The sequence below is a fragment of the Marmota marmota genome, unplaced genomic scaffold (genome assembly GCF_001458135.2).
Source record: "Marmota marmota marmota unplaced genomic scaffold, marMar, whole genome shotgun sequence".
Lineage (NCBI taxonomy): Eukaryota > Metazoa > Chordata > Mammalia > Rodentia > Sciuridae > Marmota > Marmota marmota.
The window spans coordinates 34,427,558-34,497,570 of record NW_025999949.1 but is presented as its reverse complement, the minus strand read 5'-3'; the positions used below and the strand labels follow the sequence as shown (position 1 = coordinate 34,497,570).

Genomic DNA, 70,013 nt, shown 5'->3' with positions numbered 1-70,013 from the left:
TCCCAGAGGGAAACTCCAGCCCCTGCAGCAAACACCAGAGCCTCTTGGGACTTCTGGGGCTGCAGGTGCACCCTCAGCAGGTGGGTATCCTGGTCCCAAGCAGACCAGGTCCCCTAGAACCTGAGGGCTTGGCAGTGAGTGCTCACTGTCTGTGCCCAGCTCCCTCCGTTCACCACTGCCCATCGATGGCACCAACACTTGTGCCTCTTATGTGCTGAAGGTTGGGTGGTGCCGGATGTGCCAGGAGTTCCTGGCATTTGGCTGGCTTGACTCAGAACCTCCTGGGTGTGGGCACCCGGGGTCTGTCGGGCATTCCTTCTCCAGCCAGTCCCTGGGCCCAGTTCTCCCAGCACGCCTCCTTCGCTCGGCCCTGCCCTTCCTTGGTCAGATGCGGGAGCCCAGGCTCTGGGTCCTGGAGAGGCTTCCCTGGCCCCTGACACAGTGTCTGCGCCTGAAGCTTCCCCGCATCACCAGGGCTCGTGGCCCTGGCCACGTGGGCTCTGAGCTGGGAGGCCACGGCTTGCCGCGTGCGTGCAGTGGCTGTTCTGCCCTTCAAGGCAGCGGCTTGGCTCGGCCTGTCCACAGCCCCAGCACCCAGGGCTCTGCCTGGAGGCCTGCCGGGTGGAGGAGCCCTCCCCACCCCAGTGGGCTCCCGGAAGCCCCAGCCCTCCTTGGGCTTGGGACAGGAACCTCCCACTGGAGGCCCGCAAGCTTCACAGGTCTCTTCTCCAGCTCCAATTTGCTTTAATTTTAATTTAATTCCCTTTAATCTTTAATGAAAAGTTGCAAAAGTAAATTATTTACCCGAGAGAGGCGGCAGCTCCTCAGGAGGGTCTCGGCTAGAGGGTGATTACACATGCGGTCCCGGCGGCCGCGTGCGGAGCGGGAGCACTTGGTCTCCGGAGCAGCTGGTTGCCTCAGCGGCTGTTGAGCGTGCGCCTCGGCGCCGGCTCCAGCACGCAGGCCCTGGTGTGCTGCGGGGAGGCCCCGTGTTCTGTCCACAGTCGGGTCAGTGTGTGTCCTGTAGGAGGAGCAGCGTGCTGGGTCTGGGGGGGACGTCCCCTCTACACGTCTGAGCTGCCTTGGGCTCCAGCGCACCCAGCAGAGGCCCCCTTCCTAATGCCGGGTCAGAGGTGGGTGCACAGGCTGGGCTGCGGTCTGACTCTACCTTCCCATGCGCTCAGTGCCTCTGCGTTGGACCCTTGCTCCTTGCTCGTATCCCCTCACTCACTTCCTGGGTATTGTCAGTGCTTCCGACTCCTTTTCCAAACTCTTTTCTCAGCACAGTCAAGTGAAACGTCTGGGTCGAGGAAAACCATAGTTGGCGTAGTTGGTTGGCTTGGAGGAGTGACGTGCAGGAGGGTCTGTGTGTGCAGCTCACAGGATCGGTCACAGGGACGAAAATATAGCTACTGGGCACCAACATGGTGCTTTCACTTGATTCTGAGCTTCCTAGCAGCCAGTGTGAAAAGGCAAGTTGCTTGGCTTCCATTGGTAAGGAGGGAAGGCCCGTCAGGTTGGTTGGTTGCACACCTAGCAACTAGCTATGCTATCACGGGAGAAAATTTACCACAAGAAAATTCACTAGTCTTTACCAGAATTAGAAATTAGAGAACTTTATTCTAGATCTGCCAGTGCTTCCCCAGAGGACTCCTGATGGCGTGTGGAGGAAGTGAAGGAGACCAACAGCTGGGCCCAGGACCTGGCTCTCATCACACTGAGGTCCGACACTCTTCCCATGTGAACTCCTTCCTCTTCACCTAGAGAGAGAGGAAGTTCCTTGACCAATCCCATGCCTTCCAGAGCCACGCCTTCCAGAGCCACGCCTCCCTAGGCCACGCCTTCCAAGGCCACGCCTTCCAAGGCCATGCCCTCCAAGAACAAAACTTACCTCTCAAACTAAGGTCCACCCAAGACCCATGTCACCTGAAAGCCTGTGTGTGTGCATCTTTGAGATCTTAACTCTAAACGTGCATCAGCTGGTCAGGCCGGGAGCACCTGGGCACCTTGCTCCTTGTTCTGAGTCTACCTTTTTTATCCTACATCTGACATTTGCATTGAAGTCTACCAGGAATTCCTTGCTTCTGCTGGTCTCCTGGGCAGGTGAATGGAGTTACAGGGAGGAGAGGCAGGACAGCCTCACTCGGATTTGGAGCTCTGGAGCAAAAATTATCCTTCACGTCCTGGCCTCTGGAGCCATGTCCTCAAGGGGCAGAGCAGGTGGGGGCTGAGCCGGGAGGGCAAGGCTTCACAGGTGCCGCACCTGCCACAGTGGTGACTTGCACTCGCCCTGGGCCCGCGCCTGTCTTAGAGGGTTCCTTGAACCATGTGTGGGAGCAGGAGCCGGGCGCAGCGCAGCCTGGGAGGGGCCACGCTGCGGTCCTCCAGGCCTCCTCTCCCTGCTCCTCCCCACAGCCCGCTCCGAGGAAGACACATGGTGCCTGTGGACACCACATCGGAAACGCATGCCCAGCGCCACCCTGGCTGAGGGGAGCTAGGCTGTCTTCTGAAGTCCACTGTGGTCTAGAACCACTGCTGGACAGGCCTGTTCTCCCTAAGAACCCAGCAAATATCTCCGAGGTGCCAGCAGAGACCAGCTGCTCCTGGCCCAGGATTGGCCCTCCAGCACCAGTCAGCAGAGACCAGACTGGAGGGACAGCTGAGATGCTGCAGTGCCCAGTCCCGACCAGTTGGCCCGCAGGTCCTGGGATTGGGCCCTCCTTGCCCTGTCCCATGGCTCTAATTCCTGTGTCCACCCTGCTGTGGCCTAGGGCTTTGCTCTTGTCATGTGGCTTGCCCAGAGCTGGAGTCCTGCCCCCCTCTGGTGGCCCCTAACTGGCCTGTCTCTCAGCTCTGGAAGCTGCTCCTGGGAAGAGCCTCGGCCTCGGTTCCAGCCCTGCTGGGGCCCAGGCTCCCAGGGAGGGAGCACCTCAAGAGTGGAGGCCTGGGCTAGTGATTCCAGGTCCTCCTGCAGGGAGCAAGTCATGCAGACTGCACACAGGGCTGTCCCCAGGTGGTGGGGGACAGTGGGCACTAGGCCGCATGGCCGGGCACCAGAAATACAAATTGAAACCAGAGGACAGGGTCCCTCAGCCCACTCAAGACGTCAGGACCCAAAAGGCAGACAGGAGCCAGTGTCGCAGAGGTGCAGACATGAGTGCGCCACCGGGGGGACTGGAGCCCACAGGGCTGAGGGGGAAGCACTCTGGCAGCGCCGTCCTCCTCCGTGGCAAGTCCTCTCAGGCGTCCACGCAGAGAAGCTAAAACTTGAGTGAAGTTCACAGCAGCATTTCCTACAGTGAGGTGGACAACCCAGGTGCCACCAACAGAGTGCACTTCTGCATGTCTGTGTGACGAATCGTCGTCACTCTCCTGAAAAGGGGTGGCTGGCTGACTCCTCCTAGGCCACTGGTGCCTCCCCACCAGCTCAGGGCTGGCTTCTGTGTGGCAACCCACGGCACCCCTCTGCACCCCCGAGTTCTACACAAGAACCACCAGAGCCGCACCTGCTCTCTGTGCTCCTGGAAGACAAGGTGGCCCGGGCCTGGCGGGTGGGGATCCTGTAAGCTGCAGTACGAGCCTTGAGCCAGCCCAGCCTCCCCTGCCACGGGCCACATGCCCATTCTCTCAGGCCCATGTTGGCCACCCTGGGCCCAAGCCCAGGCCATGTCCCTTCCTGTCTGCCAGCGCAGCCCCGGGAGCCCTGGCCTCGCGTCTCCTATTTTTAGCCTGCGGTTCTGCAGAGCCTGCCCGTGTACGGCACAGAGCAGCCTCCTCGGGAGGAATTCTGGGCCAGACAGGATGAAGTCCGTGACTCTGGCCAGTTCAAAATGCGGAGGAGAGACTGGGGCCAGAGGCTCAGAGGAAAAGATGGTCCTTGACCTGATTTAATACTTTGAGAAAAGAAGCTAATCTGCTCCTGGGAGAAGCCTGGCGACATGCGGTCCCCTGCAGGAGCCGCCTCCCCAGGAGTGCCCCCTCACGTGGGCCTGGCGTTGGTCCCCAGGTCCTCTGTTCGGAGTGCACTTTAGATGGTGGCTCCAGTCCCCTCCTGTTAGAGAGGAGCACGGGGACGGGAACACAGCCAGAGTGAGTGGAGGGGCAGGGTGTGGACAGGGCTCCCAGCCCCAAGCCCTGTGGTGCCAGCGAGGACCACCCTTTCATTCCTTCAACAGATAAGGAAGAAGACCAGTGTCTGCCACGTGCCTTTCTGTGTTGGGTACTGGGCACCACGGTGAGCAGGAAAGCCAGGGCCAGTTTCCTGGAGCTTCCTGGAGGAGAGGCAGAGACAGTTAATGACTAAACAAGTCAACAAGAAAGCTTCAGACAAGAGGAGGAGGCCTGTGAAAAGTGCATGCTGACGGGCAGTTGAGGCCCTTTGCTGGGTGGTCAGGGCAGCCTCTCTGGGGAGAAGGCCAAGAGACCGTCAGGAAGGAGCTGCAGGTGGGGAGCCGCGGTGCAAAGGACCTGGGGGGCAGGGACAACCAGGACAGTGGTGGAGGAGGGGCAAGCTCAGGGCCCCCGGAGACCTGTTCCTGCTCAGCGTCTGATCAAAATCCCCCTTTTCTCCTGAGTCTAAAGAGAAGCCACAGGCCAGCAAAGGGCAAACCAAGTGGAGATGTCCCCCACCAGCCTCGTCACAGCAGGGTCTGAGCCTGGCCTGAGAGCGTGTGGACACAGGGGCCCGACGGGAGCTGCAGGAGAGAGTGCTGGCCTGGGGAGGCGAGGAGAAGGCACAGCCCCACTGACCACAGGACATGCCCACTGGCTGGGGCTGGGTGTCAGGTGGAGAGGACAGACTGACCCTCCACATGAGTGGGAGCCACTGGACGGGGCCCCAGGGAACAGGCATCTGAGAAGTGGAGGCCTCCATTCTGCCTAAGTTAAGGGGGAGACACCCACTAGCTGCCCAGACAGACATCGGGGTTTCTAAGTGAGGAGACCAAGGCTCAGGGTGTCAGCTGTGTCCATTCACAGCAAGACAGGGCCACACCAGCCTGTCGGCTCTGAGCCTGGCTCTGCCTGCCCAGGCTGGCTGTCCACCGAGGGGCCTGGAGGGGCTTCCGGGCTGCCAGGGCTCCGCTCGTCCCCAGGCCCACCTGAACTGATTCTCGTTGCTCTGAAGAGGCTGCATTGCTGCCTAGTGGTCCTGGGGGGGAGTGGGGAAGGAGCGGGCAGACCAGGCCCTTCCTTCCGGAGGCCCCTGCCCTCCGGTGCTCACCTTGCCATGACTGAGCTGAGGGCCCCACGCCAGACCCCACTTCCTCCAGACCCCTGTGCCCTCCTGGGTCACCCACTGTGTCCCTGGGGCCTCTCTGGGAGCATGGTGGAGCAAGCACAGCGGGAGCAAGGGCCATCAGAGCCCACACTTCACTGTGGCCCTCCAGCCCTGCCTCGGCGGCCGTCTGCGAAGTCTCACCTCCCACGCTCCAGCGCCCTCCTGTGCCCGCAGACCCAGGTCCCGGGGGCCAGCTCCTCTGGGGCCAGCTCCTCTGGGGCTTCCACTGTTCCTGCCCGGCAGCCTTGCTCAGCAGGGCTCCGGAGAGGAGGCCACTCCCCTTCCCCAAGGTTGGCAGGCAGCTGGTTCTGGTCCCAGGTCCGAGAAGTGAGCCAGCTTCAGCCCCGGTGTTAGGACAGTGGCTTTGGGGGCTGCGAGTGCAGCCTGGGCACAGCTATGCAGCAGCAGTGTCCTCCCCAGGACAGCTCAGTCACTGGCTGCCACTGGGCTGTTATCATGAGATGTATTTTCACCGTGTTCCCTAAGCAGCACCCTGTGGGTCCCCAGGGAGCCAACCAGGGTGTTCTTTGGAACTCGGGAACTGTGGCACTCTCTGGAGAAAGCAAGCCTGCCCTGCCCGCTGGGGAGACGGGCTTCCGGGCAGCGTCACGGGGAGGCGTGGTGTGCCTGGGCCAGGATCTGACCTGCTGGTGCCGCAGGACCTGCCCCCTGAGACCGGAAGGAAGTGGCCACTGTGGAGCTCAGAAGCCCACTCACTTGGCAGCCGGTTGGTGTAGGGGTCAGGAACAAGGGTGGAGTGACCAAGTGTCCCAGTAGGCCTGCACTGCAGGACAGGCGCACTGGCAGACTAGGGACAGACAGCTAGACCTGCGCACTGACCCTTCTCCATCATTGCCCTCCCTGCAGGGGGCATCAGGGAGGCCAGTGATTATAGCCACATGTCCCAGCTCTGGTAGGAGCACCCACAGGGCCCGCCAGGTCCTCTCTCAGCCTAGCCCCTCACCCCGTCCCACCTGGGAGGTCAGGCCCACCGTGCCAGTTCTGCAGGTGAAGTGGAGGAGGCTTCAGCTGGCGGAGCAGCAGGTCAGAGGTGAGGCTGAGACCCCCCCAGGGTCCAGCCCCATGCACATGCCTGCTTCCCGGCCAGCCATCAGGCCCACGCCCCTCCTCCTCTTAGAAAAGGACAGGGGAGGAGTCCACCAGGAGCTGTGTTCATGGGAACGATTGCTGGCAGGACAGTGACTCTCCAGCTTCGTCATCCTGTCTTCCCTGGGGCTGTGCAGAGCTGGGCTAGGACGGGTGGACGGCAGGGGGCCATGGCAGAGTCTGCGGGAAGGACAGAGAGCAGAGGCGCCCTGAAGCAGCCGTGCTCCCCTGACGCGCGCGCCCTCCCTCCCTCAGCAGCACCAGCCCCGTCCCAGCTTGTTCAAGAGCGTCAGACCGCACCGGGTTGGGTTCACCACTCAGGGGACATTCATAGAGCAGAGGTGAGGGGTGCTGAGGACCGACGGGTACCTCCCTGTGCTGGGCCACCTGTCACATAGCAGCACTGTCCTCAAGTCTCAAGTCCCTCAGACACTTACCATGTGGCAAGATGGAGCTTGCTGGTGTCGCGGCTGACCTCTCCAGAGGGGCATTTCTAGAACAGGGTGTGGTTATCTCCTCATAGATGGCAGTGTTGGCCTTGGCTGCACCTGACAGGAGTCTCAGGCCCCACAGACAGAAAGGGCCATGAGCGTTGGGTTCCTCTGACACTCGCTCTGGCCTCACCAGAGCCCGGCAGCTAGTGGAAAGAACGGCCTGTCCTCTTGGCTGCCCGATGTGTGCCAGACACTGCTGGAGGTGCTTATGTGTGCTACAGATAGACCTGTGGGCAAGGGCTCAGCCCCAAGCAGATGCCAGCCTGGCCAGATTCAGCTCAGGCGGTCCTGTCAGTCAGGGCTGTAAGGTGCAGCAGAAGCAAAGTTTTGAGGGCAAATCATAGCCTTAAAAATATATAAAGGAAAAGAGAAAGGTGTCCTCTTCCTTCTGGCCCAAGTCTTGGCTGACTGGCCTGTTCTCTTTGACTGTGAACTTTCTCAACACTGGGACTTGTTCACCTCTGTCCTTATCACACTGGCTACAGGTGCTGGCAGGGTGCGAGGGACAGTCAGCGTTGGTGTGACGGAGCTCCCGAGTCATTTCCGCAGCTCCTCCTACTCCTGCGTAGCTGGTGCCATGGAGGCCTTGCCCTGTAGATGGGGAGGGACACAAGTGCAGCCACTGAGGGGGAGGTGTAGGGCGTCCCCCTGGGGACGTTCGAGGATGTGGCTGTGGGCCGATGCTGGGCCAGCTCGGGGCCCTGCCAGCCCTGAGCCTGGCCTCTGCCAGCCACTCACTCCTTGCCTCGGTGGTGCTTTCACCCGAGACGGCTGCCATTTCCCCACCAGCCCCGGCATGGCACGGCCCCTGGCTGGCCCCACACCTGCCCAGCCCACAACGGGAGCACTTGACCTGAACGGCTGGCTTGGGAACAGGGGCAGGAGCCCAAGCCACCGTAAGGAGGGGAGCGCTCTCAGAACTTGGCCTGTGCCTCCTACCAGGTCCCAGGCCCTGCCCCCAGGCCATCCTGCTGGCCCAGGTCCCGTGAGCAGGTGGGAGTGAGGGCATTGCTCCTCCCAAGGGCCAGGTGGATCTCCCTGAACCCAGCCTCCTCCGGGGCCTCTGCCAATCATTCCTGCACTGGTCTCCTACCTCCCCAGCCCTGACTTCAGGCACTGTGGTCACTGAGGGTCCAGTCAGGTGCCGGCCCTTCCCCATTCCCACCCCGTGGTTTCGGACCCTCACCTGGACCAGGGGAACCCTGGAGAGCCCCGGGAATGGTGGGTAGGGTCAGCCTTTCTACGTGGCAGGGTTAGGAGCGCCCATGGTGCCCCAGGCCGAGGACGGGGAGCGCTGTACTCTGCCCCACGGTGTCTCTGCCAGACCCTGCTTCAGAGGGCGGTCCCCCCCGCCCCCCCCCCCCCGGGCTCTGCACCCAGCCTGGCCTGGAGGGGCCGGCCGCGTGCTGGGGGAGCAGGGAGGAGGGGTGAGCGCCGCCTCTAACCTCCTGTCCCTTGCAGACGTGCTGGTGGACGGACAGCCCTGTGACTGCGAGAAGGCGGCGGCCTGCCGGGTGGGCGACCCTGTGAGCCTGGAGGTGCGGCTGACCAACCGGAGCCCGCACAGTGTGGGCCCCTTCGCGCTCACGGTGCTGCCCTTCCAGGACCACCAGAACGGTGTGCACGACCGCGAGCTGCAGCACACGCTGTCCTTCGTGGGCTCCGGCACCTTCTACCTCGATGCGGTGCGTGGCGGCTCAGCGGGGCCTCCGGCTCCTGGCCGTGCAGCCCGGGTCTCCATGGCTGACCTCCCTGCCCCGGGTGCTGGGCTGCAGGGTCAGCCCAGATCAGCAGACAGGGCTCCTCTCGACACGTTGTAACCCTGTGCCACCTGACCGGGGTCTAGGAGGCCAGGACGATGGCCGCACCTCCCTCAAGGCCGGGCCAGGGAGCACTGGAGTGCGCTTAGACCCAGTGCTCCTGTCATCGGGGTGCCCTCACTCCCAGACCAGCAGCCACTACACACCAGGTCCCCGAGCACTGAGGGCTCAGCTCAGATTCTAGCCCTCGTCCCCCACACCCGCCTTGTCAGGCCTGAGCACAGCGTCCTGCTCCACCTGCTGCACTCCAGCCACCCCCACAATGCAGCCCTTACTCCTGACTCACAGAACCCCCAAACAGCTCAGAGAGGGAAATGCAATCGTCTTCTTTCAGAGACGAAAACAGGCTCGGAGAGGTATAGCAACTTGCCCAAGGCAGCACAGCAAAGAAGTCTGGGAGAGGGCATGGGAGCCAGGCCTGGGTGGGCTGACCCGGGCTGTCCCTCCCTTCCCCGTGTCCTGCTGCCTGGGCAGGCTCAGGGCACTCCTGGTGGCTTTGGGGTTGGTGTTGGTAATATGGGCTGATGTCCCTTCCTCCTCCCACACAGGTACAGCCCTCAGGCCAGGCGTCCTGCCTCGGGGCCCTCCTCTTCCTCTACACCGGGGACTTCTTCCTGCACATCCGGTTCCACGAGGACAGCAAGAGCAAGGAGCTGCCGCCGTCCTGGTTCTGCTTGCCCAGTGTGCACGTGCGCGCCCTGGAGGCCTAGGCCTGAGTCCCCTGCTGGCCCCAGTCCCTGGGACAGGGGGAGGCCGGCCTCCACCCCACCCCACCGCAGGCCTGAGGCCTTCCTGCAGCTGCCCTCTCCTCCTCCCCCCTCACACCCTGTCCTCTCTCCCTTCTCCTGGGGAGTCCGCTGGGCTTCCCAGGAGCCCCGCTGGGCCCTTGCCCTCTGCCCACACTGTGCGGGGGCCCTCAGGAGCTGACCAGGCCCCAGGCCAGTGCTGGGAGCGCTGCACCTGTTCCGGACAAGCCCCACACCGCTCACCGCTGGAGCCCGTCCCTGCTCCCGCCCTGGCCATGGGAAGGCAAGCATGAGGGTGGGCACCCCAGAGGGCCTGGGCACCTCCCTGCCAGCCACCTTTGGCCCTAGGAATGTCCTGAGGGCCAGCTCTCTCCTTGGAGGCTCTGAGGGCAGCCCAGGCAGGGCGAGGACATCATGGCTGTGCCAGGCTAGGCCTGGGGCTCCCCACCTGGGCGGGGTTCTGTCTGGGAGCCGGCCCTGGGTCCCTGTCTGTGACGCGTTCTCCAATAAAGAGTCTCCCTCGCTGCCTCTGCACAGCGCTGGTCTGCTCGCTGGGGCCGGGCGGGCAGTGGGCAGGGCCACCCACCCAGCACAGCCCCGCCTCAGGTGAGGAGGTGGGCCAGGGCCAGCGCCTTGAGCCAACGTGGTCGGTTGCCCAGCGTCGCTGTGTCCCTACAGTAGGGCTCCCAGGTCACTTCCCCCGTGTGCTCGCTGGGCCTGCCCCAGAGCCCTCGCAGAACCGGCCAGAGCCCCACACCTCCGCCCTGAGCTCCCGGCTGGCCCTGGCTGGCCCGGCCTCTTGCTTTCCCTGCTGAGGGCCACTTGACCCGGCCCATCCACACAAGTGCTCCTGGAACACCCCTGCAGCCCAGGCACGGCGCTGCCCCAGGAGCTCAAGGTCCACCCAGGGCTGCCACCCAGCTTGCCCAGCACCTGCCTCGTGACCCAGTCCACTCTGCAAGCAGCTTTGCAGGCCAGCTGCCACCCAGAGGCCCCACCAGTCCTGCCTGCCCACTGGTCTTGGCCGGGCAGGGGCAGCTTTCCAATCACACGGAGCTGCCAGGGGAGCTGAGGGCCCTGCTCTCGGCCCACCCTGTTGGCCCTGCCCACAGACGCTGCTGCCCACAGACCCTGCTGCCCACGGAGCCGCCCTCCACTGGCCTCCAGGGAGCCCAGAGCAGGCAGCCAGCTTGGAGCCACTGGCCGTGCTTGGCTTCTCAGCAGGACCAGGCTCAGCTGCGGTGCGGTTCTTAGCTTGAGTCCCCCCACAAGCGAACCCCAAGACAGGGACTTGGGCACTGACAGCTTGTGCCGGAGGTTGAGGGACATCCCCAGGGGGTGCGAGTCACAGGGAGGGGGTTAACAATAGAGGGTGGCCCTGAGTTCCCAGGACGGGCGGCTGGCACCGACTTCCTCAGGAGGCTTGGGGAGGGGAGCCCGGCTGCTGGGCACCGTCAGGGGTGAGGGATGGCTGACTACGCGCACACACCGACTCCGAGCCACCTGAGGCCACTTCCCGCCCAGGCAGCTCCAGTCGGCCAGGTTGCCACCTGCGCGAGCAGCTGGGTCCCGGAGACGGACCTCAGGCGTCCCTGGATGCCGAAGCTCCCAGAGCACAGTGGGCGGAGGGCTCCGTGGAGCAGAGGGAGTGGGTGGCCGCAGGAGGCCTGAGGGCTGGGGGCGCTTCCCAAGTACCTGGACTTCCTGATCCCCAGACCTGAAGGATGGGATTCTCGGCTGCCCGCCTGTGGCCTTCTGATGTCATCCAGGGGTGTGGCAAGGTGGTGGGTCAGTGGCACGTGGGTCACAGTGCCCGCTAGCTGCCCGTTGGTCTCTCAGCTTGAGGCTACGGGGGACTCGGCCCAGAAGGCCTGCTTGGCCCAGGTGTCAGGACCCAGGGGAGGCCTCCGAGAGGGGTGACCTGGCTTATCGGGATGCTCCTAAACGGGCCCAAGCACTCTCTCTGCCTCAGTGTGCACAGATCCCCAGACACGCTGCTGAGTGAAGGACAGGGGGTGGGGTGGCCACAGGCCCACCTGCTGCAGGCACCGGCCCCATCGCCCTCTCTGCTTCAAGAGACTTCTATAAAAACATGTTGAAGAGTGTGACCGATGACCTTCCTGGGGTTACAAGTGACACCGCACCTGGTGTCGGAAGGAGGACGCAGGTCATGGGGACTTCAGGAAGCATGTGCGGTTGGGAGGGTGGAGACACAGGCTCATGTAGAAACCTCGCAGAGCTGATGGGGGATCCCGGCGGAGTTTGGTTCCAAGCAGGAAGCACGTTGGTGATTATTTCCAAACACAGAACACCCAGGTGACCTCAACCCCATTCCTGAAATTCTGCCATCCCCCGGGACCCTTACGTGTGACACTGCTGTGCTCTGTGCTCCTGTGTGGGTTAATTCATCCACAACATGAAGCACTTCAGAGCAGAACTTCCTAACACACGCTCACATGGCGCGGGCCTGCACAGAGAAGAGGGACTCCTCGATGGAGACGTCCCCAGAGGCCTGGCCACGGGCCAGTTTTGAAAGATTCGGGCGTCACATGGGGCCCTCAGCCTGACAGCTCAGAAAACCTGTGTCACTATGACATCTTCAGAGCCAGTCCCAGTTCCAATAATCAGGGCTTCAGAAGGTTGAGGCTCACATGGTCACCTGGCTCCCAGGGCCACTGAAAAACGTTAAGGGATTAAGACAAATAATAAATGTAGAACAAAAGAGGCTATCCACGTAAGGGACTTACAGTGGCCTTCCTGCTAAACACAACTAAAAAAGACAGGAGTCACCTCCACAAACAGGCGACAACAGCAATGAAGAGCCCCATGTCAGTGAGCAGACAGCTGGGACACTCGGCCCAGGCAGCGGGTCCCGAGACGGGCCACACACCGACTCTGATCAGGACTCCTGAGGAAAAGAAGAGGGGATGGGCGTGACATTAAAATACACGATTCACACATCATGGTGTAATTTGAGAAGACCAGATGAAATGCAGCGACCTTAAAGGGAGATAGAAAGACCATGACCTTCAAAGAAGTGGTGATTTGATTGACAGCTCCCTTCGTGATATCTGAGAGTGCACTGAGTGATGATGATGCTTTTCAATAGGTGTAATAAACTTCCCCAAAACCGTCCTCCAGCACAAAAGCTGCATTAAAGGGAATGCAAACAGGACTTAGAGGCAGAAAGAAATTGATACAGGAGCTGGGGGTGTCGCTCAGTTGGTTGAGTGCTTGCCTCACATGTACAAGGGGGCCCTGGGTTCAATCCCAGCACTACACACACACACACACACACACACACACCAGATGGAATGTCAGAGACACAAAAAAGAAAGAACAAATACAGCAAAATCACATGGAAGTTGGTGAGGGATCGTTGGAATCCAGGTATAGGGTGCTTTGATTTCAATCTCAAAGGTTCTGGAAGAGGGCGAAGATAATGATTGACAGACTTGGGACTTGGTGCTTTAGTTATGAAAGTTACCGTTTCTAGAATAACTATTAAGAAAATGAAAAAAAAACATAATAGCTTCTAAATTAACACACCCAAAACCAGGAATAAGGCAAACTAATCAATCAGTCCAAAAGAAGTCACAAGAAGGAAAACTAACTGAAGAAATAGAAATGACGGAAAAAATACAACCATGAAATAATGATATTAATAATGTTGATAGTAATGCTTAAAGTTAAATAGCTCTATGTGTTAGGTGTTATTCTGATTTTATATATATATATATATATATATATATATATATTTGTATGTATACACCATATCTAAGCATATACATATGTATACACATATATTTATGTATATGTGTATATACACACACATATATGTCCTCTTTTTTAATATATTTTTAGTTGTAGATGGACACAATACCTTTATTTTATTTACTTATTTTTATATGGTACTGAGGATTGAACCCAGTGCTTCACATATGCTAGATGAGCACTCTACCACCAAGCCACAACCCCAGCCCCTAATATTTCATTTAATAAAGGTGTGAACTCCTTCCTTATATGATAGATAAATAGATATAGATATATAGAGATAGATTACAGATATATATCTATCAACTGGACCTGGTATTGCACGCCTGTAATCCTAACAACACAGGATGCTGAGACAGGAGGATCACAAGTTTGAGGTTAGCCTGGGTAAGTTAACGAGACCTTGTCTCAAATGTAAAACAAAAAAGGAGAACACAGATGCAGCTCAGTTGTAGAGTGTTTGTCTATCATGCACAGGGCCTTGGGTTCAATCCCCAGTACTGCCAATAAAAAAGAAACCCCCTCCAAAAATACATGCATCAGTTATTTTTCTCAATTGTAAAAGAATCCATACTAAGTCTTTAAAGCAGATGATATTATTATTCCCATGTTACAGATTAGAAAAAAAATGAGATATTGTGCCAATATTTCATAAAAGCTAGAAAGATTACAAAATAAGTTGTAAAAATAAATTAAATACACTTATTTCCAATAAATGAAAATCAGCTAAATATTCCAAGTGAAAGACTAGATAAAATCAGGGTTATAATGTTTAAAAATAAATATTGAAACATAAGGATACAGAAAGTTGATATAAAATGGTAAGAAGTATCAGCAAATCCTAATAAAAAAATTTTAAGGCAATATCTAGAAATAAAGAATAACATCATGATGATAATTGACAACTCACTAAGAAGTTATAATAATTCTAAATACATATGCAACCACCAATAATATAGTCTCAAATATATAAAGCAAAACATGACAGAACTATAAGTGGACATAGACTAACCCCCTATATTGAAAAACCAAGACCACAAAGGTATGAAAAAATCTGAAGGATGTAGGAAGGACATAGAAGTTTTGAAATTTTAGTAAGTGAGTTTGACTTAGTTTGACTTATTTTACTTAACAGCTATAGGTATTTCTATCAAGGACATATGTTGTGATTTGGTTAATGGCCCAGTGTACAGTTGAAAGACTGTTATCATGCAGATCACTTTTTCTGAACCAAATATGTTTAAGAAATCAATCACAAGAAGATAATTATAAATCTCATGTTTTGGGGCATTAAAAAACACTTTTTGATAACTCACATTTGCCAGATATAGTAACCAGGGAAAATGGGAAGTGTAGAGAATAAACAACAATAAAGGTATGCATCAAAACTTGTGTGATGCAGATAGGTCAGCATCTAGTGGGAGGGTCATAAAGTTTCAATGCTTATAATCAAGAGGGACGGGTGAAGGTTAATGAGCTGAGCACCTTCCCCAGGAGTTGAAAATGCAGGTTGAAGAGATTAAAGAAAATAGAAGGATATATTAAAGATAAGATCATAAATTAATAAAATAGAAAAGAAACACATAATAGCAAAGTCAAAGGTTATTTCTTGAAAGAGCTGATAAAATAAAGAAAGCTCTGACTAAATTAATAATGAAAAGGCACAAATGACCACATCACAAATGGAGAGGGGACACCAGATACTGCAGCGGTGCTGGGAGGATATTAGAAACCTGACAAGAGGAAATCAGGAAGGACGATGTTGTGCAATACACTTGGAAACTGAAATGCAGATGTCCCTGAAAATATCATAAAAATTAAAATCTATAATAATAAATAGATGAAATCATTCTAAAATCATTAAAGAAATCAAATCAGCAGTTAAATTCTCTCCAAAGAGAAAGATGTAAGTCCACATGGGTTTTAACAGTGAGTTTTAACAAATATTCAAGGAATGAAAAATCGTAATGATCAACAACTTATTTTGAAATGTGGGAAAAGAGCAAACTCTTGGATATTTTCTATGAGGCCGGTATGAACTCACTACCCCAACCTGGCAGGGAGAGGGCGAGAAGGGGGCTCAGGCTGCGGTGTGTCCGCGTGGGCATGAAACTTCTGGTCTAAAGGCCAGCAGACATCCCTGGGTGTGACACAGGCCCAGCCTCTTGGTTCAGAGAATGCGAGAGGATTACTAATGGACCCACTCTCTAACAATTAAAACCCCACGTGGTCCTTTCTATGAATGTGAAGAAAGCCTTTGAGAGTTCGACAGCTTCCTGACTTAACACACCCACCTCCAACCCAGGACCTGTAGCAGATGGCCCAGAGAGTCCCCGCGACTGCAGAGAGCATCTGTGAACAGCTTCAGCCCACCTCACAGCCACGTGCCTCTGCACCCTCCCCAGTGTCGGGGGAAAGCGGGGAGCTTTGGCCTCCTCCACGGAACTCAGCAGCCAGCACAGGGGCAAAGAAGGCGGTAGAAGGCACCCAGTCCAGGGAGGAAGACACCAAGCTGTCCCTCGATGTGTGCCTCCTGTCATCGATCACATGAAAATCCTAAAGAATCTTCAGGCTTATTAGAATCCATAATGTTTAGCAAAGAGTCAGTTCACAAAACCCCACTGCATTTTGCCACAGCGACAGACTTCCAGAATGTAAGACCCTAGGAGTCCCTCTCTACAGAAGTACAGAAATGGACAGGGCCCACCGCGGGCAGGTAGATGGCATCAAAAGAGTCTGTTCTCAGACCCTGTGACTAATACAAGGGGAAGGAGCAGCTCGGGTACAGATAAAATGAAGACTGCTAACCCCTCGACATAGGCAGATTATCTACGGAGGCCACCGTGGTCACGAGGGTCTTCAAAAGGGGGCTAGGTAGGCAAAGGAGAAACAGAGAGAGGGCAGGTCGGAAGAGCTTAGTCCAGGGCTCTTGGCTTAAAAGATGGAGGAAGGGGCCTCCATCCCTTAAACCCCAGAAGCCAGGAAAGATAAGGGAGCAGGTCCTCCCCTGAAATTCCCACAAAGAGCACACTCCTGCCAACCCCTTCATTTTTGCTCCCTGGGACTCATTTGGACTCTGCATTTGCAGAACTGTGTTGTTTTAAGACATAGAGTTAGTGGTAATTTGTTACAGCAGCAACAGGAAACTGATACAGAATTCAAGAATAAATCTTTTCTTTAATGTGCAATACCTTTAAGGAGAAAGTTATAAAAGTTTTATTGGAATACATTAAATAAGATCTAAGTAAATGGGTTGGAAGATGTAAATTCATAAAGATGTAATTTTTACCTAAACTGATCTATAGATTCAATGCAATGCCAATAAAAATCTCACCAGTTTTTGGTGAAACTCAGCAAGTTGGCTCATATAGAGATGCAAAGGTCCAACAACAGCCAGCACACGCTTGGAGAATAAGTCAAAATGTGCTATAATGCTAGGCGTGGCGTAGATGAACCAAGACAGCCAGAATGGACACTTGAAATGTGAAATGCTGCTATCAAATACTGTGGAGGGAATTATGGACTTTTCTTTGGATAGTACTTTTCCTACTACACACCACATACATAATCTATTCCAAGTGAAGACCTAAATGTGAAAGGCAATGTATAAAATATTTAGAAGGTGTTAATATGCCTTTATGAACCTGGTACAAGAATGGTTCTCATAAATTAGGCATATAAACCAGAATTCATTAAAAATAATAAATTCAATTGTATAAAAAAAAGTTAAGAACTTTTGTTCATTAAAATACACCATGAAGAGGCAAACTAGGAGAAACATGAGTTTGGTCTGACACTGTTCTACTATATTTTCTGTTGCTATAACAAAATACCTGGGGCTGCTATTTTACAAAGAAAAAAAAAGACTTATTTAGCTCGTCATTCAGGAGGTTCTGGTATCTGTTGGCACTAGTGAAGGCCTTCTGGTTATATCACATGTGGCAGATGGCATCATGGTGGGAGCACATGCAGGAGGTGGTGCACATTTTGTGAGACATGAGGTCAGAGTCGAGGGAGTGGCTGGTCTTGCTCTGTTTGTAATAACCTTCTCTCAGGAGAACTAACCCACTTTGAAGACCAGTGTTAATCTCTTTGGAGGGCAGTGTTCCCACAACCTAAGCACCTTCTGCCAGGCCCACCTCAGCACTGGCCACTGGGACCCAAAGGCGGCTCTGAGAGCCCCATCAAGCCCCAAGGCACAGTGATGAGATCACTCCACCTGGGAATGACGCCATCGCTTGTGTTGACTCCACGGAGCCGAGCAAGTCACCCAGCTCCAGGGGTGCACGGTGGCATGTCTCCCACTGGGAGGAGGGGAGAATGGGTCTGGTCACACAGATGCCCGGCACCGTCAGGCCACATTGTCCCCACCTCGCCTGGGCCAGGTGCACCTGTGAGGCTCAGTCTTGTGAAACATGAGGCGTGTTCCAGAAGGTTCACTGACAGGACACGGAGGGCAGAAGCCCCAGCCTCCGTGAGAGGGGACAGATAAATAGTGGCTCGACCGGGCGTGGCGGGGAACTCGCACGTCCACCACGTGTGGAAGGAGGAGCAGGCGCTGAGACACAGGCCCTCTGACCCGGAGAGTCCCTCAGTGACACTACACACGCTGAAGAGCCACCGAAACCCTCACCACACCCCCAAGACCAAGGGACACCAAGCCCAGGCACTGATTTCCTCAGGAAAAGAAGGGGGGATCTGCAGGAATCCCCAGGGGCTTGGGGATGTGCCCCTTCACCTGACGGGAAACCGCCCTGTGTCTCTGTCAGTTCAGGTGATGAGCAGGGACAGACGTGGCTTGGTTTAAAAAGAGAGAAGGCGTCTGGGCACTGAGCACAGACCCACAGAGAGCCCTCCTTCCCTCCACCCTTAGAACCCAGCTGCTGTCCACCTGCTGACTAATGGCCCTGGCAGCCTCCCCAGCCACTTCCTCCAGAAACCGGCGAGGCCAGGCAGCAGCGCCGTCAGCACCACGGTCAGCGGCCTGCAGGCCTGAGGGAGAGGCCTCCTCGGCAGCAGCTCGCGGCAGGGCTGGAAGACCTACCAGGCTTCTGACCCCTAAGGCGGTGTTCAGACGTGGCTCCTGGCTTCAGAGAGTCGCACTCGGGGTCCTCTGGGAACCAGGGCGTGGTGGGGGACTTGGCGCCTGCCGAAGCTTGGCTTTGCGCCAGGCCCAGGGTTTAATGCTCCTTTCCAAACCCGGGTCCTGCCGTCCTCTTCCTGCAGGTGCTGGGGATCCAATGGCACGAGGTCCATCCCACTTGGACAGAAGCATTCCCTTGGCCTTTCCCTCAGTGGACCTCAAACAGAAAGGGGCTTGCCTTGGTGGAGTGATTGGGACAGGCTGGGCAACACAGCCTTTTAGAGTCCTCTTTAGGAACACATCGGTACGACTTTGCTTTTCCTAAAGACTTTAAGTTCCATTGGCCACTTGAGACCCTCAATGCACTGGTGACCATTGTCTAACATGTCCTTATTTCTGTCATGCCACGGAGGTGCTGGAAAGAGAGGGTGACAATATGCCAACACATAACCCTCGGGCCAAGGGTTCTTGGCCCACGCTGGAATAAACCTGATTACGACAATGCAGTATTCTTTGGATATGTGGCTTCGTCCTATTTGCTGGTATTTTATTTATGATATACTTTTCTATATTTATAAGTGCTATTGGTCTAGAGTTCCCAATATTTTGTACTATTTGTATTTAAAAAGTTATTCTAAATGCATGAATGGTTAGGGAATTTCTCTTCTTTCTTGTTCTAGAATTAAAATAGTTTGCACAGTCCTGAAATGATTAATTCTTTAGAGGTTGGAGAAGACAGGCTGCAAGCCCATCTGATCCGGGTGACGTTCGCTGATAGATCTCTGATGATCTTCTAATATCTCCTATAATAATTGGTCTATTAAGTCTTCCATTTTTTTTGGATTGATTTTGGTGATTTACTTTTACTAGGAAACCATCCATTTCCTTGAGGCTTTCAATTTGTTATCACGGAGCTGCACAGATTACTCTCTCATGATCATTTTTATCTCCCCTGTATCTGTGGTCATATTGGTCATGTCTGTCTTCTCCTCCGGAATCTTGACTAATTTTACTCTCTGTCTTCTCCAGTCTCCATAATTGGGCTCATGAGGGTTTTTTCTATTTTATTAGCCATTTCAAAGAATGAGCTTTTGCATTTCCTTATTCTCCCCATATTTTCCAATTTTCTTCCATCAATTCAGTTATCTTTATGAATTCTCTCCTTCTTACTTTTTTTTTTAGTTCCCTCTTTTCCTCATTTCTTGAGACAAGTACCAGGAAGGATGTGTTCACCTTCCCCACTTCTAACGAGGACATTTGAGGTCATGGGTTTCCAAACAGGTTACTTTGTTACTCAGGTTTTAACACAAAACCTTCTTTCTCTTTGTTTTCTAGAGAGCAAGTGACTTCTCCCTTGATTTTGTCTTTGATCCAAAGTTGGGGGGTTTCAGATTTTCGACTGAAGACATTTTTTGCTCCTCTTTCATTATTTATCGCTACATGTATGAAATAGAGCCGGAGCAGGTGGCCTGTGGAGAACTTTGTTCCCCCAGATTTTCTGTGTGACCTGTTCCATGTGGGTTCTTCCCAGGGGTCTTTGGATAAATGGAAATGTGTCATCTGCTGGGAGTCACCTAAGTGATCACATGGACTGTTTGCATTTTCCAATTCTGATGACGTCACTATTTTGGAGTTTTGTGTGCTCTGAGAATTTCACATGTGCAGAAAGGCAGAGAGACAGGCGTAAGGAGCCCACGTCCACACCACCAGGGCTCCACAGTGGTCGGTCTGGCCATCCTTGCTGTCCCCTGGGCATGGATGCTTCGGTTTCCATCTTCCACAAGGACACGTCCCTCCATGCCGTGAGGAAGGCTTTGCTGCACACAGAGCACCCCAGCGAGGGTCCCCAGTCTCCTCAAACTTCATCCATATTCAAACTTCCACAATTGTCCCTAAAATGACTTTTAAAATCTGATTTGTTTAAACCCAGATGTAATCAGTGTCTGGCAAGACTTCGAGCTGCTTGCTCCTCGGTCGTCTCCTACTCTGGCCCCTTTCTGAGGCAGAGTGCCGGGGTCTTGTGGAGAGAATTTTCTATCAATCAGTCACCTTTTGGTCCCGATAGATCTTTCTACATATGAGCTCCTCCTCTCCCCCCACCAGGGCTCTATGTCACCTCTCTGTACAATGTCCTCATTCATCACATTTAAATATGTCTGATCTCATTTAAATATCTTAAAGTATCGTTCTGAGTGTTTCCCTACAAACAGCTTAGCATTGGCCAGTCTGTTTGTCTTACTTGTTAACCACAGTATGACAGGGTCTGTCTTTAACGGGAGAGTCCCTGTTGGAAGTCCTTCCCATGGGACTGTTAGCCCACTTATTGAGTGGCAGGTTCAGTGCCATCCGGGGCACTCTATCGCTGATTAGCTACTTGGTGCGTCGCTGCCTCCTTCTCTCTCCCTTGCTGTTGTGACTTGGCTCACTGTTTTCCCTCCATTTCTTCCCTTTGCTAACTTGGGAGTCCCAGCCACACCCCCACTGCATTAAGGCCCCTTCTTTCCCTGTTTATGTCACCGACACAGGTCCCTCTGCTCTTGTTAAAAACAGGGTACCAGTTATTCTCCCAAACAAGACTAGAACTTGGCCTGGTGCTGGAGACGCAGACTGCACAAGGGAAGCTCGAGGCCTGGTGCAGGCTGAGGATGCAGGCTGTCTGCCAGGGGTGGCGGGGGGCACTTCAGGCTCTGGACTCAGCCTCGGAGCCCAGGAAGGCTTCCTGGAGGAGGTGCCAGGGAACCCGAGGTGAAGGGGCCTCCGGGGACTTCTGGAAGTGCTCAGCCCTCTCTTCCCTTTCCCTGGGAGTTGACAGCACCTGTAACGGCACAAAGGACCCACTGTGCGCCCTGACCTAGCAGTGCTGTGTGCGGGGACGCAGGGTCAGGCCGTAAGCTGCCCCGGGCTGCGTGGCACAAAGGCCTTCTGCCACACAGAGGGGCAGTGGCAGAGGCGAGACGCAGCCTTCTGAAGGAGGAGCGTTTGGACACCTCCCGGGTCTGTGAACTCTGGGCACAGGCACAACATGCTCCAGGTGACGGCGCTAAAGTTAGCTCCCGCCAGGAGGGAGCTGGCTGCGTCGTAGTGTCTGTACCGCGAGCATGTGGCACTGGCACTGCTCCCTGGATGGCGGGCAGTTGGTGGAGAGAGGGGGCCAGCCTGCCCTCGGTGCCCAGGAAGAGAAGCAGCATTGGTTGAGCACCACTGGGTGCCTGGGCCTCTGCCAAGGAGGGTCTGAGCCTGTTCTCCTTCATCCAGGTAGGGGCAAGCCCTTTCCCCTTGTTTTATCCACAAGGAAAGAGGCACAGAGAGGGTTCTTCACTTGCCCAAGGTCACAGAGGGTTTGGAACCAGGCCTGCCTTGGAAGCCATGCTTCTGCTGCAAGCTGTGTGGGCTTCAGTGCCCCACCTAGCAAAACCGAGGACTGCGCTGGTGAACTGGCCAGGCTGGACGTGCTCTCTAGGGCCGGCTGGCGCCCTGGGGATCCTCAGGCCTGGGGAAACCCACTCTGCCCGGAGTCTTGCTGGACACGTCACAGGAGGTGATCGTGGGAGGCAGTCCCATCACATCCCCGAGGTCAAGGGGAAGAGCTGGAGGGGCTGCCTCCCCCAGCTCACAGGGAGCTTCTGCCAGTTCACAGCTCTGTCTGTTCCTCTCTAGGAGCAGAATATTCCTGTTTTAACCGCTGTTTTCTTTAAGAAGGTAGAAGGCCTAGGTCCATCGAGTGTCCCTGGACTATGAAGGTCTAATTATTCCCAACACAGGGTGGTGGGGGGTGATGGGGAAATTGTCACCAATGCCATTTCCTGGCCACCACGATCCTGACTGTCCCCACTGCCGTTGTGAATGCTCAGCAGCCTCTGCTCTGAGCCAAGCCCAAGCCAAGCCAAAGCACAGGCTGGGAACAGGGTTACCCTCCATGCTGCCCAGGAGGCCCAGCTCCGGGTCCCTGTGGCAGCCTCTGGTTGGGGACACATACTGCCTTCCCACCTGCTTGGCCTGGTTATCGGGGCTTATCGCTCCTGCCTCTCCAGCCTGTTAACGTGACCCTCAGGATGGACACCAGGTCCCGCCCCGCTCCCCTCCTGGGAGCTGCCATCCTCTGCCAACTGTCCACTGGATCCCGGCAGCGCCTGGGCTCCATAGGGATGGATGCAGCTATTTCTGGATCAAGTGATGGGCAGTGGTCCAGCTGCATTGAGAAGCCCAGATTCCACTAATGAGATTTCCTCCGTGAGGCAAGGCCGCCGTCCTGCGTGGAGTGCGGGGGCCTCCTTGTCTCATGGAGAGGGGCCTCCAAGAGGGAGGATCCTGTCTCTGGCCACTTCCCTCATTGGCTGGGTGACCTTGAGTCCCAGAGTGTGTTGTTCACAATAATAAAATGACACTCCCACTGCAAGTCCTCTGACTTGAAGCAGATCTGACCCACTCTGCACCCGGTTCTGCCCCTGTGTACCCTGTTCCTGCGACAGCTGTGTGAGTCACGCTGCCACCTCTGTGACCATACACTGAGGCTTGCAAGCGTCCAGCAAGACTCACCAGGGCGTGGCATCCGAGCGAGGGACCCCGTCAGCTTGGGCTCATGTGCCACCCACCCACAGCTCAGGCAAAGAGGGTCTGAAAATGCCAAGGTCATGTGCCTGAGGCCAGCGGCCATCCCCTCTTCTGCCCCTGCCTTGGCCTCTTGTGTTTCAGAAGCTCTAAGCCGTTTTCCTTCCCTGTCACTTCTGGCAGGCACATCATCAGAGCCCAGCCTTGGGGACTCGCCCCTGTATCTCTGGATTTAGGCAGAGAGCCAGGAAACACGTTTTGAGCACCTGCACTGTCCCAGGAGCTGGGAGGTGCCCCTCCCCCTTCCCCACCTCTTCCACCCCGCTGTCAGGTCTGTTAGAGAAGGACACAGCTCCCTACAGGCCCCCAGGCCCTTCAGAGAGGCTTGGCTTTCCCACTGGCCGGCGGGAAGGACAAAGGTAATCATGGAGAATTCCCAAGAGGACTCCGGAGCCGAGGCAGGGAACAGGCCCTGCTCAGGTCTGACCCCTCAGCCTGGCGGGCCACGGAAGCTTCTGGAGGACTTGCACTCAGAGCAGAGTCTCAAAAGATGAGGAGGTGAGGGGGTGATGGAGGCCATGTCAAATGATGGAAAGGAGGGCTTAGAATTGACCCTGGGGCTCCTGGAGGGCTTTCAGCAAAGAAGTGCAAGGTCGGCCAAGGGGAAGGTCAGACACAGGTGGGAGGACCCGAGAGAAGGCCTCCTGCCCCCGCACCAGCTCTCGGGGCGGGGCAGGTGTTCCCAAGCCATGATCCCAGGTCCAAGTGTTCCTCGGAATCTGCCCAGAGGCAGATTCCATGGGTGAGTAGGTTTAGGAAAAGTGCTCACAGAGCTTCCGTCTGGGAGTCCTAATCTGAAGGCCCAGAGAAGTCCTGGATTCTTCCCTGATTAACCCAGTGTTCCCCAAACACAGAACAGACCTGCTCACACCCCAAAGAGTCTAGGGTGAGCCGAGCTGCCTGCTTTCAGAGGGCTTGCTCTGGAGTGTGACACCGCTGTCCACCAAGGAGGGTCATCACCGCTCCTCCTGTGACTCAGGGCTGCTGCACTCCTCCGTGCCTCACTTTCCCCATCTGTGCCTCTGCATCCGCTGCCTGTTTTCAAAGGTGCGCATGTAAATGGAGCAGCAGGCAGCTCCGGCTTCTTCCCAGCAAGCTGAACCCACCCTGGTCATCGCTGGCATCAGCTTGGGGCACCCAGCCTGGAGCTCGGATCCCCTGCCTTCAGTTGGTAGCAGCATTATGTTTTCCAGACTCACAGTGGGGATGTGGAGGGAGTACTGGTCCGGGAGGCCCATCCTCTGAATGTAGGACCAGGATCAACTGACCTCTGGTAGAACTCTGGAGGGGCTGCAGACACGCCCACTGTGTGTAAGCATGAGCAAAAAAGCAGGCAGCAGAGTCCAAAACCACGATGTGCTTTATTATTTAATAAGATGGTTCTGTTTTTACTACAAAATCTGAGGTTCAGGCAGGCCCAGGGGCTAGCCACTGGAGGCTTGCCAACCAGCTGTGAAGCCAGCTAATGGGCCTAGTGGTTCCGAAAAGCCTGGGGACCAGCTCAGTGCTTAAGCAGAGAGAAGGCACTTACTCCCTGGTGGGGTGCTTTGGCATGCAGGTGCCTTCGTGGGCTCTCCAAGCCCCTCCTCCCTCCCTGCCCCTGTAGCCCTGCTAGACATCTCACAGATGCTTTTCTAAAACCAAGAGAAGATGCCCAGGAACCACGCTTATCAGTTTCCAACTGTAGCTGGGGTCGGCCTTTCACAGGCTCAGAGGGGGACATGTGAGCCAAGCCCAGGCAATTCCTGTGGCTCTGGCCACACCTGAGCTAGGCAGGGCAGGCATTAGGACTCCCAGAACGGCACGGGCAGGACATCCTGGGAGATGTCCTATCAACAGCCTGACCTCCTCTGGACGGCTATGTGGCACCCCATGGTGCTCTCTGAGCACCTGCCTTGGGGATGGGCACTAGCATCTCAGGGAAGATGGTCGAGATGCAGGCTCTGCTCCAAGTGGCACTCAGGTCCACTGGCAATCTACAAGTGTGGAAAGAGTGGTTGTGGTTGTGGGCATGGGTGGCCCCACAGGAAACCCTCCTCTCCCACCCCTAGATCCTACCCTGAGGCCCAGCTCCCTGGGCATGTGGCTTTTGAGCCCAAGTGCCATAGTTCCCAGGGGACAGAAGAGGGAGAATCGGTGGGGCTGGCCTCTTGTGGAAACTTTGAAGTTGGGGTCAGAAAGCTGCTGGGGTCTTCAAAGGAATAAGCGCAGGGAGGACGGGCGGGCACTGCTTCTACATGGGAGTTGCTGCTGGTCTTGAGCAGGTGATCCTTTCTTGATGGATGTTTTCCCATCTGTAAAACAAAGGGTTTGGAATAATTTATCTCTGAAGTCCTTTTCTGTTTTCCTCAAAGGCTGTATGTAAATTGGAGTTCCGAAAACAGAATAAAAGTGGCTCTCCCCAAAGCATGGAATCTGTCCCTGGAGTGCTAGCCCATCCCCCGCTCCAGCATTTGCCAGTGGGAACAGCCTGGACCGTCCCTGCAACAGGGTTGGCTCAACGCTAGGCTGCCCTGTGGGTCGGAGTCCAGCGCCCCCTGGTGGCCCCAAGGCGGGCAGGCCGCTTCGGACCTTGCAAAGGCCCGACGGCTGTGACTCAGGGTGGCACCCGCTGCCAGGGCGGTGCAAGGCCTGAATGGGGTTCCGTCGTGGGCAGAGCCGCGGCGCGATTAATTACCAGCTGCTGGGAATCCTTGTCGCCCGCTTGCGGTGACTCACCCAGCAGCCAGGCTCACTTGCGGAGCGCGGGGGCCTCGGTTTCCAAAATGAATTCTGGGGAGAATGCCTGCTCGGGTGGGGCTCCCCACCCTCGTGCCAGAGGGTTCCCGTGGACCCAGCAGACCAGACTGCCCAGACACAGCGCACAGCGCGATGTCACTTTCCCCAATGCGCACCCGCCAACTCTCAAAGTACTGTGCAGAGCCTTCCAACTGGGCTCTTCTTTGACGCATTGGGATCCCAGACCCCTTCAATCCCCGAGAGCCAGGAGCCTGAGCGCCGCCGGAGGTGGGACCTGGAGGGAAGCTGGAGCTCCCCCGAGTCCGGGAGTTGTTACAGAGTTGGGTCTGATTCCCCAGCCGGTGCTAGTCTCCTTGCCGGCCTCTTAGACCTCGGGGTGTGGTAGGAGAAGGACCCTACTCCCCAGTCTCCATCTCTTCCTTGGCTAGAGTCAGAGGAGGTAGCCGGGCCAAGGAAGGGTCTCTCGCGGCTTGGTCCTGTTGGTTTGGGGCGTGGTTTGGAGCGCCCCCAGTCCAGGAGTCATTCATGTGGGAAAGCCTAGGGCGACCTAAAGGGAGACGGGGGCTAGGGGACCCAGAAGGCCTAAATGGAAAGGAGAAAAAGCTGAGCTTCTTCTCTGGACCCAAGGAATAGCTGTGTCCCGGCCTGAGTCTTGTGTACGTGGGCTCCCGCGGCACCGGCCCCAAGAGGCGGGCTGCGGCGCGGTGCGGCTGGGGGAGGGGCAGGGCTGCCTTCCCGGAGCTTCCGCACCCCACCACGGGGTACCAGGAGTGCTTCTCAGAAAAGCAACAGGGAGGGTACTGTAGGGGAAATGCCACGTCCTTTTCTGCTGTCCCTACTCTAAGAGCGGCAGCCTGTGCTATTCAGCGCTTTGGGCAAATGGTTCAGGTTGGCAGGTGCTGGCTGGGCCACCCGGGCGGCACCACTCCAGGGACTCAGGCGGCTCTCAGAACCCCACCACTCTGGAAGGCGGTGGCCCGGGCCGGTGACATGCTCTTGCGCCAGGTGGCTGGCCGCAAGTGCCGCGCCCCCAGGTGCCCATGGCCCCCTTCCTTCTGCTCCTCACTCTCCACCTGATCTGTCCGCTCCCTTCGGCCATCAGTCTGTCTTCTCGGCTGGATCCCTTTTTTCTTCCCCAGCCTCGGGTCCCTCAAACTCTCTGCCTGCCACCGCTGCGTGCGCTCTCGGAGGGGAGCAGAGCTAGAAGGACCCAAACAGCCACGTTTGTTCTCCCATCCCCCGCCAAAATCCGCTAGTGGCTCCGCCCCCCACCCCCTCTCCGGCGGCACCCAGCCCTAAACCCTCCCCCACCCCCTCCCTGGCGGCTCTGGCCGCCTCTTCTGGGCTCCCTCCCTGTGCGCCCTGCGCAGCGCTAGGTCTGCGGCGGGAGCTGCCACTCCGCCTCGCAGTTGGCTGGGGACCAGGCGGGAGGTGGCGCGCCCCGGAGGCTGCAGGAGGGAGGGAGGGAGGGAGGCCCGGCCTCGGCGTAGCCTGGCCCCCGTCCCCCCCCCCCCCCGCGGCCCTCCCGCCGGAGCGGGGCTGTCAAGCGCAAACACACACGCGCACTCACAGACGAACACAGACACTCAGCCTCCCTCCAGCGCGCACGCACACAGCGCCCCAGGCAGGCCAGCGCGGCGGCAGCCTCTCCGGACGCCCAGACGCCGGAGGGCTCAGACCNTGCGCAGGGCCACCCAGTCCGTGAGGATCGTCACTGGGCAGCCCCTCGTGGCCCAGCGCAACACGGCGGGCTGCTTTCGCCGGGCCTGGCGCAGAGTGTCGGGGTTACAGGACGCCTGGCCCAGACGCTCTAGCAGCCTCCTGTGCCTGCCGGCTTTCTCCTCTGAGCCCGGGCCCGCGGGACCCCTGGCCCGCCGTCCACCTCGCGGTGGCGGCGGCCCCAGCGGAGGGGGTCCCCCACCGACTGCCGGCCCCCCGCCTCCCGGCTGCTGCTGCTGCTGTTGCCACCGCTTACAACTTGGAGGTGGCAGCGGCGGTGGCGGAGGAGGCGGCGGCCGCGGGGCGCTGCAGTGGGACGCGCGCGGCTGCCAGCCTGCGGGACAGGTCCCCCGCACCAACGCCTTGCTGGCAGCCATGAAGAGGCAGAACGTGAGGACTCTGTCCCTCATCGCCTGCACCTTCACGTACCTGCTGGTGGGCGCCGCCGTGTTCGACGCCCTCGAGTCCGACCATGAGATGCGCGAGGAGGAGAAGCTCAAGGCGGAGGAGATCCGGATCAGGGGCAAGTACAACATCAGCAGCGATGACTACCGGCAGCTCGAGCTGGTGATCCTGCAGTCGGAGCCGCACCGCGCCGGCGTGCAGTGGAAATTCGCTGGCTCCTTCTACTTTGCCATCACGGTCATCACTACCATAGGTAAGCGCTGGGTGCGCCTCCGCTGGGCGCCCCGCTCCCGGAAGAGTCCGGGGAAATCACTGAAAGCGCGACGCAGGGCTGGGTGCGGGGTGTTTGGGGTACCCGTAGCCTCGTGTGGGGGCTCTCCTGCAGCGCCCCCTGGTCTCTGGGGAGCCCACTCCTCTCTTATGCCTCTGAGCGCATTCCTTGGGAACCCCACCCGTTGCTCTCCACAGCGCCCGTGTCTGGGCCAGGCGTGTGAGCCTGGAGAGAGTGTGTTGGAGCCCCGAGGGCGGAGGCGCCACTTTTTCGAAGAGTGGAACGCTAAGAATAATCCCATCGCAGTCACCCACCCACCCACCTCCCCAACGCGGGCTGCGCTGTGCGGGATTCCAAGACTTACACTCACTACCTCTTGGGGAGTTGGAGAGGGCTGGCACACTAGGACTTAGGCAGCTGGAGTCTGTTCCTGAGGGTGGGAGGCACTGACCCTAGCTAGCCTCTCATCTCCCTTTTGCCTTCCCTGAGACTAGATTTCACCCCCTTTTTATTTGAGCTTGGCCATGTCAGGCTCCCGGGAGAAGAGTGCTCTCTAGCACTCCGGGTGGGGACCAGGCAGGTGAACTGCTCTTGGATGGAGGTGGGTGGCCCACCCCCTAGATTGTGACTGTGGGTAAGGCAAGTCTGGATATTGCCCGGAAATGAGACATTCAGCCCCACCCCACCCCATGAGGGTCCAGCTGGTGCACTTGGAGTTGTCTATAAAACCCACGCCTGGGATGCGTCCCAGCAGGGTGTCTGGTGTGTCCTTAGGGTATCACCCCCACTGAGGCTGGGTGTTGAGAGACTTTCAAACATGCCACTTTGAGACCTGTGGGCATTTGAGCATACCCCTTCATCCCTGTGGGCAGCAGGCCGTGTTGCGTTTCTGTGGGTCACACTTGTCCCAGCATGGCATGCTGCGTCTTTAGGGTATTAGGTGTCTCTTGTACCTGCCAGGGCCAGAACGCTGTCCCTCCAGTCCTTTTGGCCCCTGAGTGCTGGGCGGAGGTCTCCTTCTTCCTGCCCTCTCTAGCCCCCATGCCTTACTTCCCTCCCTGAGCTCCCCTCTAATTTCCCTTGATATTTTTCTTGGTCTGCAAAGCTCTACATGCTGGGGAGTTGGGGGTGGGGGGTGGATTTCTCTGTGCCATATGCAACAGGAAGCACCAGCACAGGACGGCCTGTCTTTCCTTCTTGGTTGAGAAGACTTTTTAGAGTGTCATCTTGTTTTCAATGTTTAATTCATTGGTGCAGGTTTTAATGTTCGGAAAGGAAGTTGCCCTTCTGTCGGCTCCGTGATCAGCTTTGCCCCTGCTGGCCCCAAGCCCTCTGCTAGCACCAAACAGGGAAGAGTCCTTCCTCCTTGTTGTGTTTCTAGTGTTGGGGGGGGGGGGGCGGCAGCTGGTCATTGCCGTCATTTCTGTCTTTAAACTGTGGAGGTGGCATGCAGATGTGCAAGTCATTGATTTTGGGGGCCTATGTGTTGGAGAGCAGGAGAGCAAGAAACATGCCCGTGGAGCTGGCCTTGCAAGGGAGGGAGGAAGCCCAGGTTTCTAAAGGTGCTTTCTGTGATCTAGACCCAGACAGGTGACGTGGCGACCGTGCTGGCTCCCAGTCGTGAAACAGCACATAAAAGGTTTGGCTGCTTCCAGGAGGTGAGCAACAGCATTGAGGAAAGAGATGGAGTTAAAAAAAAAAAAAAAACAGAAAGGTTCTAATTAAAAAAAAACTGTTGTGACTAACGAAGTTCTTATCAAGGTATGTTTTGCATTATTGATCTTGACGGGTGATTCTGGACATGTGCTCCTAATGGTGAACCTCTGAAGAGAACACGGGAAACATGGACATGGAGGTGGCCATCTCATCTAGGGGTGGTGGGCTCACCTCAGTGCAGGGCCAGGGGCTCCTGAGGAACATGTGACCTTCTCCCTCCCTTACTGGGGTTTCAGCTGGTTTTCTGAAAAGCAGGGTTGGAGAACACACACACACACACACACACACACACTTGCACACTCTCACACTTTTTCTTTTATAAAGACACACTCATATACTGTCTCATACACACAGTTTCTCATGCACACTCACACACACAAACACACACACACATTTTCTTTTCTTTTTTTAATTTTTTTTCATTTTTTATACACACATTTTCTTACACAGACACTCATACGCTGTCTCATACACACAGTTTCTCATGCACACTCACACATGCAAACACACACATTTTCTTACACAGACACACTCATATGCTGTCTCACACCCACATATTATTTCTCATGCAGTCACACACACTCTTATACACACACCCATAGTCTCACCTCCTCACACACACATATACACTCTCTTTCTCACACATGTGCCCTAACACAACTGCCCATTAGTGGACAGATATTGTATGTGGAGCCCACAGACTGGGAATCTGAATCCTGCCATAGTCCTGGGACATCATTTCCTGACTCCCAGCCTCAGTTTGCCCACCTGTCAAAAGGCCATCACACAGTCAGCGCTGGGTGGCAGCCTCTGGGGGCCGGCAGGGTCCCACATGCCCAGGGCTGCCAGGCGCAGTGCAGCACTTAGTAGGTGTGCAGTCCAAGTTCCTGGACAGTGGCTGATCCAGCCTCGTGCTCTTTGGCCTAAGAAGCTTTTAGCAGAAGAGCTCACATTTACAGGAAATAAAGCACCTTTTCAGTTAATTCTGCTTGTTTTCTTCTCCTTTTTTTCTTAATATAAATGCAAATTAAGGTGCTCTTAGGCCTAGAACAGAAGCCACCCTTGAGCCCGCCCTCCAAGGAGTAGTCTCTACTGGACAGTGATGTGAATGAATCGGGTTAATCTTCATGGGCGTTCTTATTTTTAATCTAACCTTGAGCGATTTCTCAAGTGTGCGTCAACTTTGCGTCCGAGCCTCCCGAGGAGGCTGCGGTGAGAGCTCTGGGTGCTGGCGTCTTCTAATGAACGCATCTTCTCAGATACAGTTATTAGCTCACTCTGTGAAATGGATTTTAAAAACACATATAATTGCCACTTCGTGTTGAATCTGTGGCCGCGCCTGGGTGAAAGGCTTTGGAGGGAAATTGCACTGAATCCTGCCCCAGATCTCCAGGGAGCCCTGGGCATAGCAGCCTGCTGTGGTGATCACCAGGGGACAGCACCGGTCCAGCCAGCGCCACAAAGGGCAAATGCAATTACATCACCACCCAGTTCTGGTTTCCATGCCTCCCCATTGCTGTGTCTGTGTCGGTGCCACTTGTGGCTCTTCTGAAAGGATTTTATTGTTTAGTTCTAAACTTGTGAGGCTTCAGACCTCTGCATGGGAGACCTTTATCTGTACCTTGCCTGACCTGTCTGATTAGCAGGGCAGTTTGAGTGTCTCCGTCCCAAGACCTGTCAATGGGAGGGTGGGGGTCAGGAGAGCCGGGAGGGTCTGGGCGGGGTGTGGGTGCTTTCTCTGAATTTGCTCTGCGTGGGGCTGAGGTCTTGGTGCTTGTGTAAGGGATTCTGGGCACCATCTTGTCACCTTCTCATAATAAGCATTTTCAGCCAAAATTGCATCCCACATTTGGGCTCTCCCATGATATGACAGATGTGGAACCCCCCTGCCATTTCTTTCTTCAATCTCATATTGGGGATCTAGATTGTTACCACCTCTAGAATCATTACAGAAGAAGAGACCAGATCTCCTCTGCAGAGCTGGGGAGGACAATTCAAACACTGGTCTCCGTCGGGGAAGGAGGGTGAGACATGGGGTCTTCCTTTTTTAGCTACAGTTTGGAGGAGGGGGCACTATTTCCCCTGTCTCTCTGGGTCCATCTGAAACTGGGATGGTCATTATGGGAATTGAGGTGACTGGTTCAGGACCGGGGTCCAGCCCAGGGTGGGGCACTCAGAGAAAAAGCACAGGGTTTCTGCAGCTGCTCCAACACAGTACGTCGGAACCTCCTTCTCTAGTCACCAGCAGAGCCACACACAGACTTCCTGAAATGGATGGCATTTCCCATTTTGGGGTGTAGTTTCTGAAACATGTTAGCACTTGCCAAGCCCCACCCTGCCTCACCAGTGCCACCAGCATCAACGGCTCTGGGTGACAGACTAGATTACAGAAGGTCTGGCCTTGACAGGCAGAGCTGGGAACCCAAGTGGTTGCATGCAGTGTGGGGACAGCTAAGCCCAGTGACTGCCTTGAGCCGCCCCGTGCCACCGGGCTCGGGGTGCACTCAATCCCCCAACTGCCACTTATCGCCCAGTGCTCCAGGCACCTGGCCCTCTTTCCCCATCTGGATCTCACTCCGGCTTCACTTTCCTGTCCCACTGTGTGTCACTGCTCCTCGGGGTCTGCCACTCGTCCCCCATCTGACCCCGCAGCCACAGTTCTCTACCCACCACCCGCCACTGTCCCTCCACACACCTGCCGTTCGTCTCCTAGCCCTCACTGGTCAGGTCCTCTCCTCCCTATTCTCCTTACACCCCACGTTCCATCGTGTCACTCGGTCCTCGGGCCTGTCACTCACTCCCCAACCACCATTTTGTCATGCAGTTCTCCACTCACTCCACCGCCTCCCTGCCATCGTATCTGTCCATGGAAGTCCACTCTCGCCCTTTTCTCACTCACCTGTGTCACCTGTGTTTCTGGGCCATGGCCGTCACTCCCTCCTTACCCCTTGTGCCACCCTGTGCTCCACGCACCTGCCCTTCACGCCATCCGTCACCATTGCATCACTTGGCTGTCCCCGTCCTACCGGTCATCGCCCCATTTGCCACCGGCGCTTTCTGTACCCCCCCACGACACGCGTGCCCCCATCTGCCACAGTGCCACGGTGTCCCCTGCCTCACTCATGCAATCCTCCTCCCTCCTCGTGTCCCTTGGCTGTCACTCACTCACCGCTCCTTCCCCTCTGCCACTGTCTTATCTCCATTTCCTGTCACTCATTCCCCACCTGTCATGGGATCACTCAGTCCTCCCTACACCTGTCTTTCGTCCCTGGCCTAGTGTCACTCAGTTCCTCACGCACCTGCCACTCCCCCTCCTTTTGCTATTGCGTCACCCATTTCCCCAGGAACCCACCATTCATGTCCCCTTGGTCCTCGTGCGCTTCTCCTTTGTGCCTCACCTGCCATTTCTTACCAAGTCCTTCCTGAACCCACGCTTCCTTCCACCATCTGCCATGGCGCCCCTCACCCCGAGCACCTCCTGCACTCCCCTTGCGTTGTTCCGTGCTCCCTGCTCCTGCCCAGGTGCCGGTGGACCCTTCACACCAGGCATCCTTCCTCTCCGCCATCGACTCCCTCTGCCCTGCACACCTGTCATTCACATAGGCATCTGCCACGGTGACACCCAGTTGTCCATGAACTTGGCGGTCTCCATCTACCATGGCGTCACTCCTTCTCCCACCCACCCCGGTGTCACTCACTTCTCCCCAGCCACCATTCTATACTCATTTTTCCACTCACTTGTCCCTCATCCCCCTCCCTGCCATTGGGTCCCTCGGTCCTCCGTGCACCATTGCAGGGCTCGGCCCTGGGTTCCCTGCCCCTCCGTCCACGTGCCCCTGTGTGGTCCCTCCTGTTGCTCACCCCTCCCTCCGTCCTCCACTCACCTCTACTCATTTCTTATTCCCCCGCCTCCCTCCCTCCCTGCGCATGGCTGGGGTGCCCTGTGAGGGTGCAGAGCCCAAGCACGCAGGTCTCAGTAGGTCTCAGCGCCTTGGGGCTGAGTGTGGGGTCCTCACATTGCTCCAGCCCGTCTCCTTCTTGTCCAATCATCAGTCAAATCCAGTCATTTTTGATTTTTAAAAACTTTTATTTAATATTCACACAGAAGAGCAACATTTCACAAGTGTACACCTCAGGAGACCCTTGTAAACAGCCACGCTCACGTCACCAACACGCACACACAAAGCCACAGACTCAGCTGCTGCTTGAATGCCTGCTGCTCGGAGCTCTGAGCTGCCCGTGGAAGGGGGGCCTGTGGGGGGCCTCCTCAGGTGCTGCCAGTCTCCTCCTGGGGCAGAGCCAGCTGCTGTCACGGAGACTCTGGAGCATGGGGTCCGGGTCCAGGAGAGCAGAGGGGTCTTGGCAGCTGTCGGGTAGGTCTGCTCACGTGGGATGAGCCGAGATGGCAGGCTGTGTCCCCAGAGGCGCTGCCCCTTTGAGGCAGGGGCAGCTCCGTGCCTGCTGTATGCAGCAGCCCTCCTGCAGGACCAGGGAAATACACACCTGGCCTCACCAGTTAGGAAGAGCCCTGGGAGTTAGAAGGCAAACACCCGGTGGGCTGGGCTGGTCAAGGAGGGCGTGGCCACTCCTAGAGTGTCACTGGGCACGGCAGCTCTGGGACGTAAAAATGCAGGGCAGGGTCTCTTCCTCTCCTGCTGGAACGTCCTCTCCACCACAGGTATCAAAGAAGGGGGCTCCGGTGGCCTGTCCTCGGGGGATTGTCCCGGGGTTCTCTTCCTGCCTCTTCCTACCCTGGGGACCTCTGCCTGTAGAAAGTTCTCCTTTTGAAGCCAAGCACACCCACCTGCAGCCTGCGGCTCTCTGGAGGAAGGCGGGGCACTGACACTGAGCACAGAACAGGGTTGGGTGCTGTGGACTGAGACAGGGAGGCAGATGGGTCCCAGTGTGGCTGGGTGAGGAGCTATGGGAGGTGAGGCTCAGCCTGTCGGTCACTGGGCCTGCATGTCCACCAGGTGAGGGTTGGCTGGCCTCACCCTCACCATGCCCCTGCCTGAGCAATGGCAGAGCCTGGCCAGGAACGGCTGCTGGAAGGAGGAGCTGGCCTAGTGGAATGGACTTCCCTGAACGGGCCTCGTCCCCTTCAGTCCTGGTAGGTGCCTGGGGCACAGAGGTGGGGGCATATGAGCAAGGTGGGTGGGGGAGGGGTGGTGGGTGGGAGACACGGTGACGGTGTGGCTGGGGGTGCTGGAAGGGTCTGGAGGGCAGAGGCAAGTCCCCCCTGTACCTTGGCCAGCTGAGGGGCACCTTCCCATTGGCTGGGTGGGCCACGATGCCACCTGTTTCCCCAGCAAAGCCTCAGAGATTTCTATGCCTGGTCCGTGAATCTGAACAGAGGACCAAGGTGGCAGGAAGGTCCCCGGGTCCCACTGGCCATCTCACGCACCGAAGCCGAGCTTCCTCGTGTGTGAAATGGGGACACAGACCCCAGCCCCTATATTGTGTGACGCTGGGGAAGAGTGAGAGGCCTCCTGGCCCAGTCCCAGTGTGGGGTGGCCTGAGGCCACCGAGGCCGAGAACTGTCCCTTGAGGAGGAGAGAGCACCCTCCACCTGAGAAAGGAGCCCACCATGGCATGGTGGGCTGCAGGGCTTGGGGGCCACGGGGTCCAACCAAGGAGGTACATTTTTCCAACTTGGTCTTTTGGGAAAATACGACTTCCTGACCCTGCCCTCCAATCTGCCCCCATGATGACCTTCACAAGCCCTTGGGCTGCCATCTGCCCCTACTCCATCTGCCCCAATGTCCCCACATTGGGCCCACCCAGCTCCACCCTTGTCCTGGTCTCCTTCTGTCCTGGCCCCTGGCCCCTGCCCTGCCTTCCTCTTCCCACCATGTCCTTTGCCCCTTGGGCCATAGCACTGGTTTGTCTGCTCCCAGGGGGTGGCAGTCTGGGTGCCGGGTCACTGGCTCCCCAGCAGGTGCCTGGGTGCTTGCTGGAGCTGGGTGTGCCTCAGTTGTGGGCTGTGTCCTGGGTGGCAGGCAGGTGCAGGCTGAGGCTGCAGACTCTTGAAGGGGAAGCTGTCGTATTTCTTAGAGGTGACAGGGCAGGGACCTGTCTTTCTGGGTATGGAGCATCTCTTTCCCTAGGCTTGGAAGTGTGATCTCAGTCCTCCAGGTGACCACAGGTGCCAGGCCTGTGAGAGTCCACCAGGCACCAGGGGGGAAGACATCCCTTGTGACATGGCCTTCGGCTGTCACGGGCCCTGCCAGACAGTAGCTTTTACTTGTATTTCAATGGCTTGGGCCATGTCACATGATCTACCTAGCTGCAAAGGAGGCTGGGAATGAGATGTGCAGCTTTTCCAGGCAACCTGGGGCCTTCTGGGGAGGAGGGAGTGGAAGATGTAAGGGGGGTCACCATGGCCTCCCTGCTGTGGGCCTCGCACTCTGGGCCTCCTTTCTACTTCAGTTTATAGCAAACATCACCTCCTATCTCCAGTCTTTAGGGAGATTGATTTTAATGGCTCTAGAGCCACTGAATGAATATACTGACACCTATTTATAGCAATTTAGTGCTTTTCTTTCTTTGCTAATTATAGGCAGTGCTTCTTTGAGCATCTTGGTGTGAGTCTAGATTCTGCTCAGCCCAGCCTCTGAGGGTTTCCCACAGAGGGTGAGATTTCCTGATCAGAGGGTCAAGCACGGGGCTGTGTTCTTGTGCTATTGCTGTGGATGGTGGCTGAGGCGTGGTATGGGATGCTGGCTTCTCTGGAAGTGCCGGGAGTGTTTGGATGTTCAGTGTTTTGTTCACAATATTTGGCCTTTGAAAGGCAGCTGGACTAGGCCACGCAGAGCCAATGGCCGCTGCCCACCCGCAGCTGTGAATCTGTGCTGAGTCCGCTGGGCTAGTCCAGGGGGTCTGTGGATGCAGCTGAGGATGCCTGAGCCCTCACCCTCCTGGACAAGCAGCAGCCTCGGGGGCAGGAGCACTGTGGACCATGGTTGGACGTGTTGGCCGTGGGTAGAGATGGGCAGTGACGGCACGATGGTTCCTACTTGTCTGGGCCAGTGGCAGGGTGGACCTCAGAGGCAGGGAGCTCTGTGTTGCATGTCAGGAGTGCCATGGCTACAGATGGCCCCGTGGGTAGAGCTTGCCCATGGTGGTGGTGTGCCCAACATGTTCTTTCCCACGACACCCACAGCCCGGCCTGAGTGTCATTCCAGCCACTCCCCTGCCTGGGATCGTGCTCCTGGCTATGGGGAGGGCCAGCTCAGTGGTCGTCATCTGATAGTTAAGAGCCCTGCCCTCTCAGGATGGATCACTGCTGAATCCCCAGGGCTGGGGAGCTTGACTTCACTTAGAGGCAAAGGCAGATGTGGCATTGGCTTTACAACAGAGGACAAAGGGCTCCCCTGGCTGGTGTCGGCCCTGTTGGTTGGGCGTCTCCAGAGCAAATGTAGTCTCATTCTCTAGCTTGAGAGAGATACCATTTTTGTCATGTCCACGGGTCTCTAGGTTTTTATGGAGAGTATCTGAATTAATTTCATCCTCTCAACCCTAAAAATATTTTTATGTATCACCATTTTATAGATGAGCACATGGGAGATCAGAGAGCTTCAGAAACCAGGCCACACAGTTAACAAGCAGCAGAAAGGATTGGTACCTAAGGAGCCCGACTTTGGTTTTGTGTTTGTAACTGTCTTGTTATATACTGCTTCTCTTGACCTTCTGTATCAGTTAGCGAGGGATGTGTAACAAATCACCCCTGGACAGCCTTTTAAAACAAGAGGCTAAGTTTTTGGTGTGGTTGTTTTATTATGACTGTGTAGAATACATGAGTTCTCATATTTAAGGGATACTGAAGCCTTTGTAGATGTAATATCTGAGATTTGCTTTAAAATAATCTGAATTTCAAGGGAAGTGAGAAGGGTCTTAGATGAAATCAGAGTGACTGTGAGTTGTTAATATCTGGTGGATTGTTCATATCTGGGTGTAATCATAATTCTTTCCACTATGTATTCTTTTGAAAATTTGCATAGTAAACACTGGGGACAAATCAAGGAAAATGTAGCATAGAAGGGGAGTGTCCTGTCCTGCCCGGCCTCCCCCTCAGCCTTACTTCAGGAGGTGACAGCCAGCAGCAGGTTGCTGTGCAGAAGAGACAAAACCCTTGGTTCTCCACAGGCTCTAGCCTTCACATGTGCTTTCTTTGGTTCTTACATTGCTTGGAAATATATAAAATTAGCTGCCAACATTTAGTGATCTTAAGAACCAGCTCTGGGTTTAGTTACAGTAAGTTATTATCTTGGGTTTTGCTTATATACTTACAAATACTTGTTTTATGTACTTTTTTTTTTTTTTTAAAATAAAATCCATACTAAAGGCTATGTGTTTTCCTGTGTGTGCTGCTTTGGATGTATCCTATAGGTCTCTTATTGGCATTTATCTGTAAATAATTTGCAAACGTATTTTTTTTTTCTTTAAAAGTTATTTTAAGTGTGTATATTTTAAAATCTCTCCCTCCTTCTCTCCCTGTGTCTCCTTCTCTAATTTTGGCTTCCTCTGGGGGTGAGCTGAGTGCCTTAGGGGGCTGGCAGGACCACTGCACTGGGACAGCCTTCCGTGGGGCCTTCTCCCAGTTGCATTTCTGAGGTGGCTTTGGCTGAGCTGATGTGCAGTGAGCTGGCCACCTGCTGTCAGGGCAGATCAGTTCACTCCCCTGCTCAGAAGCCCATGATGGCTGCCCATGGCCTAAGTGTTCATGCCTTGCTTACCATGGCCCTTGAGTTCCAACCTCTTGCTTGCCACTCAGCCCCTTGCCTCATGTCACTGCTGTCCCTTACAGACTGTCACAATCTGGGGCAGGCACCTCTAAACAGCCATGATCCCTCCTCTGTGCAGCCTTCTCTGGGGGTCAGATGCCTCTCCTGTGTGTCCTCACAGCTCCAGGGCTCCTGCAAGTTTGACACCTGTCATCCTGTGTCATGCCTAACTTTTCCCAAACTGGTCTTTGTCCCCTGTCCCCAGCACCTCTGGACAGAGACCATCTACTTCACTTCACGGTGGCTGAGACGTCCACCCACCAGTGTCTGGCACCCAGCGGGCCCTTGGAGAATGTTTGTTGAATGAACATAGGCATGTAAATGGGACAGCTTTCACGAGAGCTATATTTAACTGTTCTAGAATATTCTTTAGGTCTTTCAGAAAAGCAAATCCTTGAAAAACAGCAGCCCACGAATCTGAACAGCAGGTGTTTGCAAGAAGTGGTGGGTGGTCGAGTTGGAAGGCGGCCCTGCTTTCCATGGGACCAGGGCTCTCCCTGCACCCCTCAGCCTCCCTGCTCAGCTCAGGGGCCTGCTGACATTGTTCTTTTCCCTCCAGGGTCGGTCCTGGGGGCCCAGCCTGGATCCCATGGTACTGTTGGAGCTTCCAGGAGGGTGCGCTGCAGGAAGGGAAGGGAGCCTTCTTTCCCCACTCGGGGCTGGGCCCCTCCAGTGTCTCCCTTTCCTGGCTCTGGGCTTGGCTGTGAGGGCCACCAGTTAGCTCAATAGCTGTGCTCCTGCACCTCCCTCTCCTCTCTGGAGTGGGGCACATCTGGAGGGCCCGGGCATCCACTGTGGGTGGCCCGGTGCCCACACCAAAATGTAAGGGTCACCCCTGCAGCATTCTCACGGAGGCTGGCCTCTGTCATTCTTGTTTCTGGAGCAGAGGGAGCAGCCATTTGGGGGGTGGGTCCCCCAGCGCTGCTGGGGTTGGGGCTTCTGCGGTTCCTTCCTCCCTCCCTCTGGGCCTGCACTTTCTCCCCAGGTGAAAGAAAGGAACTTGGTACTTAGTTCTGTCCCCTTCTGCTGAGGCTCTGGGGTTGGAGGACTTGGGTTGGTGTCTCTCTGCAGGGAGTAGGAATTTTCAGGGTGTCGTGTAGNACTGCCCCCCCCCCCCCGTGGGCTTGGCCCAGTGCCTCTGCTCGGCGAAGCTGGGGAGGGCAGGAGGGGGTTGCCCGTGGAGGTGCCGCCTGGCCGCCCGGCCCTCCAGGCTCCTGGCCCTCTGGGAGGGGGTGACGCCCAGCTGCTGGGCTCCCCAGCTCCAGCTTCTTCCCATATTGCCCGTTCTCTGGAGAAGAAAGGGAACTGAAAACCCACGGGCCCCTCTCTTCCCTGGGCCTGCTGTGGATGGGGGACACCCCATGGTGGGAGCCTCCCGGGAGGCTGGGCTGGCCCTATCCCGTGTCCCCTGGAGGCGGCCCTTGGGGCTGTGGCCATGGGAATTGTGTCGGAGTCTATTTTGAGACCATCCTGTGGCTGATTTTTTGATACCGTCTGGTGTTTGCCCAAATGACTGGCCAGAGAGCAGGGCTGTTTTATTCATCAACATCCAGAACTCCGAGGACTGACATGACACCACACCTGACCTCCTGTCCAGGGTGCAGTAAAACTCGGGGGTCTTCTGGTGAAGGAGTGGCACAAAGGGGTCCCCCCTCACCTGAGCACCCCCAGGTGACTTGACCACCATCTTCCCTCCCAGGCTCTTGTTTCCTAGTATGCAGACGAGGAGCTGAGGCTCAGAGGACGCCCTCCAGGACTCCCCAAGTCTTCGGGCCTGGCCCTGTCTCCCCCTGGCTGTAGGCAGTATCTCCCTTTGACTCCTGTCCAGGAAATCCTTCCCGACTACCCTAGGGGCGTGGCACTGTCTTCTCCACCTCTGGCAGGCAGAATCTTGGACAGGGAGGCCCAGGGGTGTGGGGACAGCAAGTCATTCAGGTTGGACACACCTGCTTGATCAGTCTTCAGAAGTGATCGCCCCTACCTGGGCCTCAGTTCACTCTCATGAGAAGTGGCGTATCCCACAGGGTGGACTTCCGACACGCACAGGGCCTCAGCAAGCCGCTTCTCTCCCAAGGTGGCCAGGCCTCGCCATTCTCCCACAGCTCCCCTGACCCCTTCTTCCCCCGGCCCCAGCCTAGGGCCTGGAGAATCTGCCTTGTCAGGTTGAGTCGGGGAGAGCTGGCCTGCGCCTGGGTGGTGAGAGGCTATTTTGGGAGCGAGTCGGAAGAGTGCTTTGTTTTGTTTGCTTCTTGTGATTACCAGAGGTGGAAGAGCCCTGCTCTCCTCTTCTGGACACCAAGTGAGGGACGGGCAGGGAAGGAGATGGACTGTCAGACTGCCCGACAGCCAGAGGCCGCGTGGGTCTGCAGCCTGACCCCGTCACTGTCAGCTTGTTCCCCAGCAGTGGCTGAGACAAGGCAGTGGAGGAGGGGAGGGGACTCTGCTTCCGACCCCAGATGTCGTCTCCAGCCCTGCCACCCACCCCTTGTGCATTTCCAGCCCACCACGCTCCCACTGTCACCCACCCAGTTATCTGCCTGCTCCTCCTCTCCCGCCCACCCATTTGTCCATCTGAACACATTTTAGCCAACCATGCATCTATCTGTCACTTGTCCGTCATTCTCCCACTTACCCTTACTCACCCTCCAGCCTCCACCCCCACCTTCCCTCCGTCTCTCATCCATCCATCCCTCCTTATCCATCTCTCCACCCCTCCCTCCTCCTCCCCTCCCTCCTCCACCTACCCGTTCCTATGTGTCCATCCCTCCCTGTTCCATCCACTGGTCACCTCGCCATCCCTCTCATTTGTCCATCTCCCCTCCACCAGCCATCCTCTTGCCATCTCTGTCCACTCCCCACCCCCCGCTCCATTGTCCACACATCGGCTCCTGCAGCCAACGCTGGGGCAGCTCCACATCCGTGTTTGCCATCCTGAGGGCCCCACCACGGAATGGCAGACGAGACTCACTGTGGCCAGTCTGTATCCCCTGGAGGCCATTAGACAGTGAACTGGGCATTTCCTGCTCATCTGTGAGGATCTCATGGTACCTCTTGGTGCTTGCAAGGATTGGACCAGGGTGTTGTGTCAGGGAGCCACATGGGATTCCTGGAGGAGGTGGCATCTCGGCTCCGAGGGCCGACTAGGAGCCCGTTTCCTGCTGTAATCTTGGAGGGCCTGCCTTGGAGGGTTCTGGGGCTCAGTGAGAGTGGGGGTGGGATGGAGAGGAAAAGGGGGTGGGGTGCGATGGAGTGGGTCAGACAGCCTGGGCCTGAGGGCGGGAGATCATCTGGCCCCACTGCAGATGAAGGGGCCAATTCTGCAGGTCGGGGCACTGAGGCCCTGGTGGCTGTTTTCACATGCAAATCTTGAAAAACTGCTCTGAGCTTCCCCTGGCCATATAAGCAGAAAATCCAGATAAATCTCAGCTATTCTAGGTTATTCTTGCTCTTGCTTAGCATTTCCTTTTTCCCTCAAGTAACAGCAGCATCTGCCTCCTCCCCTGGTGCATTAGACTGGAAAGCTCTACTTGGAATTGTGCTTCAAGGCCTTGGCGCTGGGTTGGGGTTGCCAGGCTGCCACACTCACCTGCTGTGTGGTCTCTGAGCCATTATCTTGCCCATTCTGGGCCTTCACTTTCTCCCCAGGTGAAAGAAAGGAACTTGGTACTTAGTTCTGTCCCCTTCTGCTGAGGCTCTGGGGTTGGAGGACTTGGGTTGGTGTCTCTCTGCAGGGAGTAGGAATTTTCAGGGTGTCGTGTAGGAGCAGAGCTGGCCAGTATGCAGAGGATGGGCCCCGGAAGGCGGGGAGGATGGATTTTTCTTGAGCTGGTAATTCTGCCTCGTAGTTGCAGTGCTACGACTGTGTTTTGAGCACTTTCTGACATCTTCCCATTTGAGTTTTGAGTATGGCTTGAACAAGTGTCTGCATATAGTGGGCAAGAAGAGTCCTGTCAGATCCTGGGGTTAGGGAGGGGGAACCTCGATTTCACTTAGATTCATAACAAACATGGCACAAAGAAATAAAACTTTTCAGGTTCTTTCATTGTTACAATAAAGCCAAATGTGTAAAATATATTAACATTTCCCATTCCTGGTCATTTATCTGTGACATCCTACATTGAAATACCTCTTACAAGAGTGGCCTCTGGCCCCCTTTGGAGTCAGAGGTTGACAGGGCTGATGGCTTTGTGATGGTTCTTCTGATTCTCATGACATGTTAGTGGCTGGCATGTGCCAGGTACAGTGCTAGGCATGGGGGCACGACCTCATTATCGTACGAGTCTGTTCGGAGCACTCGAGCCAGAGGGTGGGTGGGAGGAATGCATCCGTGCCTGCTGTCAGCAGCAAGTCCCCATCATGCCCGTGTCTGCCTGGGCAGCTCCTGAGCCCCAGCTCCGAGGTAGTAAATTCTGTCTCCAAGGAGAAGGTGGGGGTGGAGCCAGTGTGGGGGCCCTGTGGTGCTCGGCAGGGTCAGGGTCAGGCTCAGGCTCAGGCTGTCCCAGAGGGTCACTGCGGTTTGAGCCTCCAGCATCAGGAATGCCCAGATGATGCTACCTACTGACCTGGCCACCAGCTGCTGGCATTTTATAGACCAATGTATGGGAGGTGACCACCTCACAGCTCCCCTTCTCCTGAAGGACCTTTCAGGGGGTGTCTCCCCTACATGGAGGGCAGAACTGATGACCATTTAATCAGCCAACACCCTGCACAAGGGGCCAGCTCCCCCCGTTTTAAGGGATAGCCCTGGTGTGAGGCGGAGCGGGGGCCCCCTCTGCGCACAGCAGCCCCCCGTTCATGCACTCATACCTGCTGTGCTTGGCCTGTCCCGCATACACTACCCTGGGCTTACCGTGGTGCGAAAGCAATGTGCAGCAGAAACGTTTTTGGAGTTTGGATTTTGACCTCCCGTGCTGGAGACATGCAGGCTGATGCCTTCTCGATGGTAATGGAAGTGGCTGCAGCTCCCAATCACCCATGTGACCAGCAGGACCTGCAGAAAACCGCACTGCTGAGCCCTGGCGTTCAGTAGGAAAGGTGCATTAGACACATCCTTGACTTTCAGTATTTTTTATGATGCCGATTTATTGGGAGACAAGCTCATCACACACTGAGGACTCTATATTCTGCGAAGAACAAGGACACAAAAATCCTTGAGGCATCTTGGACTGGAGAGCGGGGCTTAGAGTCAGGAGACCTGGGGATGGATCTGCTCAGTACAGTGCATTTGCTAACTCAGGTTTTACGTAACTGTGTGCTGGATTCTGGGCTGTTTGGGCCACCCGTCTGCTGACAGGGCTTGATACACGCAGCACCTCCAGAGGAGACCCGCCCTCCATTCTGCTGATTTCTGGAGGTCGATTGGAAAATGCATTTAATTTATATTTAGCATACTTATTGTTCCTGTAGGAGTTGAATTGGCCAGTTTACTCTGTTATGTTGGTATTTTGTCTTTTTTTGTCCCCCCCGTTTCTCTATTACAGGTTTCTTTTGTGGTAAGTAGATATTTTCTAGAATGTCTTTGATTTCTTTGTTGTTTCTTTTATTATATTTTTTGAATTATTTTCTCAGCAATTGTCCTGGGGATTACAAATGAGAAACTGCATTTTGAAAAAATCAGTTTGGGTTGATACCATCTTCATGGCTTATAAAATTTTGCTCCAATATAGCTTCCTTTCTTCTTTTATACTGTTATTGTCTTATATTTATGCACCAATTTATTCTTTATAAGTAGTAACCTTTTAAAATTTGGAGAAAGGGCTACAAATAAAACACATCAATACTTTCATCAAATTATCTGTGCAGTTACAAAGAAAAAGGGTGCTGGAAAGGTATGAATTTGAGTCACTGAATAGAGTCCTTTCATGCCTTGTAAGGGTAGGTCTGCTAGCAATGAATGTTTCGTTTGTGTTTATCTGGGAATGTCTCAATTTTTCTTCAGTTTTGGAAAGACAGTTTAGCTGGATATAGAATTCTTGTTGACACAAATTCACTTTCAGTACTCTGAACATGTCATCTCTTTGCCTTCTGGGCTCTGGATTGGGTCAGGAGGAGGAGGTGGGGTCACCTCTTCTGAAAGGAGAGGGCCATTGCCAGGAAGAGAGGTCTGGATCCTGCCAGGCACAAGGCTTAGGAAGTGACCTACCTTAGGGTGTGTGATGGTGCCTGTTCTGGCCACTAACACCAGCACACCGGCCTGAAGACAGCTAAGCAGAGATTTCCACCCTCAAAAATTCTGCTCCTGAAGTTTTTCCATTCCTGTGTGACAGGAGCAAGTTGAGCAACCTCCCCGTTTCTTCATGTAGAAAATGGGAGCCATTATCTCTAGCAATTGAGTGCATGGGAGAAGACAGATCTCATTGGTGCTAGGACCCTGTTTTCAGGAAAGGGGGTACAAAAGGTTCCCAAATTTTAAATCTTGCCCAAGTCCTAGCACTTAATTGGTTTCTGGTCTTTGCATGTGAGAAGAATAAAATCTCCAGGACCAAAAACAGCATGCCTTTGGCAAAAACTCAAATGGTTATTAGCAACAGAAACAAATTGGAGTCCAACAGATTCCCTGTATGATCTACTGAGGTGATGCAGTTATGTTGTACCTACTCGAAGATGAAGAATTAAAAGTGACGTTCATGAAGAACTTTTATTGGCAGCAGAACAGCAGAAGCTGTTTAGAAGTGAAAAGGCAGGTGTGTAACTGCTTACAAACAGCCTGCTCTCAGCTGTGGAAGATGTATTTTCTGAGTCCTTTTCCTAAATACACCAAAATGCTCTTGGGGCTGCCTCCTGAGTGGTGGGATTGTGAGCAACTTTTCCTGGTTCTTCATATTATTAAAAAAAACTTTGTAGGAATAATACTTGCTCACTGAAGAGAACTGCAATCAGCAAAATTACTAAGTGGAAAAATCTAAAAAGTCAAAAATAAAGGGAAGTGGATAGATGTCTAGGAGATAAATTCATCGGGATTCGATTGGCAAGGATTTTCCATTTCTTGTCTTGCATTTCTTGATCTTTGCAAGGTTAGGTGACTCGCCCAAGGTCACACAGCTGAGCCACAGGAGATGCCACTGGGACCCAGGTCTGCTGTATCTGTTATTATGATTGTGACCCCACACTTCCCTTTGGCGATGCCAGCCTGCCCCTTGCTGCTGGTTTCTGATGATGGCAGTTGATGGGAATTGGCAGTGACAGATGCAGAAGAGTCCACCCCAGCAGCTGTCACCCTTGACTCTTTTGGGAAGGGTAACAAGGGCAATGCTCTGGTCGGGCACAATTTTCTCCCTGGGGTCTGGTGCCAAGCAGCTTAAACCTGTAGGTATTTGTTTCAGGGGGACTGCATGGCCACCCCTGGAGGTCCATCTGACTTCCGCCTCCCAGCAGGTTCAGAAGGGGCTCTGACCCCACTTCCAGTTCACAGGTGGCCCTGGAGCCCCTTCAACATGAGCCTGCTCTAAGGGTGCGTCTCCCCGTGTTCTTCCTTGGCACAGGCAGAGCCCGAGACCCAGCCACACAGGAGACAGGTGCAGGGCTGCTCCTGCGCCCCAGGCCTCCCTGGGCTCTGGCAGCTCGGCTGCCGCTTTCATGGAGGGGCTCTGGAGATGGGCTGCGGCCAGCTCCCGTTTGTGGAACTGGTCTCCGGTGGGGTAAGGAGCCATGCAGCTCTTCTCCCCAGAGCTGGGAGGCTGGACAGGGCCTCTCTCTTCTCCTCCAATGCCGACCCCAGCAGGCACCTGGCCCGTTGGAGCCTGCGAGCAGCAGTCTCTGCGCCTCAGCTTCTTGTCTGAGCTGGGGACACTGAAGGCTGCTTTCATCCACAGCCCAGTGGCACCGTGATGACCAATATGCCCTCTGCTGGCCATACAGCTGGCCTGACCTGAGAACAGTGCTCACGCCCACCTGGCTGACATTTGTTATGCACTTAAACGAATGGAGAATGAACCCAGACCATTAACGACCTTTATTGAGGCTCTACTCATGGGGGACATGGCAGGGAATCCAATGGACCTCGCAGGGCTTGCCTGGCCCCCGCTGCCCACAAGCTGGTTGCTCACCCTGGCCTCTCAGGGTGCTGAACGGAGGGGATGTTCCAGCTGGTGACCTCTCACCAGCTCTGTGCTAGTCATCTCCTGTGCCCACGCAGCGCCCCTTAGACAGGGCCCAGAAACTCTCTGGTATGCACAGGACTCAGTTTTTCAGAGGGTCCCTGTGCCCTGGTGAGGAGCCCAGGAGGGCCTGGCAGGCCTCAGCTAACATCTTTATGACTTACCAGCCACTGACCTCACCCAAAGACCCCTCCCCTCCATTTACTCAGGGCACAATGGCCTGGGCAGGGGACAGCAGAGTGCGCCTCACCTGGCCAGCTGACAAAATGAGTGTCCTTCAGTATGTGAAGTCCTGGGTCTGTTTGCTGCCATCCAACTGAAACATGCGCTGTCCTCGAAGACATGGAATGGGCTCAGTCGAGCGCGCCCTGGGCCTGGTGGCATCCTTTCAGGCCAGACACTTACCCTGCCGGGTGCAGGTTCTCTCTTAGCCCCTTCCTGTAGGACAGGAGGTTCTCAGTGCAGGTGGTCACCCAGGCACTTGCTGGGAAGGCAGAGTTCGCCCCCCGCCCCCAACCTGTACTGTAGCCAGATCCCGGTGCCCTGGCCCAGGGAATGGTGAAGTGTGGGGCGGTGCTTCAGAAGCCTCACAAGGATGCTCCTTCCCTTTGTTTGGACCACCAGCTCTGCTGAGAGGGGCAGACTTCCATGGCTCAACTCTTCTGCTATGGAGATTCTGATGCCTTGGCTTCCCTGTCCCATCCACCCCCAGGCTCGAGTCTCACTCACTTCACAGAGGGACATGAGGCCTGGGGTAGGCCCCCAAAGGCCACACTACTCAGATCCTGTGTGCCTGGAGCTCCTCTGGGAATGTGGAGGAAGATGGGGAGAACCCCCATGAACTTGGGCCCTGAGAGGGTAGAAATCTGTCCTGTGATGGGGGTGGGCACAGTCCATCCAGCCAGCGGGGCTGTGGGGCACATGGTTCTTCTAGCTTGGCTGGGATTCAGATCCTGAGGTCACTTGGCACTCGAGCCCTGGCTCTTCTGATCCAACAGATCTTTCCAGTAAGAATTCCCTGCCACATGCTCCAGGTAAATTAAACCTAAGAGAGAACAATAAAGACATACTATAAATTTGTTTTCACTTAAAAAAAAAGAAAAAAGAAAGTTCTGAAGATGAAGCTATCAGGGCTGGGGTTGAGGCTCAGTGGTAGAGTGCTCACCCAGCATGTGCAAGGCCCTGGGTTTGAGCCTCAGCACCACATAAACAAAACAAAACAAACACAAAATAAAGGTATTGTGTCCAACTACAACTAAAAGATGAATATTTAAGAAAATAAAGAAACCCAAACTATCAATTATTATCTATTGAGTATTTGGCCCTAGCTCGATTTAAAATTTGCTTATTCTACCAGAGACTTTTCAAAATGTCAGTCAAGTATTACATCTTCCCCATGCACATTTTTGGTAGGATTTCTTTTTTTGTTGTTTCTGTTTTCTGGTGAGGCATGGAGAGGGAAGAAGAGAATGGAAGAGTCCAAGGAGATCTTTCCTGGGAATGGAGGGAGCTGCAGGAACAGGTCTCCGCAGAGGTCCTTGTCCCTCTGGAAAGGGTGGGCACCTGGCCTGCAAGCGAGAGCAGGGACCCAGGTCTAGATCCCAGATCAGAGTACTTGAAAGACACCACACTTAGCCCAAGGCAAGGAGCATCTTCTCAGCCATGCTAGACAGAATACTGCCTCCCTTGCTAAAGGCTTCCCCTCTCCCTGGAGCAGCGAGTTAGCCAACAAAATATTTCAGCTCAGCTCCTGAGCTGTGTGGTACCCTCCATAAATGGTGGTCGTGATTTTTATGGTCATATTTTGTCTATGCCAAGATTTCATGGACTGATGGTAGTTCTGGGGAGAAAGCTGACCACGGACACGTGCTCGTCTACGGAGAAGATTAGAGAACTTCCCTGGGACTCCTAGGTCCTGGGTGTGGTCCCAGGTGGATGCACAGGCTGCTGGGGCCCCTAGCGCTGCGTTTCTGCAGCTGTCCAAACGCCCGCCAGAGGGCGCACTCGCACCTCTGGTGACCGAGGGGCCGAATTCTGCAGGCGCCTCCTCTCTGCGCCTTCGCCCGCCCGGGCGCAACCTCTGTGCGCCTTCCCCAGCTGCAAACTCCCGGGAGGGCAGGGGCGGTCCCAGCCTCAGATCCTCGGGCTGGGCAGGGTGCAGAGGTGCGCCCCCTGCCCGTCCCATCTGTCTCTCCGGACCCCCTCCCCGCGCCCCGTCCCCTTCCCCGCCCCAGGCCGCCCTCAGGACAGAGGAGGAGGAAGGACAAGGTTCTTACTAGCTCCTGGCAGAAAGGCAGGCGTGCGCTGCAGCTTGAGCATGAAAAGTCTAGTAGGTCCGTTTCCTCCCCAAGACACACGACGGGAGGGAGCTAAAGTGAACCAAAGTTCTTTCTGGAAATTAAAAAAAAAAGCATATGAGGAAGTTACTTGTTCATTAAATAAAACACGAAAACTGCTAGCTTTTCCTTCCAACCACAGAGGGCCAGACCTGTCAATCAGCCACAGAGGGCCTTCCTGGCTCTGGGGACAGCAAGGTGGTACTTAGGGCCAGACTGCACAGCGGGCCTGGGGTCCCCACAGGGAGAAAGTCACCGGGACAGTCTCTGTGCTCTTTGTGAAATGGGGCCACTGATTCTGGAAGGGGTGCCTCAGTGGGCCCTGTGCAGGGCAGGGCCACCTCGGCCCACGTGGGGCAGTGCTCTCTTGCCGCCTTGGTCTGTGCATCTGCGAAATGGAGCTAAGGGCGATTCTCACCTCATAGGGGTGGAGCCAGGCGAACGGGCGGGGAGAGGACTGGTCAGTAGGGAGACTTGGGAGCCTGGGCATTTGCCGATGTCTTTCCCTTCTTCCATGCCTGGAGCACGTGTAAGCTCTGTTGAAGACAAATGATGGTCCGTTTTGTCTTGTTGTATTTGGCCTATGTTTCAGAATGTTTAATTAGACACTAATTAAATCCCACATTTTAAAAATCCATATTTCCAGCTTCTCTTTACAACTCAGGAAATGGGGCCATCTCAGTCCACAGTCTTAGCTGCTGGACAGGGAGCAGCTGCTCTTTGACAGGACCTGGCTGTCCAGCTGGCCACTGTCTACCACAGACTGGTCACCTCCTGGGCCCACATCCCCCCTCAGATCTGATGTGGGCTGTAAGAGGAACCACATGAGATGCAGGGGGCAGGGGACACAGAAGGCTTTGTTGGCAACATCGTGATTCTTTGTAGGAAGGCGAAGGTATTAGGACATGTACTCCTGGTTGAGTATTAATTGTAATCAAAACACTGTCCTCTGTACCAACAAACAAACCAAAAAACAAAACAAAAAACAACAAAAACACAACAAAAAACCCCAAAAAACCCATACAGTCTGAAGCTAGATTTATTGGGAGATAGACTGGAACATTCTGTGAATAGGGTTGACTGTTGGATGGGCTCAGACACAGGTGGAATAGCTTCTGTATCTTTTATATCAGGGACAATTTCCTCTGATTGGGGGTTATCCTTATGCTGGTGAAATGACTGCAGCAGCTCCAGATCTCACACTCTGGCACCCTTCAAGTTCTGACAGGAAAGAATAAAACTTTATTCCAGCAAAAATCTCAACGATTCAGGCTTTGTCTAGTGACCCTGAATTCAGGGCTTGACTGTTCTAGGCATTCTGTTCCCTGGCACCAATGGGCTGGAGGAGACTGCCACCACCCCTTCTCTGACACCAGGTTCCCTGGGAGGTTACAGTAAACATGACCAAAGAGGAGGCTACAGGAGGGAGGTGATCCACAGTCACTAAGGTGGCGGTCGGACCTGACGTGGGAAGTTGATCTTGTTACTTGACTACCCTTCCTTGCAGGGGAGACTCAGAGCAGGGCTTGAGGGCTTCTGGGGGAGACAGCGGGGACATCAGGGAAGGCATTCTGAGCTGGGCTCAGACACGAGTGGAGCTTGCTACCTGCATGTGGTAGTGGCCAGGGGCATCCCAAGTAGAAGGAAAAGGGTGGGCGAGGAGCCAGGCGGGAGCACCAAGGCCTACCTCCACACAGCTCTGGAGCCCACACTACGATCCGCGCTTGGCCAATGCGAAGTGTGTGGAAGTCTGGAACAATCACCTACAGCCAGGTGCGGATGGGCCTCGTTGCCAGGGGCAGGAAGGAGCCAGGGACAGTTCTTGAACACTGGTAGGTCAGGGGTGAGGCTGGTTGCAGCCCGCCTTTGTCCAGTATGGAGGGCCTACAGGACAGTCACAGCCTCTTTAAAGGAAATGCTGCTCAGAGGGGAGCAAGGCCAGGCGGCTTTTCCTGCTCAGTGGCTTGTCCACTGCTGGGAAATCTCACATAAGCCAGCAGGAGCAGGATCTTCTGGCCACAGTGGGTCCTAAGGCAAGCCCCAGATACAACAGAAATGACGAGTCCAATTACCCTCCTCGGCCTCTCCCCCCCATGGGCTCCTATGGAATTTATTAGCATTCAAGGGCCCTGAACTTGGGTGGTTCTGGTCTCCCATGCTTTCTTGTGCATCTCACTAAGGCATCAGTGTAATGGACCTGGACCAGCGAGATGAACTGTGAGGTGTCAACATGATCAGGTTCTTCCATTCTGTAATACAATAGCAGCAGGACAAACACAGCCCTGAGATGGGATGTGCAGGTGTACTGCTGTCCAGACTGTGTAAAGGCAAACAGCTCTGATCTTATTTACTGATAGGCATAGGAGTGGAGGAGCCTGGCCCTTGATGTGTGCAATTTTGACCCCGAAAATGCTGTGTCGATTTCTTCCAGTAAAGACGTTACATCCAGAACTCTTAGCATTGCCATTTAAGTTTCTAACAATTTCCTGTTATTCTCCAACATCCATCTGGCTTTTGTATCAGCTCTACAGGTGACTATGTGGAATACAGTGGGATTCCCACCTGCATTTTTTATATTTACCTACTTGTTTACCACTATGTGTCTCATTCTTTCCTGAAGACCTAAATTTCCATCTGGTATCCTCCCTGCTTGCACAGAACAACTTCCTTCTGTAGTCATGCCATGCAGATTTGCTGGTAATAAATTATCCCAGTTTTAAAAATTTGAAAATGTCTTCATTTTGCTTTCATTCCTGAAGGTAATTTTTTTTGGATATAGAATTCTGAGTTTAAGAATCTCTTAGCTCTTTTTTTTTTTAAAAAAAAATATTTATTTATTTATTTATTTTAGTTTTAGGCGGACACAACATCTTTGTATGTGGTGCTGAGGATCGAACCCGGGCCGCACGCACGCCAGGCGAGCGCGCTACCACTTGAGCCACATCCCCAGCCCTTAGAATCTCTTAGCTCTTTGAAGATGTGATTCCACTGTTTGCCAGCCTCCATTGTTCACAGTTAGAAGTCAGTAGGTCTCTACTGTGTATTGGACTAGCTGCTCTTTATTCTCACCAAACCCACCCAGAAACATTGCTATTATTTGTGTCAGATGAAGACACCTGGGTTTGGAGGAGTTCTCTGGGTCCATGGCAAGGAAGCTGGTTGAGTGACAATGATCATGTGATTGGGGGAACATAAGCAAAGCCTTCCTTGACAGGTCAGGTCTTGAGATGGTGGAAGACCAGGTCTATCCTCCAAACTCCAAGTCTGAATACTGTGCATGGCCCAGGTTTTCTTCTGGGCAATATTCATCCCAGAACTTGAGCTACAACCTACTGGGTTCTGAGGTTCCTCTTCTCATATTGGGCAGACCATATCCTGGCTTGGACATTGCCACTGACTATAGGTGACCCTAACCAGCAACCTTACCTTTCTAGATCCATCATCCTCATGCTGAACAGGAGCAAATAAAATAGAGGCCTGACTTTGCATGGTTATAGCAGGGCATCGGTGAATGGTATGCTGCACAGTTCCAGCGGGAGTTTCCAAAGCTCCTGCACATGGAGGGCCTTCGAGGCCACATTCCTATCAAGGCCACATTCACACAGTGGTGCAGAAGTACTCATGCCTCCATCAGAGGAGTATTTTACCTTTTTAAGTATTATCTAGGCATGGGGGATACAGCAGTGACCAAAACAGATGAAGGCCTCCTCCCCATGGCATTGTGCCGCAGTCTGCATCACCTCTCTCGATTCTAATTCTTACTCTTAGCCTCACTCTAGGAGGCTGAAAACTCTGGGCTCAAATCCCAATTCTGAAGAAGCCAACCTACCCTACTTATGAAGCCACTAACCCAGATTTCTTGTCAGCAGTGTGGGGATCATTATGCCTGTTTTCTAGGGTGACTAGGAGGTTAGGCTGGGGTGACATGTGTTACAGGCATCTGTATGGTCCCTGCCACGTGGCAGTGGTTCTTTTAATATTCCCTTTTCTTGGGGATCGAGCCGTTGTGAGAATACTTCATTTTCTCCCTTGGTTTTGGTATTTGTACACTTTTCTTAGTAGTTAGATATGTTTTTTTTTTCTTTTAAAAACTGTTGCTTTGAGAACACTGAAATGCCCCATATACCCTTCCAGTGTCACGTCACTAGTGACATACCCTGGTTGATTCTCCTCAGTCCTGAGTCACAGTATAGGTTGAACATCCCTTAACCAAAATGGGACCAGAGGTGTTCGGGGTTTGGAATCTTCTCAGATATTGGGATATTTGCATGTATGCAATGAGATATCTTAGCCTACCCAGGACATTCATATTTTCTATACTTTATACACTTAGGCTGAATTTTATATAATATTTTAAGGAAGTATAAATGAAACAAAATATCGTCTTGTATAGTGTTCTACTTGTGGCATTGCATTAGCGCTCCAAATTTTGGACCATGGAGCATTTGGATTTCAGTTTTGGATTAGGGATGCTTGACCTATGCTCCAAGTCCCCTCCCTACTGAAATTCCTTCAACCCCCACACCCCAACCCTTCCGTCGCTTAAACAAACCTTTCCTTGTCCTTTTAGGGTGTGGGCCAACCTCCTCCCAAATAGAGTATCCCAGACCCCAGTACACGCGAATGGCACAGGGCCTCTCCTGACTGACGCTCTGCTCTTCCCACCCCTCCTGCAGGTTACGGACACGCGGCACCTGGCACCGACGCTGGCAAGGCCTTCTGCATGTTCTACGCTGTGCTGGGCATCCCCCTGACGCTGGTCATGTTCCAGAGCCTGGGCGAGCGCATGAACACCTTCGTGCGCTACCTGCTGAAACGCATCAAGAAGTGCTGCGGCATGCGCAACACCGAGGTATCCATGGAGAACATGGTGACCGTCGGCTTCTTCTCCTGCATGGGCACGCTGTGCATCGGGGCGGCCGCCTTCTCCCAGTGCGAGGAGTGGAGCTTCTTCCACGCCTACTACTACTGCTTCATCACCTTGACCACCATCGGATTCGGGGACTATGTGGCGCTGCAGACCAAGGGTGCCCTGCAGAGGAAGCCTTTCTACGTGGCCTTCAGCTTCATGTACATCCTGGTGGGGCTGACAGTCATCGGAGCCTTCCTCAACCTGGTGGTCCTCCGCTTCCTGACCATGAACAGCGACGAAGAGCAGCCTCCGGAGCTGGAAGGTGGGGAGCCGGCCCCCGAAAACCGCAACAGCGTGGTGGTGGCGCACATCTCCGGCAGCGAGGAGGAGCGGCGGCCCGCGCGACGGCGCCGCAGGAGCGAGGGCGGCGAGCTGCAGTCGGTGGTGTGCTCCTGCGCCTGCTACGACCCCCAGGCGCCGCCGAGCGTCAGTGCCAAGCTCGCGCCCCCCACCTTGCGCGCCATCTCCTACAAGATGGAGGAGATCTCGCCGAGCACCCTGAAGAACAGCCTCCTGCCGTCTCCGCTCAGCTCCGTCTCGCCTGGGTTGCACAGCTTCAACGACAACCACAGGCTGATGCGCCGCCGGAAGTCCGTCTAAGTGTGGGGAGGGAAGGATCGGAAGTCATTGTCACGTGGATGTAAGTTCCATTGGCTCAACTCGTCTTTCCTCCTTATTTATTTATTATTACCTTTCGTTATGATTACGGTCATCGCCATTCCTTTCTCTCCTCCCTCCTTTCTCGGTTTCATTTTCTTCCCCACCTTTCCAGCCAGGCAGAGCTGTCCAAAGGGAAGATAAAGGCCCATCCTTCTCTGAAACTCGCATCTGAGCATGAAGCATGGATTTCTTCCTTCCTCCCCAGCAAAGTATGCCTTATATTCCGCCCCCCCCCCGCCCCCTTTCTCCGGGGTGGCTTTTCTAGGACAGGTGTGAGACCAAGAGCACGGAGACAGAGCTGAGGATACCCAGCCCGAAGTGGCTCACCAAGCCGAGAGCCTTTGACTGCCGCCCCTAGAGGCGTGTCTCACTAACTCTCTCTTTTCCTCCCCGAGGACTGGGTGGCTGTGTCTGCGTGTGCAGTGTGAGCGTGTGTGCCTCTATGTGCAGGTGGACCGTGTGACCAGATGGGAAGTGTCAGGTTCATTTTTCCACTCCCCTCACTCATGTTTTGTTGGTAACCTGCTTTGGGCTGCTTCCAAACAGAAGGGAAAGACAAAACCCAAGAGGTTTTTAACATCTTGCCAAATCAAGCATGTTCCATGAGCAGCCTTGACCCCAGGTGTGCCACGACCATAGGTTCCAAGTTATTAACTTTTTTTCAGGGGGTGGGTGGGCAAGAAGACATGGATCATTTTAGCTTGCCAGTTTAAAAATTTGAAAAGCACGCACCTTGTGAAACTGGTATGCATTACCAACAGAAGTAGCAATGGAATGACCAAAAGCCCCCACTTAAAGATATTTAGTTTTATCATCGCCAGTTCCAACAATTTACTGTGCAGCTGGAATTGTCGGTGGAAACTGAAAATGGTTGGAACCCCAGAGTATCTATTTTATTATTTCCCTCTGCTCGATGATGATGACTAGGACGATGATTTCTGTGCGGCACCTCCCTGCATAGATAAGCAGTGTAGTTCTGGAATGCTTGGATGAGAGTGGGATTGGTATGTGGATGTGGTTTCTTTTCCTAATAAAAAGTGACAGGGCATTCCTCGCTTAAAATATAGAGAGATTATATATTTCAAGAAAGATTGTCTGGAATTGCATTTGATTTGTAAATAGGGGAAAGTGCAAGTTGGTCTCAGGAAGAGTTTAGAGGCTGTATCTTGGCCTACTGGGAACTTGTCAATCTCAGGGGATGCTTTGGTTTAGGCAGTGAAGAATTCCTCCCCACTCTCCATAAGGGGTGAACCCAAAGGGAAGACATGCTCATCTCTTAGGGGACACACGTTAGGCTAGAGAATATGGCACATGGTAGGCCCTTACGATGGCAGGAATAAGGACAGTTTGACCTCTGTGTTCACTGAGGGGACTTTGATTTCTTCCATCATCATCCCTGCCATTTCTGAAAGTCACCCATTCACTCATCCTCCCAAATCCTCTGTTGTACACTGGAAGTTCCTGGCTCTTGGATGGAAATGGGCTTCGCTGCACTGCTCAGAAGGAACCCGCTCACTGGCCTACAGGACTTCTTAAAGGAGACCGAACCCAAATGCCACCTGGCCCCAGCATGTGGGCCACTGGGCTGAACCAGGAGCACTTGGACTCCTTTGAAAAGGCTACGCATGCACCTAATGCTACGTCCCGTGTTGAAATGTCCCCTTCGCCTAGGACACAGGACCTTCAGAAGGAGTCTGTGAACCTCAGACTCTCTTGGCCGAACTTGACAGTTATGAACCTTCAAGGCCTCTATCGGCTCATTCATCTTTAAGATTCTGGAACGCCCTGCATAGGGTGCTCAAGTCTGTCCAGAGAATAGACAACTCTTCTTGAATTCTCTGAAGGGATTGTTGGGTATAGGAGGTCAGAGGTGTGAACTCACTAATGCATATTTGCAGACTGCTTTTTGCCTTGGCCGCTGCATGGGACACATGTAGGAGTTCTCCTGAAAACCTTTGTAAGATTTGCCCTCGAATGGGGGCATGTGTGATCATCTTATCTTCATGTGGCACAGGGAGGTGAAAGATTTGCTCAATATCAGTTGATCCTTGACAGAACCAAGGCCATAGTCTCAGAAAGGTCCACAACACTGACTCCACACACCAAGGTATCCTAACCCAGCCCCCCAGTGAGGCACCCTGGCCTGTGTCTCCACAGGGGCCCACACTGTGGAGTCAGAGGGAGGTCAGCTCGCCCCCTTCAGAGCTGGTTTCTATCTGCATAATGTGGTCATGCAGTGACCATCTTGCTTGAATGCCTCGAGCGACAGGAGATGTGGAACACACTATTCTCACAGTCGACTCCCTTTTTGGAGGATTAGGATTGTAGGACGAAGCCTTTTTTCTCCAAGTCATGACCACCGACCAAAGGGTCAGGGGCAGCTCCACACTGTGTTGGTTCTGTTTCCCTCCCGTGTCTTCTGCAGTCTGCTGCCAGGCTAGCCTCGAGGGAGGAGCACTGGGTCCCCTCTTCACAGTTAGACATCCAGAGTGGCCAGGGGACGCAGGCGAGCACGGCTTGCTCCCCTGCAGATGGCCCATTTCTTCCCTGTCATGGTGCACTCTATATGTGCTCCTGGGGAAAGGGTGGGGGACGTCGAGATCTCCAGAGCTCTTCTCTCTTGATAGGATGGGAGTGGGCCTTCTCGGCCGAGAGCCCCACATGGCCAGCGTGGGCAGAAGCTCAGTGTGCATCTCCCTGCTGATCTCCTTCAGATGAGAGCTGGGCCACACAGGCCCACAGCCGCCGGAGGTCATGGCTAGAGCTGAGGTCTCGGTACTCTTTCTGCTGTGGTCCAGGCTGCTTTTGTTGCTGCCGTCCCGCACAGCCCTCCAAAGACCCCTTGCTGCTGGACTTCTCTGGCCTGGCCCCTCTTCCTCCCTTGTACTTGGCAACTTCTTTCAGCCAAGTGATTGTTACTCCCTTCTTCCACTTGACCATGCCCATTCAGAAAGGGGGATGAATTCACCCCGGGGGGTTTGCATAGCATCAGCTTCTGTTAGGACGCATGAATGGAGAGCCCCCTCTCACCAGGGGCGTAGGAGGCCGACTTGCCTTCCGGTCCCCACACGTCTACATGCCTTGTATATACTTGAGATTTCTGACTCACTTGAACTCTTTTCCACTAAGTGACATCCATCTTTACTCCATCAAAGGCAGGAGGAAGGTGGACATTGGATTGATTACCCTGGAGCCCTGGGCTCACTGCTTTCTAGCGAGCATCCGTTTGGGTCCTCGCAGCACCCCTCCCAGGTGGATGGTGCTGTCCTGACCAACAGTCTGTTAGACTCTTGTTTACATAGAGGTGAACCAACCTCTCTGAGTTCTGAGATTCCCTCTTAGCCCCATAGCTGGGACCAGATCTGCTCTTTCTGCTCCATCTTGAAAGCAAGGCAGCCTCTGCCCAGAAAGTATGATCATAGCAGGTCATTTGCAGCCTGGGACCCTCCCTCTCCCCCCAACTCCACGTCCCTCATACTTCCAGGGGAGGAAGCAAATGGATGCAGACTGCTACTTGGAAGAGACTCCTGAGGAGGTCGCATTAAACCACCTGTAAGAAAGGTGGAGCTGGATTCACCTGGCGCCCTGTTCTTTACGCACAGGGACCCGATTGAGAGTATCTGTGCCAGATCCCAGGTGTGGGCTGGCTGCTGAACCCATAGTCATGGCTTAGTTTTGAAAGCAGCTTGGGACTCACTTCTAAAGTGTGTTTCCTCTAGAATCATGCTATCTGTGAGACCCTGGGAGCATCCTAGGGGAGGGAAGAGGGGCAGGACAGGGCCCATTTCCGTGTCTTGCCTCAGTGGGCTCTTGGAAGTCATTTCACTCCGAGTCCCTGAAGCTTCCTCCTTCAACAGTGGGACAGCACTTGGTGCAGAACGGACTTGACCCACAAAGGCATTTGGTCTGGATAATCTGATCTCTGGGCACATTGAAGTTTGAGCCACCAGAAAGCAAGCCAAACGATCCTTTCCTTTGGCAGGAGACAGAGCTGGGAAGATGAAGGGACACAGCAATGGCAGACAGCAGTGGTGGTCACGTGCACTGAGGCCCAGTGTATTCTGGGCTTCCCAGAGAGCTGGGCATGAATCCGTCCCGTGGTATTCTGTCTTGACCACAACGTGATAGAGGCTGCTGCCTCAGGACAGTGAACGTAGAACTGATTTCCCAGCCAAGGTTGTTTTGAAAATCCCAGAGTTACAGAAAAGTTGAAAGAACATAATGAGCTTCCCGATACCTCTCGCCCTGACCCACTAACCTCGGCCCTTTGCCACCTTCCCCTCAACTCTTACACTCAGAGACGTTTGGAGGACAGAATGTCATGATGTCTGTAACAGTGAGGTGATTCAGCCAAAGAAAACATTGTATATCTCCCATGAACAAGCTCATTCTTCTATATAGTAGTGCCATTGTCACACCCGAGAGATTTAGTATCTTACAGTATTACCTAGTAAAATCTGTATGCAAAAATCTCCCAACTGTCCCAAAAATATCCTGCAGAGCTTTTTGTGAAACTCGACGCCACCCAAGATGACATCCTACACTTGCTTGTCTTGTTGTCCCAGAACCCCCCAATTGAGGGCATCTCCCTCAGCAGTTGTGTCTCTCTTGATATTGATATTTTTGAAGAGCCCAGGCCCACAGTCTTGTAGAATGCCCTATGATCTGCTTTTGTCTGCTTGTTCCCTCAGGTTGAGGAACTGTTGGCAAGAAAAGAGTTGATGTTGTGTAGCTATGATTTATGCTTTGGATGTCTGTCTCCCTGGGGACCTCTGTGGTTACTGCTTTCGTTGTGAATAAATAAGTCATATTAAATGTTGTTTTCCTCTGTTAGGGGAACTAACTACAGCTGCAAGAGGCGTCCACGGATGCTGGGTCTCACTGCCGAAGCCCAAGCAGGCTTCAGATTTCTGACCTCTCCCGGGGACCTCTTCCGTGTGGGCTGACATCAGCACCTTCCCTAGACACCTGTGGGGTAGCCCAGCTGTAAATAGAAAGCCCAGAGATGCGTGTTGCCAGGGCCCCCGCGAGCTGCCCGGGCTCCTCCGTGGGCTCAGTGCTGGCCATGCCCTTCCCTCCAAGAAGTGGAATTTGTCTCCATGCCCCACCTGGCCATTAAGGGCTACCACCTGTGGTCTATGAGGGGTTTTCTCTGAGAAGTTCTAGAGCACAGCCCTCCTAGATCTGATCTTATGAGACCTACCTGCTGTGTCCACCTCACCTTCCCTTTTGATGGGGGAAATATGCCCATTCAGGTTCTGCCAGCCGGGGCCTCCCTTTTGCTCTGTAGGGTGGTGCGAGGGCCTCTAGCTCCTCCTGTCAAAGTCCCTCCTGACCACTGTACCCCTGACAGACTTCGGGATGTCCTCCTCCGAGCTCCCCCGTCCCTTCTCTCTCATGGATGAACACACTGAGAAGCGAACCTCCCATGGTCCCAGCCTTAGGAGTGGCCATTGTGGGAGCCATGGGAAAAAGACTCCTGACATCTTGTCCCCATGGTCACGCATCCCCATGATCATGCCTTTAATTGCCCAAGTGGAAACCATGACACTATACAATGCCTGGAAACCAATCCAGATCCCCGAGAAGATGACCCGGCCTCACCCCCCTGGCTAGTCAGTTGCACATGGCTGGTGGCCCACGGCTGGGAGCTTCCTCCATGGGTACAATTGGAATACCTTCAGATTGCAGAACACTCTTGGGGACATTTCTCCTGTGGGAGGGGAACCCTGTGGCAGGAACACTACCAGGAAACTGGGTCTAGTCAACGCCATTTGCTTATGGCAGTTCTTCTGCTGGAGGCTGGGTGACATGGGGACATGGGGACATGGGATGAGTGGGAGGGGACCCCATGCCTCAGTGGAACCTGCCACTTCCAGCTCTGGAGCCCTGCGAGAGGCAAACCCCACCTCTCTTGCCCCCAGACAACAGCATGATGAGTTACTCAGGCCCAGGTACTTTCACACCTTGAACCAACCTCGGCCACTCACAGGAGGCGGAGCTCGCCCCTCCAAGCCCCACCTTCCCCACCTTTGAGTTGGAGATTACAAGAAACCCCTCCTGCACAGGGTACCCGGGAGAACCCATCTATGGGCACCTCTTCTGTGCCGGCCACTGTGCCAGGGTTCTCTGCTTCCTGGGAGTGCAGGTCCCTTTACCCATAGGTGCTGGACCCAGCATGGGACCTCACCTCAGGCTCTTTGCTCTACTGGGGCCTGAACTACAAAGAGCATGTGGAGCAGCGGGTGCTGGACTCCGTGTTTCCTCTGTGCACTTGCTCTACCTGCTGGGTGGGGGTGGAGGGGCAGCCAGAGCACCCCCACTCTGCAGGTCCACCAGCTGAGGCTTGGAAAAGTGGAAAAGCTGGAACTCCCAGCCCGGCTCCCTCTCGGACTTCAGAGCGTGTCCTCCAGTGTGCAGGGAGGGGAGGGGCCCTCCCTCCCACAAGAGGACATGAAGAAAAGAGGGGAAGGGTGGGGTGTCACCTCCGAGGAAACCAAGTGGGGCCTCACACTGTGGGGACGGTTGGAGAGGAGGAGCTTCCAAGCTGGCCAGAAGGGCGACTGTTAAGCCTGCCAGATCCTTTGCCTGCTTTGAAGCCCAGCTCTGTGCCAAGCACCAGGACAAGACCCCACCCACAGGAGACACGTGCAGACTAAGCTTTTGGTCCTACTAACCATGCAGACCTTGGTCCCAGGCCTGCCTTCTCCACACCAGTGGACCCAGAGGGCACACCTGAGACTGGTGGTAGCATGTTCTCTGGTGGGTTAGCAGGACGCCTGCAGGATACACCTGCAGTAGAGTGGCTGCAGAGTGCGGGCCCTCTGAAGCCTGCAGTGGCCCCTGCCCACGACCCCTCTGCAGTGCACGCTGTGTGACCCAGGCAGGTCACCCTTCCTGGAGGCAGATCTGAGGACGACAGGACGGCGACACTCCGATATGTCATCCTGGTGAAAGGGCCCCTCTGGCTGAGCCTTCCTGCAGATGGCAGGAGCTGCTCCGGAAGGATGGGCTAGACCCCTCCCTGCACATGCTGGGTGACCGACCCTCCGAGCGGGGCCTGGGGTTTTCCTGGGGCTGGCCAGGTGTTGCTGATGCTGGGTGGCATTGCATAGGTCAGCAGGAATCTTGGCCTCCCTGTCACCCTCCTCCCTAGGTGTGGTAACAGCCACAGCAGGGTAAAGGGCTCTGGTGGGAGGATGGGGGGGAGGGGATGGGTTCGGAGGGAGGTGGGAGGTGGTGCGGGAGGGGCAAGGAGACTTATTGGGGAAGATCTCAATCTGCACATCTTCCCCTTTACCTTGGAGTCCTAACTGCCTCTTTGGAGGCCCCAATATGGCACCTTGGAAGCCTCCAGCATCTAGAGAGCCATGCTTGTTTTTGTAATCTTCAGCCATAGCTTTGGCCTCTGAAGGACAATGGGGACAATGGGGACCTTCCATACATGTAATGGGTCACATGGTCTTGGCTAGTCACTCCTTGTCCCCTTCTATAAAGGTGGGCTAGCCAGGAAAGAAGCAGTATCTCCCAGAGACGTCTGGTGAAGATGAAGAAACCAGCATCTCTGTGAACAGACTTTCTTGGCATTTTGGTGGGAGGTGTGGGGAGGGCAGGTCCAAGTCCTTCCAGCACAGGTCTGCGTTGCTAAATGTGGGCCAACTCCTGTCTCTTGGGGATGTCCCATTTTCCAGGTAGAGTTGTTCTATAGACTCCCTCTCTCTGAAAAATCATGTCTCCCCAGCTCCTAGACCCTCCTTTTGACAGGTCCCCATACAAATGGGCTCTCTTTATGTCCCCACACTAAGTTCTTAATGAGCCAGAGGCTTGGACCATGGTGGGCAGGGGTCTTTGCCAGAGCTCCAATGCCCACCTTCCATTGAGGAGCCCGAGTCTTACCTCTCAACCTGAGAGGACACAGCTGCCAGGCGTGAAGTGGCAGCGGGGGCGTGGCAGCCCCATTGGGCCCCATTCTGAGTGCAGCAATGGCAGCTGGGTCACCCTGGTCCCCTGGAGACTACAGGCACATGGACCGTCTATGGCCAGCATTTGTGAGAGGCTCTGCTGAAGGAGATGGCTAAGGCCCTGGCCCCTAGCTGAGGGCCCACTGGCTTCAGGCTTCCGAGATGGGAGAGGTCTCAAGCCAGGCCAGGAAAGCGGGGATCGCAACCAGGACTTGCCTCCAAATTATTTCATTTTCGAGCTGAAGTTTAGAAGTTGAGTAGAACAATAATAATGAAAGGAAAAATGTGATTAGTGGGAACCCCATGAAGCAGACCCACAATTAACAAGATCTCTCTATAATTTGATGGCTCCTCAGAAGAAGACACTCCTGAAAAGGGCTGATTATGTATCTGTTTATTCAGTCCACAAATAGCATTGTGACAGCTGGTTCTGGGCTGGAAAGGCCCTTACGAGGTCATCTCAGCCCACTTTTGCCTTATCAGAACTCTCCACCAGATAGACTGCACCGAGCTAGGTGACACTGTGGGGACCCCCAGCCTCACACAGGGGGAGAGATCAATCCCAGCCAAGAGGTCCTCCAGACTCCTATGTACAAAAACATTGATGAGAAAGAAGGTTTGCAACTAAGTACACATAGGAGACAAGCAACAAAGACATCAAAAGACAGCAGATTTGAACCAATGACTTGATTAAAAATAAAGGAAGACTCTCTAGTCTATTCCGACCAGGCCAAGAGATTGCCGATAACCCCTTTTAGATGTCTAGCTTTAACTTCAGCCAAATGTGTATTCTGTGCCTCACGACATCAAGGAGAAACAAACCCCCCATCTTTTGTGACCCTAGACATAGAAATTAAGTTTCAATTGATGTCAAACTCATCCTCAAAATTAACTAGCATATATTTATGGAGCTTATTCTAGGAGTTGGAGGTGGTCTCTTGGGATCACTGGGCAGGGAGGGGGTGCATTCCCTGGATAGCTGGGTCTGTGGGCTTTTATTTTTTTTTTTTGCTTTGCTGGACATTTGTGTGTATGCTGTGGTAAGAGGACCTGGATTTGGTTCTGATGGTGACACTATCAAAAGCCTGACAGACCGTTCTTGCGGGGGAGGGTGGTGGAAGGCAGGACAGTCCCACAAGAAGGGGGCGTCCCCTTGCCCTAGAGACCAGTAGGTCCACCTTCTGGGAGGATGGCATGGTCTGCCCCACGCCCAGCAGGGACCTGCCCTCCCACTGGCAGACAACAAGCCCTTTGAGGTGGAGGCGCAGGCCTGTGTGGGACCCAGCAGACAGCAGAGCCCAACAATTCCAGCAGGACCGCGGAGAAGCGGAGTCAGAGCCTCCTGCCGCCATGAGAGCCCTTGTGTCGCCCCCTTGCCTTCAGCCCGTGCAGAGCGTCTTCACGAATGGCCTTAGAATGCCATTAATGGAATGTGGCGACCAGAGTCGATTTCAGATGTGTTCGTTATCGTTGCTCACCTGAAAAACAAGAACCCACAATGTTTACATGTCCTAGACGTCACCCTCGTGTGACAGACGCCTTGTGCAAGAGATTGCATCTTTCTATTTTAATGAATGCTTCGTGCAGCCCTATTTATCTTTTTTACAGAATCATTTGCTATAGTATGAAATATTGCACTTTTTCTATTTTTTTTTTCCATTAAAATATCTGGCCCATTTGCAACTGTGTCTTGGTTTTCCTTCCGAAAAAAAAAGTTGGGCAGGAGCCGCTTTGACCAGTCTCTCCTGCTACATCCCATGAGCACACTGCCAGGCCAGCAGATGCCAGGTGGGCTGTCTGCGTGATTTGTCACATTCACCGCCTGTCCCCGTCATTGCACAGGCCTGCTGAGACCCCTTTCCCCGAAAAGCCCTGGTAAAGTAGGGAATGGGCCCCACCTGGGAGGTGAAGTTCTCCTTGGATGCTACCCCCCACCCACTCATTTTGTGCAGCTTCACTTGGAGGCAGAAGGTAGATGAGGAGCATTTCAAGGAGGAAATGAAACCAAGTCAAAATGAGTTTTTGACTTCAACTGAACAAGGAATTCTAGTTCTAAACAAAACCACATTGCATTGCCCTTTAAAAAGACCCCCAAAAAAAAAAAAAAAAAAAAAAAAACCCAAACCAAAACCCTGTTATGAGGGGAGGAGGAGGAAGCCCAGGCAGATGAAAGGCGCTCGGTGGCCTCTCTCGAAGGTCGACTCTTCCCTTCTGTAGGAGCTGCCTGTCTCAGGGGCTGGCTGCCTCCCTGGAGGTGCTATAAGTGGGGCCAAGAACATTCCCTGCCCCACAGGGACTCAGGTGCTGGCCTGGGGACCGCACCTCAGGAGACCTGAGTTCTCCAGTCTGCCCCGTGCTGAGATGGATGGGCAGATCCTGGCAGGTCCTGCCCCAGGCCATCTGAATCCCTGCCTACACAAGGCCTGCTCCTCCCTGCGAGTCTCACGATTGTGGGCTCACCCCTGCCCTGGCTACCTGCTCCAGGACTCATCCTGGGGACAGATGGGCCGACCCCTGGGTGAATGCTGGCTGTGGTTTACACTGTAGTATGTCCCTAGCAGAACCACGTTTCTGGAGCTGGGTCTTCTGGGAGTAGGCAGAGTTTTCCCCTAAGGGAGCAGATAGTACATGGTTGACTCGTGTGCCAACACCTCTGCCAGTGTTGCTCGGAAACAGTTGTAGACTGTGAAGATGAATGGGCACGCCTGGGTCCCACAGCACTTTACATATGGGAAGTGAAGTTTGAATTTCACTCAATTTTCCTGTGTCAGAAGAGAGCTATTTGAGCTTCCCCTCCAGCCACTGCATGATGGAAAAGCCTTTCTTATCCAGTGGGCCATACAGAACCAGACTGGTCCAAATCTGGCCTAGAGACCAATGTGCACATCCCTTTTCTGAGCTATTGGCCAGGTGCCAGGGACTCAGCCCTTAGTGGCTGTATCTTCTACCTCCAGGTGTAGGGAGAACTGAAGTCGGTTCTAGGAGAGAGTAGTCAGCTTCCTGCACCCTCTGGGACATCTCAGAGGGTTCAGGAGGTCACCGGTCCGGGTGACAGCTTGTCTCCTATATGTTGCTCTGCGGCCCCGCTCTCCTCCCAGAGAGCGGTCACAGGTCAGAGGGATGGGCAGGTGTGGGCTGGAGCAGAGGTGGTTGGCCTGCCTCCTGCGGCCTCTCTGGAGGGCCTGATCAGATTTGGGTCTTTATGATCCCCGCTTTAGGGTTGTGAGAGTATTCCATGCACCGTCTGGATTAGGATTCAGAAATACACATTGTTCACGTTTTATAGATGAAGCCCTCCTCCCTCTTTAGTCTCAGTGGGTGGTAACACGATCCACCCATGGGGGGCTCTGCTGGGCCCAGTTGGCCTTCCTCACCACCCCCTCCCCACTTGCACACGACAGGCATGCTCCATCTTCCTCTTCTCTCTGCCCCCCAGGCACAGGGGGGTTGCACTTCCTGGTTCCCTGGTGGGTATAGTCATGAGGAAGTGACCACAGGAGAGTGTGGGCTCCCACTAGACCCGCTGTGAGATGGGCCCGAGCTAAGACTCCATTGATCGCCCATCTCCGTGGTCGCCTGCTGACTGTAGAATCAGTGATACTAAGTGTTCTGGACTCGGTATCAGCTCAGAGCCAAGATCTGGTAATCCCCCAGATCTGATCACATCTCTTTCCCCAATGCACAGTCACCTGGGTAAGTGGCCATGACCCCGTTCGAGGAGGCCTGGGAGAAGTGTCCGGTTGGGCTGTATTGCAGGGTCTCCCCTTCAAAGGATTGTGGGCCTGTAAAGGACTCAAGTCTGGACTCTTTTGGGAGGAGGAGTAAGGTGGAAGGCACAGGGCACACGAATACCGGAAGGTTCTTTCCATAGTGGGCTCAGCCCAAGCGTGGGTGCCCCTGAGGGCACACAGTTGGTCTAACAGAATGTAGAGGTGTGTCTCAGAACAGTACCTGGCACTCGGTGGGCATTTAGCTCAGGCACATGGTTCAGTATCTCAGCAGCTGCCTTCTCTCAGCGGGCAGTAACAACAAGGGTAACCCCTCAAAAGGCCTAGCTTACCCAAGAGACCTTGCTACTCAGAGGTGACCAGGCACCACCTGCTGGGAAGCAGCCCCCACCCCACCGGCTCAGTCCTGAGCCTTCTCCATAGGGTACCCTTCTGGTGGGCCAGGTGAGACCAGAGACTGAGCTCCACACTGAGAGCTGGTTTCTCAAGCGAGTCTGGTCTGGGGAGGCCAGGGAGAGGGAAGCTGCTCAGACAGTGCCACAGTAGCCACAGAGAGACTACCATGGCGGCCTTTAAACACCTTGCAAGGGCAGAGTGCTCCAGACCCAGATCAAGTCACCCTGGAGACTGACACACCAGGTAATGGTATAAACAAATCAATTTTTAAAAGCCAGTGTGGGCCTGGATGGGATGACTCTACAGGCCCGAGTCAGACTCTGGGGTGGGAATTTTCCATTTCTTTTCCAAATCCCTCTCTACCTTTATCCACTCTGCCCTGTGTCGGTGGACACGAACCTGCTTGGCTTCCATCTAGATTTGGCCAATGGGGAGCAGGAGGTTACAGGAAAGGGGAGTGGGCATATTTACTCCCTCCATTTGCCTGTGGTCTGGAGGTTTTCTGAAGCCAGGATTCCAAGCCCTTGTGGGTAGCCTGTCCCATAAGCTCTGGTTTCCAGGTTGAACAGCCCTAGGAGACAAAAGAGCCTTGCTCTTCTTACTTCTGGGTTTTTTCCCTACCTCGATTCTTCCCTTGTGTTCTTTTGAGCTTTAGAAAAAATAGTCAATTGGTGCAGCCAATATGGAAAGCAGTTTGGAGATTCCTTGGAAATCTGGGAATGGAAACACCATTTGACCCAGCTATCCCTCTCCTCAGACTATACCCAACGGACTTAAAAACATCATACTACAAGGACACAGCCACATCCATGTTTACAGCAGCACAATTCCCAACAGCTAAACTGTGGATCCAGCCTAGATACCCTTCAGTGGATGAATGGATTACAGAAGGGTGGCATATATACAGAATGGAATTTTACCCAGCAATAAAGGAATAAAATCATGGCATTTGCAGGTAAATGGATGGAGTTGGAGGAGATGATGCTAAGTGAAGTTAGCCAATCGCCCCCAAAAAACAAATGCCAAATGTTTTTTCCGATATAAGGAGGCCAATTCATAGTGGGGTAGGGAGGGGGAACATGGGAGGAAGAGGTGAACTCTACATAGGGCGGAGGGGTTGGAGGGAAAGGGAGGGGGCATGGTGTTATTAATGATGGTGGAATGTGAAGATCATTATTATCCAAAGTATAGGTATGAAGACACGAATTGGTGTGAATATACTGTGTATACAACCAGAGATTACACATATAGAGCACAATTTTTCATAAGAATTGTAACGCATTCTGCTGTCATGTATTTTCAAAATAAAAATAGTACCCTCATTAAGTATCTACTTTTTATTAAGTTATTTATTATAATTTGTTACACAATGGCAGAATGCCATTCACTTCACGTTACACAGGTAGAGCACACATTTTCAAGTCACTGTACACAAAACATTTTCACACTATTCATGTCTTCATGCATGTACTGAGGGCAATGATGTCTCACTCATTCCACCATGATTCCTACCCCCTTGCCCCCTCCCTTCTCCTTTTTCTTGATTTGAGAATGCTGACTCATGATGGTGATGGGGTGGGGGGAGCATGGGAGGAGTGAAGAACCCTCATCTTAGCCAGTGGAGTGCCATTCTTTGCAGACTCGAGTCTGTTGACCCCATTTCCAGCCACCTTGGCCTAGCTCCCTGTGCAGCGTACAACAGAAAACCTATGTAGCTGTTGGATGGTTGGCTCCAACATGGCTGTAGAAGGAAGTGACAGGACACAGTGGCACTTCTTCCTCATACCCTGCAGAAGTTCTTCTTCAAGGGGTAACACTGCTGATTATCCTGGGGATCCCACCTCCCTCACTTTTGGCTCTGTCAGGGCCTGCTCCCAAAATGGTTTCCATTATGTTCATTTCTTCCATGGTCCCTCTATTAGGATCTTGGCTGCTGCACCTGGGTTTGAGTAAAAGTGAAGGGAAGGCTGATATTCACTGCTCAGAGCAGATGGCACTGGCTCACGCAGCTGCCCTGTGAATGGTGAAGTCCCCATAGAATGCTCAGGTAAGTAAGCTAGCTTGTTGGGCTTCCTGCTGTCATGGCAACGCCCCAGTGCGACACTAGGAATAGATGATGGGGGGGTAGCATCTTGTAAAAAAAAATAACAAAATTTTATATATAACTATGTATATAAAAATCTCTCTCTCTCTCACACACACACACACACACACACATTGGAGTACAGGGTTTTCCCTGAAGGGCTCTGAACAGGAAGCAGGACTGGGGTGAGGTCCAGGAATCCGATACAGCTGAGGGCTTCCCTCTTCTACATCCTCTGTTTCTTGTAAATACTTCCCACCTGCCTTAGTGCCAGTTGAGGTCCTGGGCGTGGTGGGGGAGCGTCAGGGCAGGCCTTCTTGTGTGACAGCTAAAAATGGAATGCCTAGGCTACACGAAAGGAGTCAGGCCCAGGTCTATGGGCTTCCCCGGGACCATACTCTCTGGAGGAGACATGGGGCCCTGTGGCTCTTGAACTGAAGCCCCAAGGCTTGGTTCTAGGGTAACCTTATGGATGTGCGCTGGCTCCTCCCCAGAGCCCTTCCTGGCCCACTCTTCCCTGGGTGCCTGGAGAGGCTGACTGTGGCAGGTCATCTGTCTCCCTTGGGCTCACACCTTTGCTTCTGTTTGCAAACTGACAACTCTGATCTGGGACAACTCTACCCACTTCTAGGATGCTGTGTCCTAAGCCAGTTAGAAGCCATGAATAGGCTTTGGAAAGATGAAGCCCGACATCTGAATTCTGCCATGGCCACAGGACCCTGTCAGGAGGGGCCCCAGCTGCCTCCCTTTAACTCCAGTCTTCTCTTGGGTATACGGGGTGGGGTGGGGTGGGGGGCTCTGAGTGCTCCCACACCAGCCCTTGCTCTTTGGTCTGCTCAGCATATCCCCTCCTAGGGCCTGGTTAGTTCTTACTCATCCTTCAGAGCACAGAGGGGGTTTCTTGATCATTCCCTTCCCACCCCTTGGTACATTAGTAAATCTTGTTTTCTCTTATGCCTTGAACTTTTAAATTTATTTTTTTATTTATGTGACTACAGAATGCAATACAATTCTTATTACACATGTAGAGCACAATTTTTCATATCTCTGGTTGTATACACAGTATATTCACACCAATTCGTGTCTTCATACCTATACTTTGGATAATAATGATCATCACATTCCACCATCATTAATTACTCCATGCCCCCTCCCTTCCCCTCCAACCCCTCTGCCCTATGTAGAGTTCACCTCTTCCTCCCATGCTCCCCCTCCCTACCCCACTATAATCGGCCTCCTTATATCGGAAAAAACATTTGGCATTTGTTTTTTTTGGGGGGGGATTGGCTAACTTCACT

The 70,013-nt window shown here is 54.2% G+C and overlaps 2 protein-coding genes across 4 annotated transcripts in view; both read left to right on the top strand.

The window, feature by feature from the left end:
• Trappc9 (trafficking protein particle complex subunit 9) overlaps window positions 1-9,979 on the top strand; it is a 501,039-nt gene extending 491,060 nt beyond the window's left edge. For both annotated transcript variants that reach the window (XM_048802178.1, XM_048802177.1), the window contains 2 exons: window positions 8,341-8,564; window positions 9,248-9,979. In XM_048802178.1, coding sequence (XP_048658135.1) covers window positions 8,341-8,564; window positions 9,248-9,409 — 386 coding nt within the window. In that variant the 3' untranslated portion in view covers window positions 9,410-9,979. The remainder of the gene's footprint in view (window positions 1-8,340; window positions 8,565-9,247) is intronic.
• A 17,357-nt stretch (window positions 9,980-27,336) lies between these two features.
• On the top strand, window positions 27,337-61,740 carry Kcnk9 (potassium two pore domain channel subfamily K member 9). Of its 2 annotated transcripts, XM_048802176.1 has the most exons (3): window positions 27,337-28,026; window positions 53,652-54,527; window positions 59,382-61,740. In XM_048802176.1, the coding sequence occupies exons 1-2, from the start codon at window positions 27,744-27,746 to the stop codon at window positions 54,485-54,487; spliced, it is 1,119 nt and encodes a 372-aa protein (XP_048658133.1). In that variant the 5' UTR covers window positions 27,337-27,743; the 3' UTR covers window positions 54,488-54,527; window positions 59,382-61,740. The 2 variants fall into 2 exon arrangements, with proteins under 2 accessions (XP_048658133.1, XP_015342177.1); XM_015486691.2 differs by lacking the exon at window positions 59,382-61,740 and having other exon boundaries at window positions 53,652-59,362.
• Window positions 61,741-70,013: the final 8,273 nt, after the last annotated feature.

Bases quoted from the DNA above. Each gene is read 5' to 3' on its own strand.
- Kcnk9 (XM_048802176.1), top strand. From the start codon at position 27,744: ATGAAGAGGCAGAACGTGAGGACTCTGTCCCTCATCGCCTGCACCTTC. The intron at 28,027-53,651 runs GTAAGCGCTGGG...CCCCTCCTGCAG, and splicing joins CACGGTCATCACTACCATAG to GTTACGGACACGCGGCACCT.